The sequence below is a fragment of the Eupeodes corollae genome, chromosome 1 (genome assembly GCF_945859685.1).
Source record: "Eupeodes corollae chromosome 1, idEupCoro1.1, whole genome shotgun sequence".
Taxonomy (NCBI): Eukaryota; Metazoa; Arthropoda; class Insecta; order Diptera; family Syrphidae; genus Eupeodes; species Eupeodes corollae.
The window spans coordinates 158,628,814-158,699,488 of NC_079147.1; the positions used below are offsets into that span (position 1 = coordinate 158,628,814).

Below are 70,675 nucleotides of genomic sequence, written 5' to 3' on the forward strand. Positions count from 1 at the left end.
TTAATGAAGTTAGAGAGACATTTTGTGTCAATCGTTGCCAGTTTACTGGTATTATCGATGAAGGGATTACCGAGAAAGTTATTCCTTCTAATGGAGAGTGCTGGACATGTACATAGAAGGTGTTGGATTGTTTCCTCTTCCTTCTTGTCCATGCAGCTTCTGCATGTCTTCCTATGAGGCAGTGTCCTGTTATTACTCCAAGCCTTTTGACCGTTTTAAGTCTATGCTCGGCCATATTTGCTTGATTGCTAGGCAGGTGGTACTCTGTGACCATCTAGCATTTGTTGAACCCAGAGCATATTGTTTGAGAAGATATTTGCATGTAGCAAGGGGTCTTCCTATGTTATGTTTTTGTCTAACGTTAGGGAGAAGTGTTCCGTTTTTGGCGAGATCATCGGCTTTGCAATTTCCCGGAATGTCTCTGTGGCCCTGCACCCAAATGAGGTGAATATTAAACTGTTCCGTCATCTCATTCAGAGATGAACGGCAATCGTGGACTATTTGAGAGTTTGTGGAGTCAGATGCGAGAGATTTAAGAGATTCGTATATCCTTGCAAGATATAACGTTTTCTTTGAGCCAGGATAATGACTCTTTAATCGCCATTACTTCTGCCTGGAATACACTACATTGATTAAGAAGTCTGTATGATAGACTGAGATTCAGTTGTTCCGAATAGATACCACTTCCAACTCCGTAATCGGTCTTTGAACCGTCTGTATAGAAGGGTACCGCATCGTCTTCCAGGGGTCTCTTTTCTTACCAGAAGGATCTTAAAGGGATGGACACATGGAAGCTTTTACCATATACCATTTTTGGGGTGGTATAGTCTAAGCGATCTGGGATAGATCTGAAATTGTCTAGAATAGTTGTATGTCCAGTATTGTTACTGTTCCATTGAGAGGTGGCTCTAAGCCTCACACATTAGTTGGCTGCCACCATGTCAAGAGGTGTTAGGTTTAAAAGCACTTCCAGTGATCTCCTGTGATGCACATATCTTCTGACCGCTGGACTTTGATGATATTATTTAGATTTACCATCTTGTCCAGTGCGGTCCACCATACGACAACTCCATAAATGAGTATCGGTCTGATTACCGAAGTGTATAGCCAGTGGGTTATTTTTGGGGAAAAGCCTCATTTTGATTCTGTGGACTTTTTACAAGTAAAAAGCTCTACAGTAGCCTTTTTTACTATTTCATCAATATTTGCCTTCCAATTTAGTTTTTGTCTAAAATGAGGCATAAATATTTAGCTTGGTCGGAAAAGCTCAATGGTATTCCTTTAATCTTGGGTGGGCTAAACTGAGGAATTTTGTACCTTCTCGAAAAGAGTATTAGTTCTGTTTTATGTGGATTGACGTCAAAGCCACATTGTTTAGCCCATTTTGTTAGCCTATTTAAGGCATTTTGAAGGAGTTCCGAGAGAACTTGGTGGTGTTTCCCAGATACAGATATTGTAATCACCCTGAAACCCTCTGCTTCCAATTTTAGTACAAATATGAATCATTTAATTTAATTAAGATAATATTGGTATGGTGCAATTATGTATGGAAAAAAATATTAGCCAAATGGCCGCCGCGACCTAGACGGCACGCCTCCATCCGATGGTCCAAATTTTTGATGACGCTGAGGCATAATTCAGGTTCTATGCCGTTAATATGCCGAATTATCTCATCCTTTACCCTTTTAATTGTTGGTGACATATCAACGTGACCCTTTTCTTTAAAATAACTCTGGGAGGAAAATTGACATCACCATTGACATAACACGGCCATTGAATTTGTCGTGCAAAAGAGCCATTATTTAGTTAACTTTGTAACACGTGGCATCGTCCTGTTGAAACCATACAACAATAATATTCTCAAAAGTCTAGAAGCTGAGGCTGTCAAAGAATTTAAAAATATGTGCAATGCCAAAAAATTATAGAACGAGCAACAGAACATATCAATGATAAATAGTAGCAGATCCTCATCAGTTTTTTCGAAAGCAGTCAATCTCTTAAATGGGAGAAAAAACCAAATTGCAACTGTACTACAATTACACGATTTATGTGCACACTTCAGAACTCTCTTAAATACTACACAGATTTCCCCCAGAATTCAGTATGCGGAACCTCAATTATTTGACGAAATTATAGAGGGATATCGTTCCTTAATACTGCTTCTAAGTTATTTACAGCGCTAATATTCAAAAGACTTACAGACTGGATTGAAAACAAAAACATTCTGCATGAATTTAAAGCAGGCTTCAAAGAAAATTATTCGACTGTAGATCAGATTTTCACCTTGTTAAACATTGCACAAATAAACCAGCAAAAGCACAAAAAACTGTACGCTCTATTTGTAGATTTCAAAAAGCTGCGTTTGACCCCTTCGACTCCATCCCACGTGAAGCACTCTTTTACAAGCTATTTAGGATGCGGTATAAGCAGTAAAATAGTAAACGTCATAAGGGCTCTGTATGAGAATAATATAGCGGCGTTCTGGGATGGAAACTTTTTGTCTGAAGAATTTGCAACGACGATGGGTGTAAAACAAGGCTTCATTTTGAGCACGTTGTTATTTATCTTGTGGAAATCAATAGGGTATTAATACCGGGGCTTATGTATGCTGAATAAATTGTTTTTCTCTTCGATACAATAAATAGTATGCAGCTTTTAATCAACAGACTCCAAAAATACTGTAAAACTTGGAATTTATCTGTGAGTGTGACGAAAATTCGTGTATTTAGAAACGGAGGAGGGCGATTCTCGAGAAACGAAAGATGGGTATATCAAACCGACCCCATTGAAGTTGTTAGAGAGTATAAGTATACTTTGGTTTTCTGATAACGTCTAATCTCAATGTGGAAAAACACCTAAAAATTATATTAGCCATTAATTCAGTCTGGAGTACCTGCATCCAAAGTAAATTTTTAACGCATAGCTCAAAGCAAAAAATTATCCGAGCGAGTGCCCAGACTATTTTCTATATGCAGCACAAGTATGTATGTATAGTAACTTTGAATCTGTGGAAAAGTTCCAACTTTACTGCATAAAACGCATCTTTAGGCTACCTAATAATACCCCAAACTACATGATCCATCTGGAAACAGGTTGTCCACCACTTCTATTGAGAACATTAGGGATACATTTTGGTTATATAGTTAAAGTCATGCAAATGGAAGAGGAACGCCTGCCGAAAATTGTCCTAAAGCATATGCTAGAAACAAAAACGCGCATTACGTCAAAGAATGGCAAGAACTGACGAGACGACATTTTAATATAGTCAAGACACTTCAGTTCTTTAGATGATTGCACCATGTTATGCAAGTAATTATGCATAATGTTTAGCAACGACGTGCGTAGAGGTGTAATTTTTGAGCACGACGACGAGTTGAGGTGGACGTCTCTTCAGCCACATTATCGCGAACAGCATCAATATTATCAATAGTACGAGCTGTACGAGTATAACATCTCCTACAGACCCCGTTCGCTAAAATGTTTGAACGATTTTTCCGATTGTACGCACATTTTGACGATTGATTTGACCGAAAAACTATCGATACGCATTTTGATTTAAACACCCATTTTCATAGAAAGCCTAAATAACATTAACGGGTTGCTCGGTTGTGTAACTTTCCATGGTTCAAATTGAATAAGTCTGAAATTGAGATATGTTTAAATGAAATATAGAAACAAAACTTCACATTTAGGTGGGGCTCACATTCAATATCTACCCTTTAAATTTAACCACTCTTTACCTATAGGTTATTATTACTCGTGTTTTGTTGGTATTCTATAAATAGTATAGTAGAAAATTCCCAAGAATACGCATCGGCAGTAGCCAGATTTTTGTATTTAAAAATTGGTACAACTGAAAGAAGATATGTCAGAATAATAATTTTAAAAAAACACAAAAATAGAAAAAAGTTTTGTGAAAATCAAAAGTTAAAATTAACTTAGCAAAAAATACTAACTAAAACTAATAAAATAGACAATTTTCAAAAAGAAATGGTAAGAAAATACCTGGAATTTGAGATTCTATAAAAAAAAGTTCATTTAAAAGTTGCAGCTTTGATATAAAATAAAAACTTCGAGAAGAGGGTTTGTTCGTAGACTACTTCATTAACATATGGAGTTGAAGCGAGCTTAAAGCTCGTCTCAATTCTTTATATACCTGAATCGAGTTGAAGTGAGCTTGATTCGACTTGAATCCCGTCGGGGATCGGAGTCGAGTCTAAATTTGTGAATAAGAACCAGTGTGAAAGAGTTGGTTTTGCAGATAATGCATTATGGTCTGTTTATTTGCATGTTTGTGTACAAAAAATATAGTTTTGTTTTAATCAAATTACAAAAAAATGGACATAGAGTAGGTAGCATATTCCTATATGGTGCTGAACTATTCTGTTTTTCATTGTTTAATACGAATCAAACTATCTCAGTTGCACTTCAAACATCGAAAACTTAGAAACCACCATTTGCATTTTAGAAAGTGCTGTCAAACTTAGTCTTTTTTAAATCTTCTTGTGCGGTGGAAACACCAAAAAGATATATTTAATCTGAACTGAGATAAACTTTTGGTAGATACAAAGTAAAACCTTATTATCTTTTCAATTTTTTCTCTTGCAAAATAAGCCCAGTTAGTCCATTTTCATTAACAAAACTAGATAATATCAACAGTAGCAGAATGATTTTTTTCCCCAGTGGCACTCAACGAACAAAACCATCAAAATACAAATGCAATATCAATCGTACCAACATTTGGGAACGAAATCGATAAATTCGAGTCTCGTATAAATGTCAAAACTCCATCTGTAATAAAATTTAACTTTAACTTTTATTGGTAGTAATCATACTGCGGATATTGTTTTCGTTATTCGTGTAAAATATTACTATACTATTGATAGATTTTCCAACAAAACATGGGTATTGATAATTAATTGGATTTTTCCTATTAATTAATTTTTAACTACCCATGGAAAGGTATTGCAATCGGTCCGATTTACATACAAATTGAAATTGCGCAAAATTGGTAAAAATTGATATTCGATTCTCGATATCTCGTGAATAAAGGCATTGACTTTAAAATTATTTCATTCTGTGCTAAATTTTCTTAGAAAAATCCAATTTTTATTTTTGTAAATAAAGCATCTTGCACATTAGCTACGAACTGCGAACTGTGGATGTTCGCATATTTTGACTTTTCTTTTACATGAGCTTTATTTCTAATCACAGACAGCGACGAATTGTCAATTTATAATTACCTTTTTCAAAAACAAAAAACAAAACAAGAGTGGTATAATTTTGAGGTTAAGTTGAGCGCGAACAATTTATTCGTTGCAGTGTAGATGGTATGTGGAACGCGAATAGAGTTTGATAGTTCGTAGCAACCACACTGCAATTCGTTACTACCAAACTGTTTTTTCAAAATTTTCCTAACATTATTGTCAATTGGTTTCTTATAATTTAAATGTGTTTTTGTTTGAAATTGACTTTTTGATCACGTTTATTCGTCCATTCATTCATCCGTTGTTCACTCTCATGTGCAAGGCCCTTAAGAAATAAAAACTTTCACGAAATGCTACTTGGTTTTTGACTCAAAATCTCGTTAACAAGAATAGATTTTGAAATCAAACTATGTTATCATATGCAAAATATTGTTGGTATTTTTTATTTAATTGCTTATAAAAATTTAACTAACAACTTAAAAATAAAATCGAAAACCTATAAGAACAAAACTCATAACAATTGGTTTTCGACTGTAATATTATGAAAAAAAATAAATCAATTTATTTTTCCGCATGGAATGCAAAAACAGTGTAAAGTTGTGTTTTGACAGATCTCGATCAAGAATAAATTGATTTATTTTACATATGGAAAACCCCAATAAACTTCCTATTTTGACATCCTATTTGCCATTAAGAAACGTAATATGTATCTAAGATAAGAATTGTTTATTGGCGTTATGATTATTATGACGCTTTATAAGAGTTTAATTTGTGTTAACTTATTTCTTACCATAGTTTGTTTAACGATTCACCATTTGAATCTGATTTAATGCATCCAGCTGCGTCATTTACTTTTTGACCATGAAATGGCTGCCGAATAAATTAATATACACGAATGTATGTTCATAATATACATTTAAAATGCGTATGAATAAAGAGTCTGTATAAATTATAATAAAAAGCATGCAGCTTGGATGAGTTTATTAATCTGTCAATTAAGGTACAAAATATGTTTTGCAGGTTTTTCATTTACAGTACATTGTACATTATGTAGGCAATATTTATGTATGAGTAGCTTAGAATCCTAATGTTATAAATTAACTTTAAGTTGGTTCTAGTCTAACCAAACCATAATTGTAGTTTCAAGTCGTTTAAGCAACTTTTATTATGTATGTATGTCAAGTAAAACGAGAATAACCTTCTAAGTTAATTAATTCAAATATTGTGTTTATCAAGACCACTAAAAATTAAATAAATAGACCTAGACTTTAAATTCTATTATAAATAATACAGCTATATAAAATGCGAAATGTTGTTGTTTAGTAACTTGGGATTAAATAAATTAAGGGATCAAGAGGCATGGTAAGGTCCAGCCAAGCTCTTAGACATTGCTTCTTTTTAACTGGAACTAATTTATCTGAAGTTTGAGGAAATCCACTTTACCGAGTCTTAACTTCATTATATTGGACAATTGGTTCCTGAGATAAATAAATGAAATGAAGATACAGACTGACTGAACAATCATCAAAATTATGAAGCACTTAAAAGCATCGTTTAATCTTGTAATCAAACATTCGAGAAATGTCAAAATTTTCAATTCGACAAATCGGACCGTTTACAATAACTTCCGATGACAAGTTGAAGTATTGATACAAGACTTATGTCTAAGTCTCAACATGCCTATTGGATAGGCAAATAGGTGGAAACGGCGTTACACTCCATCGAATACTCCCTCAATCAAGAGAGTTCAGTATGGTTGCCTCCATGACATCGAAGGTGCTTTTAAGAACGTTGACACATCTGCAATGAAATCTGCACTAACAAGCGTAGAACGTTCGCTACGGGAGTAAATTCATTTAATGCTGACTAGCAAAATAATTCTTCTGCTAGAATATTCGTTTGTACAGGGACACCGCAAGGTGGTGTTCTGTCCCCTCTCTTCGATGAAATGCAAAATTCTGTATGTTAACCCTCTCTACATTAAAGGTATCCAATTAAAGTTCTCAATCGAGGAGTCTTATTTTACACAAAAAACTAAATTGAAAAACCAAATACAGAGTTAAAAAAGCTATTGTAGCTCTCTTTCCTTCTAAAAAAGCTATTGGTAATAAATGGGGCTTGTAACCTCGAAATACGCATTGGTTACACACATCGGTAATCAGGCCGATTTTACTTAACTTTGTGTCAATATGGTGGATATTATGTTTTAAAAGATGTTTGTGGATTATATAAAAATACTTGTGATAACTTTGCAACTCAAATAGGGAGTGATTTATTTAGTAAAGTTACAATAAGAGCTTAAGATTAATATTTTGTGATGTTTTGTTATACTTAAACATAGCTTACATCGAGTATAATAATAATGTACTAGAGTTTTAATACATAACAGTGGAGTGCTTTAAAAAAAGCTATAAAGCTTAAAAGCTGTGTAGAAGCGGATCACTGCGCACGATCCCATCTACGGCACCGGATACCCTACTCTACATAAAGTCTGTTCCTGTTGATATACTAAGCAAAAAAAATCTTCTATTCGCCTCAAAGCTTCATCCCAGTGGGTTAACAACAACATAGCTTACTTACTTAGGACATTTGTTGAGCTGTTAAGTAAGTTGTGAAAATAAGAGTTCTCAGAAAACTTAAAAGAATGTGAAATTAGTTAAGTCTTTAAATTTCTTTTTACACTGAAATTAAATGTTTTAAACTCTGCTCAACGAAAATGTTAAAATTCTGAGTAAGTTTTAGAGAATAAGACACTAAATTCGCAAAATAAAACAACTGCATCAAAGCCTAAACTCTAACCTCAAGAAATGAACACGAGGGGACTGTCAGACACTTCTCCAGAAAAAATAGTAACAGAAAAACGAGGATCGAGCTATTACCAAAACATGGCAGATGACAATATTGTTTTATTTAATAAAAACAAAATATTTTAAAAATGTTGTATTAAAACTAACTAACTAGCTTACTTCGTAATTCTTGAGTATTTAAAATGAATTCCAATGCACACTACACTATCCTCCCCGATGCAGTTCGACAGAAACTTACAGTTTTCTATACCTTCCAAATCTTTTTGGACCGATAGGGCATTCCTGGAAGACGAGTCAATCGACTTTTACACAGATGGATAAAAAACAAATAAAGGGGTTGGTGAAGTTGTGTACTCTGAAAGACTGAAATTAAGTCTCTCACTACTCCTTTCCAATAAAGGTAGCGTGTTCCAGGCAGAACTTTCGACGATAAAAGAAATCTCATGCTGCCTTAAAGAAAACGTAATATCAACAACTGATATCCGTTCTTTCTTAGATATTAAGGCCGCTACCAAATCCTTGACTCTGCCTTTAATGGAGATGACAAAACAATTTAACCTTTGCTAGGCAACAGAGACATTCCAGGAAACTGCAAAGCAGATGAACTCGAACAAAATCTGGCCTGCACTAAATTTGAAGCTCTCAAGGTGCTTGATATCTCTTAGTAGATCGCATATAAGCTCAATAATCGGTGTCATAACCGGGCACTGTCTAATAGGAAAGCACGCCACGTGGCTAAGTGTATTCTCAAATGACTTTTTTCAGAATCTTTACGGATGAAGAAGAAGAGGAAACAGTTCTTCACCTCCTCTGGACATGATGTGTTCTAAGTCAAAAACGCAAGAATTGCCTAGAAGAATTCTTTTATAATGATCTGAATCATATTAACATAATCAGTTTCTCACGTTGCGCAAGGACTTAAAATGTTTTCATTAATAAGAAAGCCTCAAGATTCATGTGGTACCACATATTTAGGCTATTAAACTGGCCTAAGTGTGCCCTACACCATTACGGACAGCGACTTTAACCTAACCTAACTTAAGATAGAAATATGTATTAGAATACTAGATACATATGGTGACAATTTAGTAGTACCTGTAATGTGATGGTTAGTTCGAGGACTTTCATCCCAGGGGTTCAACTCTTGACTGTGCCAACTATTTTTTTTTTTACTACATGCTTCATGAGTAGATCTTAAATAAGGCCTTTGGACTCTATTTTTTAGAGTTGTAAGTCACCGTGTTTCTTTACAAGATAGGTTCCTTAATCATCGATCCTGCTTGTGATTTACAGAAAGCCATCGGTTAAATTTTCAAGTTCAAGTTGTCTTTTGTCGATCGCAAAACACAACACAATATTTCTTCATAAAGAAATTTTCTATATAATTATGTAGGTACTTTCCAATAGTTAAGATTGGCTTTCTAAATGTATACATATGTTAACACACATAATAAAAAAAATATTATACCCATCCACCACTATTATACCCATCATTGTAACCACTACACAATGAAAGTGTTTTACCGTTGTTTTTACTTAAAAGTCTTCAGTTTCATAATTCTTGAGGTCACTCAGGTTCAATCATCATTATCAGACTCATTTTATGTATTTATTTATTTTGCCACAACTTCAAAAACATAATAACTACAATAACTAAAAGTGTAAAAAATCCATTGAGGTTTTAATTTACCAAAATCTACACGTTATATGAATAAAAGGTTTATTTGTTCATCTCCATAACCTTCACTTATCTCCAAAGTGTACTATTTCAGTACACATTTACAATGTCAATTGCTTCTGTTTCTCAGAGTGCAAAACTTGAATATCTATTACCGCCCATAACATAAATACTTTAATATATTCATTTGGTCAATATTTAACAAAACAAAAATGCAAAATCTCAAGACTTAACTCTCTTATAACACTTTTGCTACACTTTTTGCGGTACAAACAACAATTTATATGCACTACAAGTAGGCATCACAGTCACAGGTACCTTCATGTGTAACAACATAAATAATTGTGGTCTTGTATTACCAAACAATAAAACAAAACAACACAAAAAGATAAAAATAATCTCAATGACGGTTATGAAACGAACGTGGACAACAAACATTATGTGCTTCGTTTCACCTGCCCGCCACGCTACTGCCAGCGCCAGCGCCAGCGCTGTGCCTAATTTAATTCTTAAAAGTGGAGAAAAATGCTCATGATGATTATGAATTGTTTGTATGATAATGTGAACGGGGCCTAATTGTCACAAATAAATCTCCAAAAATGTGAGTTTGACTCTGGATTCAAACTGCACATGCACATTGAGCAACGGTTTAGTTTTGACAGTAATGACAATTAATGAGTTATGACAAAATTTTTCTCACAAAAATGCGTTTCTCCATAGGCATCATTGAAGATACAAACAACTTCCGTATACATAATCTCAAGTATTATTGACAAATGTTTATGAAGCTCATCAGAATATGCGCTTAAGACATCAAAATGTTTGACTAAAGTGTAATATTTATTTATAATGACAAGTTAATTATGACATCCATTCAAGCTCAAAAAAGGGAGTACAAAGAAACTGTTGATATTTGAAAGATTAATGAATGAGTGTATTGAAATATATAGCAACCGTTTAAAGCACCATGGTAAGATCATCACTCAACTCATCAACAGTCTTCTGGTGGATTTTGCTTATACTTTGAAAATACAAAGAAAAACTTTGACGTTTTAGGCTTCTTGTCGAAATTTTCGAATGGTTGGGTAAATTTATTGACCTGGAACTCTGCTTTAAACTGTGAGTGTGGGCTGTTTTGCACCACCAGCGCAGCGGCACCAGTAATGCCAGGCACTGCAGATGTCATTTAGATTGTCTTCTTCTTTTTCTTCTTCATTTAATATGTAATTGCCAAACAAGTTTGAAGTAACCACCATCATCGTCACCATAATCATCATCTTCTTCCAGTTTATACCTATAGCCTAAGCATTATGCATGGTTTAAGGAAAAGAAGACGAAAGTTTGCATATACCTCCAACTTAAATTCACATTCCAAAAAATAAAACAACCTGAGCTCACGCAAAAACGAAAAAATTGATAAAAAACACAGAGATTAAGTACGGCGGACTAAGAAGCGGGACTCCATGGACTATGACGAAGACGAAGGTATGCAATGTGATGATGATGAAGAGTTTCACGGACGCGACCGACTTGACGCCAACGACAATAACAACAACAACGAAGAAGAAGACGAACGGTGCAATTGTTTGTTCATGTGAATTTTTGCAGCTTTATTCAAAGAGAAGGTACTCAAAGTCATAGACATAGACATAGAGAGTAGTGGTTTGTAGTTGTAGCCTCCTTCTCTTGGCCCGTTGGACGTTTTCGAAGAGGTTTAAAGATGATGCTACACTGGGACTGGAACCGTTGCGCTCCAAGCCACCTTCTCTTGCCACTTCTAGACTTCTTTTTCTTCTTCTTTGATTCGACAGTTGTTCCTGGTGCTTTTGGCTTTTGCTGATGATGATGGTTGTTTGTGGTGTGGGCATCTCACATGTTTCGTTATTTTTTGTTTTGCTTCTTCATTTTTGTTGCTGTTTTGTTGGTGCGCCTCTCGAATTTGTTAATTTCTTTTGACTTGAAGGAATGGGTTAGAGCGGACTATAAAGAGGCCATAGCCGGGCTTTTTGAAATGCATTCAATCGTTGGCTCCCTATCCGATAGCAACCAAATTTTAAATTATTTTTTTCTTTTTCCCCAACACAAATAATGAACTCCTTTTCTATAGTAAGTTTGTTTTTGTTTTGAGTGCTTAAAGTAAAGTTCATAAATTCACCACAATTTGATTAACGGTTTATTTTTTTATTGCAGTTCTTGGCATCTGCCCTGGCAGTGCTAGCAGCTGCCGAACCACCGTCTGGATACAATTACCCGCGTGGCGGTGGCGGTGGTGGTGGCGGCTCCTTGGGTGGCGGTGGATTCGGTGGTGGATTTAGCAGTGGAGGTGGAGGTGGTGGATTTAGCAGCGGCGGTGGTGGATACCAAGCTGTCAGTGGAGGATTCCAAACGTCCGAAGGACAAAATGTTGATCCCCAGCTCCTTGAACAAGTGCGACAAATTCTCTTGAACGAGGAAAGCAAATCTGGCGGAGGTGGAGGTGGTGGCGGCGGTGGTGGATTTGGTGGTGGCTTTGGTGGTGGTGCTCCATCTGGATCTTATGGACCACCATCAGGATCATACGGTCCACCATCAACCCAATATGGTGCACCAAATGCTGGAGGTGGCCGTGTTGTTGGAATCGATTTGGAAGGTGTGCGACAAGCAATTCAAGTGGCACAATTCGCTCAAACCAGCTCTCAAGCCGGAGGTGGCGGTGGATATCCAAGTGGGCCATCAGGATCATATGGTGCTCCATCAAGACCCAGTGGAAGTTACGGTGCTCCTTTCTAAAAAGGATGCACACTAAACTTTAGTCCACAATTTTTAATCTCTTGAATGCTGCCAAAAACGAAATTCACCATAGTTCATCAACTGCCCACACGGGCACTGGTGAATTTTGGTTATTCTCAATATGTTTCAAAAAACGACAACACTCATACAAAAACGAATGAAACGCTTTTCTTTAAAGAATATTTGATGATGGATTACCGATTAAAGAACTCACGCTAAGATTATACACACGGATACACGCGTCTGATGCCAAGTAACGATTTTATTCCCTCTAGTTGTTTATTTTATAAATATCTTAATTGTTATATATTTTATTTTATAATTATTATTAACGATGCTAAGTTCTCATAATTTTTATTGTAAGATGTGTGTCACTGGTACCTTTTTCCATTTATTATTTGTTTTCAGTGATTTTCTATTATAAATCGCATTTATTCGATTTTTTCATACCTCTTCTTCCCAGACTTATATCTATCTTAATTTTTTTAAATGATGTATTGTCTCTGATTTTGTAAATATTTCTTTTCTTTTATTGTTTTAATTTTATTTCTTATATTTCTTAATAATTTTAAGTGTTTTTATGTACATGAACAAACAAAGAAACAAAATATGTAACAACTCAAACAAACAAACAAACAAAAAAAAAAAACAACAAAATAATAAAAAAAAATCGCAAATTTTGTCACCGTAATAATATGGACTTTTATTTTTACTCGAAGATAGATAACAGTATGTACTTACTTTAATTGGTCTACCTTTCGTGACTCACTTATTAAAGAGTTGAATGTAACTTTTACTTTCAAACTTAACAGAAGTTGGGTCACAACATGGTAAAGTGTTTCACAGAATTCTTCACTTTGGATATCAACACGCTATCGTTAAACAAGAATTCCAACAATGGAATTTTAGAAGAATATCTTGAATAATTTTCAAAAAAAAAGTTATAGTTTGGAAATTTGTCTGTTTATGTAAATTTAAGTGGTACAAATTGTGCAGATAATAACACAGAAAAATGCAGAAACAACTTTTAAAAAAAATGAGTGGGTGGTTTCTTACCATAGCAATTAACAAAAAAAAGAGAACATTTTGGTTGTCCAAAAGTATCTCACGAACGAATAAGGCTAGCGACTTGGATTACGTTTTTTATTATATGTATATTATGACTTGACACAAAATTGATATATTTTTGAAAAAAAAATTAAATAACTTTGTTTTTTTTAGAAATAAAAAAACTGGAAAAAAATTGATATCACTCATCTCCAAAATAAGATAACTATTCATGTTACCATGCTCCACATATAGCTGACAAGGCAAGAAGTTAACTAGTGAAAATATGCAAGTTACAACCATTAGTATTGGTATGAAAAAGAAAGAGTTTAAGATAGCAGCTATATACTGCCCACCAAGGCGCTCTCCGACAGAAGATGACTCTATTTAATCTTCTTGGGCATAACTTTCTTGTTGGAGGAGACTTCAATGCGAAACACACCCATTGGAGAACAGGACTTAAAGCAACAAAAGGCAAAAGACTTTTCCAAGCATACCGTAAATACAATTGCGAATTCTATTCCTCCAGGTCGCCAACTTACTGGCCTTCCGATACTGACAAAATACCAGACCTTGTTGACGTTTTCGTAGCAAAAGGAATCAAACGAAATCACATTTGTGTCGAAGGTAATTATGACCTGTCATCAGATCATACTCCAGTGATTCTATCACTAAGTTAATCGGAAGTACTAGAAAAAATTAATCCAAAGCTTGTAAATAAGAAAACAAACTGAAGTGATTTTAGAAAAAGGCTTTTAAGTTTTATAAATTTAAGATCTCCCATGGATACAATCGAGCAAATTGACCATGAAGTGGAACAATTTATTGCTGATGTGCAACAGGCCGCTGAAGAAAGTACTCCAACATCTTCTAATAGAAGACAAAATGGAATAAAATATCCTTAACGGATAAAAGAGTTGATAATAGAGAAAAGAAGAGCTCGAAGAAAATGGCAAAATAGTAGATTTCCAGATGATAAAACAACGTTTAACCGTATAAGCAACAATCTTAAAAAACAAATTTACAAATTCAAAAATGATTCACTCAGTACATTCCTAAGGAATTTAACGACTGATGCTTTAACCGATTTTTTGCTATGGAAAGCAGCCAAGCGCCTGAAAAGACCGCAGTTACAAAACTCGCCCTTGAAATCCCAAGATGTGAAATGGATCGGTAACCCAAAAGAAAAAGCTTACCTTTTCGCTGAACATCTTGCGAATGTTTTTAACCCATACTCAAAATAGCTTACATTTTGTTGATAAGATAGATGAAAGTGAAATACCAATTGTAAGACTTAAAGAAATAAAAAGTTTGTGTTACGATCTAATTACTGCTCAGGTTATAAAAGAAATGCCATTAAAAGCCTTCATAAAACTCCAATATATAATAAATGCATGTCTTAAGCACCGGTATGTCCCGCACCATTGGAAAATTGCTGAAGTAATCGTCATACCAAAGCAAGGTAAACCACCTTCAGAAGTGACGGCTTACAGACTAATATCGCTTATACCAATTATGGCAAAAGTTTTTGAAAAACTGCTTCTGAAGAGACTTAGCAAAATCATAGAAGAAAGAAGGTTAATCATAAACCATTAGTTTGTCTTTAGAAATAAACATTCCACGATAGACCAAGTTCATAGAATATCGGATGTAATAGAAAAAGCATTAGAAGAAAAACAAGTATGTTCATCTATTTTTTTAGATGTTGCTTAAGCTTTTGACAAGTTTTGGCATGAGGGACTTGAGTACAAACTGCAAATTGATCTTCCCAGGCAGTACTTTGAAATATTAAAATCTTACATCTCAGACCGATTGTTTAGAGTAAGGTACGATCAAGAATACTCGGAATTGAAGAAAAAAGAAGCCGGTGTACCACGAGGAAGTGTCCTAGGTCCTACCCTGTATTTACTATACACAAGGGATGTTCACGATAGTGGCTACTTTTGCAGATGATACCGCAATTTTGGTACCCGATAAATGTGTCTCTAAGGCAGCAGTAAAACTACAAAATGCAGTCGACACAGTGAGAGCTTGGAACGTATTAAACTCAATGAAACAAAATCTTCACATATATTCTTTACAAATAAAAAGATAAACAATATTCCAATATTCATTAATAATCAAGCTGTACCTTTCGCCAATTCGGCCAAACACCTTGGAATGACTTTGGGTGCAAAGCTAAAGTGAAAAAAGCACATCAAAACGAAAAAAAAAGAACTAAACTTGAAATATAGAAAAATGTACTGGTTATTTGGTAACAACTCTGATTTATCAATCCAAAACAAAATAATGCTGTATAATCAAGTTCTAACGCCTGTTTGGCCCTATGGAATCCAATTATGGGGCTGTACAAAGAAAACAAATACCGAAATCATCCAAAAATTCCAAAACAAAGTCAATTGTAGAATAGTTAATGCACCTTGGTACATAAGAAATACCGATATACATCGTGACTTACAAATAGAAATGTTAAAAAGAAGTTGTACGCTGTTTCGCACAACCATAGACTGCAAAGTCATTTTAATTCTGAAATGGAGTCCGTCTTAAATATAAGTAACCATGTTCGGAGATTAAGAAGAACCAAGCCTCATGAGCTTATGGTCTAAAAAACACGGGAAAGTATTAAAAGTTTAAACTTCCCCCAAAGTGATTGCACAAAGTTAAGTAAGAAAAATCTGAAGTCGATCCTTCAAGATTGGTCCTGGTGAAGAGGTGGTTTTAGTGGTTAAGAGTCCCACACTACTTGGTGTAGAATACTGCTAAAGGTCTTTTGAAGATTTCCTCCTGTCAAAAAAAATCTCCAAAATAATTTAATGCAACGAAGAATACGGTTTCAGATTTTTATTTAGAAAAAATAAAAACCTAAAAGAAAACATTACTTAAAGTTAGTAAAAATTAAATTTCGACTAAAATATCTTTTCAAAAATTCAAAATTATGGCTTCCAACTAATTTCAGCTTATTAATAAGAGAAATATTATTGACACTTTTTTTTACAAAAATAAAAACCTGAACAAAAAAATTAATAAAAGTTGGTAAAATTGATTTTCGACTCAAACACTTTAAACTGCTTTTATCTTTTAAAAAATATTGCTGTCAACACTCAGTACAATGTTGAGAAAAATCTATCGATCTTGAAACGTCGAAAAATGTCAAAATTTTTAATTTGACAAATCGGACTCACTACAATAACTTTCTATGGGATGTTAATAATAGATCCGTTCGCGTAATTTCTGCACTTAAATTCGTAAAAAGAGATATTTTAATGGGGGTAAAATTCTCTCACAAAAAGACAAAACTACAAAAAAGTAAGCGAACGGGAAATCAACAATTTTTTCCCACAATTTGATTGTCAGAAAAAACATAAATTTTATAATACCATCGTTTCATTTCTCGTTTAGATTTTTTTTTTGTAGATGGATAAATCAAGACAACATGAACTTCAAGCAACATCATGCTGGTCCATTGTTTTTTTCTTACGAAAACACTTGATTAAATTGAAACTTGAAATTTGCAATCTTGTTGCTGTTCTTTGGAAAAGACTTTTTAATTTTATAAGTGACAGCAAAAGCGAGCAATTTATTTAATTTATTTGAAGTTCTATCAAATTTTACACTTTTCACAAATCAGCCCAAAGAAATTTCTTGGGCTTAAAATCGTAGGCTGGGGAAATATTTTAATCTCCGTGAGCGCTCTCTTTTACGAAAACCCACGAACAGGATTTAGTTAAATTTTGTAATTTTTCGTAAAATTAGACTGTTTTAGAAAGGTACGCGAACGGACCTAATATGACAACACAAGTATTCGATAAGTAGACAATTTGATTGTCATATTGACTACCAAAATTGACTACCAAAAATTGTTGTATTGACAAATTAGATTTCGGTTTTTAGAACAAATTGGCATATTCACTGCCGCAGTCAATATAACAACCTTAGTTGCAATTTCTTTCAACCAAAGTTGTCATATTGACTACCATGTTGTAAAAAAAATGTAGGATCCCGAAATTGTCAAAATTCGTTGGCTAAAAATTGACTATTAAATGGTCAATTTGACAATAAAAATAGTCAATAGGATGACTTTTTATGACTAGAATTACTCTTGGAGAATTTGTAAATTCTTCGGAAGACGGAGTACCCGTAAAAAAACTCTGACGTGACAGTTTTATACGCATTAATCATTATGCCACACTATATTCCTTATATAAATATAAAAAAATGAAAGAAATATCAACATTTAAAAAAAATGGCAAGCTATGTTTAGACCACAGCTGTCAAATTTTCTTCCGACACATTTGGAAACGTTTTAGCAGACATTTACTGCCAACGTTTATTATGCTCTTTGATTTGTATGCTTCGATCAAGGAGTAACCTACAATTTATAAAATACAATTTTTAAAAATTGACCTTACTTAAAAGATATGTACATATATTTTTGTTCTAAAAAGTCGTTGTTCCAATTTTAAATTCAATATTTCAGAAATTGGAATTTAAGTGCGATGGGCGTGAAGCTCAAAAAAACCACTTAAAGCATTTTTTAACAAAACAAATTATTAAATATATGTAAGCACCTTTTGTTTTGCTTTACTGACTTATTTAATCCAATCGTAGAAAAAAAAACTTAAAAATGTTTTGTTATTAATTTATGTTCATAACAGTTAATTATCTAATTTTGTTTTGGTATGATTCATTTCCACTTTTGATGCTATTTCAAGCCACTTTAATGTTATGTTACTTAATGTTAGCGATGGCGGATTATATGATGAAGATATAGATGCTTTTTGTTGAACCAAATTACAAATGAAAATCTGTCCATGGTTGTGAATCCGTAAGCTTCTGCTGAGACTGATGGGATTTATTGTACCTACATATTATATAGACTTTGTATTAATTCAGCTTCTTTTACTCAATAGTTGGTCTGTTACCACTGTTTTAGTTATGAAATGATGATGATTTTCATTGTATCTAATTGGGATTATTTCTTGGTTATTAAAGATGATGTCGTGATAAAGTGTTATTTGTGATAGGTATACATAATTTAATGTAGAAGATGGAGATTAAGTATTCAGATTTATGTAAAAAAAGATGATGGATGGAATCATTTAAATTTTGTTGTATGTTTTATTTTACTTCTACTCGATATTTAATTGCAGCTTTATTATGTAGATGGTTTTTGATGTGACATAAGATTTATATGAAATAGGAACTGGTTTAATTTTTAAAATACAAAATTAAAATTAGTACCAAGTTCTTAATTAATTTGAAGTCTAAATTTCCCATAGCCACCATAGATTAGACATTCTACTAAACTGCATGCATAACAGAGTTTAACTATAATTATATAAAATTGAACTTGAATTAAAAAAAAAAGTACGTTATGATAAAACCTTGTCAAGAACAACACGAAGTAGGAATTACTAAATTATAAATCATACAACTATCTCATTTCCTACTGCCTTGGATTTCACATAAATGTAATTTTTTATATGTGACTATACCCGTGTTTTGTTGGAAAATCTATCAATAGTATAGTTGGATTTTACACGAATAACAAAAACAATATCCGCAGTATGGATACTACCAATAAAAGTTAAAGTAGAATCTTACTACGGATGGGTTTTTGACATTTATATGAGTCTCGAATGGATCTTATGTGATTTCGTTCTCAAATGTTGGTACGATTGATATTGCATTTGTACCTCGATGGCTGTGTTCGTTGAGTAGTTGTGCATTTGGTTTCCATTAGGGAACAAAATCAATCTGTTACTGTTGTTATTATTTAGTTTTGTTAATGAAAATGGACTAACTGGGCAAACAATAGAAAAGATAATAAAGTTTTGCTATGTTTCTCAGTTTAGATTAAATAAATCTTCTTTGGTGTTTCCACCGCACAAGTAGATTAAGTTTGACAGCACTTTCTCAAATGCAAATGGTGTTTCGATGTTTCTTATGAAGTGCAAGTGAGATAGTTCAGCACCATATAAGAACATGCTACCTACTCCATGTGCAATTTTTATTTATTCGACCGGAATCGAAGCGAATCAAGCTCATTTCAACTCGTTACAGGTATATAATGAATTGAGGTGAGCTTCAAGCACGCTTCAACACCACATGTTAATGTAGTAGTCTTCGAACAAGCCCCCTTCTTGAAGTTTTTATTTTATGCCAAATTGTTTGGTTAAAACTTTGAAATCGACTATCAAATTAAACAGACGTATTATTTTGATTTTGATAGTCAACTATCAAAAATCATCTTACACAATTTCACACCTGGTCTCAATTTCGCTATTTTTTTTGGAATTTTTTGATGAATTACATTTAACTGTATGAACTTTCAAATATAACAACTGCGGATCGTTTTTTTTTGGCGATTTCTTACCGTAATATATATGCAATCCCAAAAAAGCACGGCCTATAAATTGCACTAGTTAACTGTCAAGTACAGAGATTCGTTCTTTAGCCGTACTATGCGAATGTGGAATGCCTTGCCACACTCTGTCTTTCCCAGCTATTGCAATATTCAGGAATTCAAAACCAATGTGCACCGACATCTCCTTTCAACCCCTCTCTCCCTTTCCTAGTGCTCACACTGTGCCTACATAATATGGGTAATATATCCCCTTGAGTGTGCGCTTATCATAAAAAAAAACATCCAGGATTGAATTGGGCCTCAACTAACCTGCGTCGTCGCCAAGTTAGTTGAGGTCCTCTCCAACCTGAGTGCGCCAACTGAATAGCGCAATATTTGTCTTTCGAAGCTCGGTCCTAAGACGTTTTCATTTTTCTTTGACAAGTTCCAAGTCTCAGCGCCATAAATGAGAAACGGCTACATACAGGCTAAAATTCTTAAGATGCAACAGTGTGAGCGAGCGCATCATATAATCCGCTTAAGGCTTCATTCGCCAAAATAAGCCTCATATGTACGAGTGTACCCCCCCTCCCCCCAGTAGAAACATGAAGATATAAAAGACATATTCTCCGAGCTCTTGGACAAGACAATATGGGCAATATCTCTATATACGAAGATTTTAACACCAATATAGGAAGAGAAGGCACCTTTGGTGGAATATTTGGGAGGTACATCCTGCATGACACCAGCTCTTACAACGGATTCTGGTTGATAAATTTCGCAGCGGGCGGGACGTTCTGGTTTACACATTTTGATATTAACAAGGGGACATGGATGGAAACGTCCTGATCAATTAACTGTAAACCAGATTAAACACATTTCGATTGACACTTGACACAGGGTGTCGAAAAATCACGTGGGGCTACTTCGACTCGGACTAATACCTAGTTGTAGCCAAGGTACAGTTACTGATATCCCGATCCAAGCCAAAGAATTCCCAAAAGATTTCCATGTCGTTTTCAGATCGAGTTTGTAACAACCTCTTAGAGGTGCCAGCATTAAGCATTGAAAACCAGTGGCAACAATGATTTCCAGCCATCAGAGGTGCCGCATCTGAAGTGCTAAGTTTCACACTGCCACCTCAGTGAAACTCCTTGGTTTGAAGACGAATGAAGGAACAGAGGTTTATTGTATGGAAAAAAGAGAGCACGAAAAACGCGCGACCAAAAACATAGAAGAATGTCACAACAAAAATGAGTTTTGAAAAATTTACCAAAAGGTAAAAAAATTACAAGGGTACCAGCGACGAACCGAAGTCTGTAAAGAGGAGCAGCGAAACAATGCTGTTGTTAAATATAATAATAAGTGTCAACACTAATAACACTCAACGCCCCCTTACACAAATAATCAAATGTTAATTCTAAAGTCACTTAAATACAAAATACATTTCCTGTAACGTTTTTCCTTCTTTACTTTTTAATATACTTGTTACTTTGACTTTACTTAGCGTGGTAGTTTTATTTAATTTTTGGAAATCATCTTTCATAACTCTAGCATTCTACAGGAGTAGAACCGCAATCTATGCTGAGAATAGTTCATCCATAAGAATTAAATGCATGCTCTCACAATGAAGCTTTGACCTCACGTTACGTTTGACTGTCGTAGGGAAAAGAACGTAATGTGACTTTTTTCGATTTCAAAACTAATATTTTTTTATTATTTTGAGAAAAAATGACAGCTGCTAACAACAGAAGTGCCATATTAGAAATTTCACATTGGAAATGTCATTCAGGCAGGCCCATCGTAACGCAGACGAAGCCGAAGCTGAACCATGTTTGTGTTTCAGCCATAACGGTCATGACGAATCGAATTCAGTTGTAAGGGAGATAGAACCACTCAATCTAGGCGTCGCAACACAACAATTCCGCCTTCCCGACCTCGAAAAAGTTAAGATAGCTATATCGAAACTGAAGTCCAACAAAGCTGATGGAGCTGACGCCATCATCGCTGCCGAATTATTTAAATTATGCACCAACTCATCTGCAAAATATTGTCCGTTTGTGCAGAATGACGATAGAGAATGCACGCTGCTCTATTAAGGTGGATAAAGATGTCACCGATGATGTCAAAACCGCTGCTTCTTTGGATTTAGAAGGTAATCCTCTCTCGAGCATCTAAAGTTAATATTTATGAGACACTCATTGTTCTCGTTTATGGCTATGAAGCCTATACAATGAGAGATAAGAGCGTCTTAAGATGCTTTGAGAGATTAATTCTTCTGGCGGTTGTTGGCCCCGTCTGCATAGATGGAGACTACAGGAGAAAATGCAACGACGAACTCTACGGGCTGTACAGCGTCACTGACCTAGTTAAAAAAATAAAAGTCCAACGACTTAGATGGCTGGGTCATGGATCTCAAGAACTTAGAGTGCGAAACTGGAGAGGGAGACAGCTAGCTAGGGTCCGAGCTCGCTGAAGACGCATGTTTTAGAGTCCAAGGCCCGCCTTGGACTGTTAGTTAAGTAAGTAAAAATGCTGCTAAACGTTTAGGTGTTCTCTGGCAATGCAAACAATTTTGTTCAACTTTTATTCTGGCTATAATTTACAAGGCTTTTTGTTCGCCTGAAACTCGAGTGTAATGTAATAAATTACTGGAGTAGTCTTTTGCTAATTGATACATTTGCTACTCTTGAACACCATTGCAACGTCTCATGTCTATCATTATCTTACCATTGGTTTCATAAACAATGAAGTAACCAGTCGAATTCCTACCATCAAATAATTGAATCGTAATACTCGTACTTCTAGGAATACTTATCCGTTTACCTTTAAGCCCAATTTCGGACCTGCTTTTAAGTACAGATTATCTTTCTTTAACCGTACTGGACGAATTGAGCTTAATAGTTCACTCTTTTAGGCCTTAATGACGCAAAAAATTGGTTTACAATCCAGAAAACATAGCCACTACACAGAAAAGTATCTAAAAGGTTTTAGAATTCAACAGAGATTGGATTTGGACATAATATGTATATCCAATCCATGTTGTAATGTTCAGACGGCAATCTAAGAACTGGAAGCTAGACGTTTTTGTTTATATCTAGCTTAAAGCGCTTTAAATTTTGGTTGGAGTTCTTTATTTTACTAGCCGTGCTAGAATGTACCTATAACCTGATTCTAAAACAACTGAAAAACTTTTGCTATACAGTAGAAAACTTAACAATTTGGTTAAAGACGATTTAAGTTTTTAATAAAATGATCATGATCATTCAAGATAACTTGATACTTTCTACCAAAAGCTTTTAAATACAACTAAAAACATCCAAAATATCGACTAAGCTTAAGTATTGAATGCACAAATATCTAAGACTTTTAATCTTTTTCGAAAAATTAAGGAAAATATTAACTGACTTCGAAAGCATTTCCCTTCATTTGTCATATTTTACGGTATCTACTTTGTAACCATTACAGCCACCTATAAACTCATCAAATTAATTAACTTCACAATAACACTAAATCATTCAAATTGGCCAAATAAAGTATAAGCCCGGGATGTGCATAAAAGTGAAGCCTTACGTAAGTTACAATTCCCATTTAGTCGAAAATATATAGATAGTATTTTATGGTATAGTTTTGTACTCTCTGAGAAAATGCGTTCCCACTTTCTTAAAGTATAAAGTCAATTCCACTTACAATGACACGACCGATGACGAGTCGTCGCCGTCGTACGACGAGACGATGTATCTTAGACGACGACACGGCTAAGATACAGCGCTCGTTTCGTCGTCATCGTCCCTTGATGCCACGGCCACAGGCTGAAGCGTTAAACAAGAGCTGTCTGTCTATACTTTATAGTGTAGAAGTTAACTACCAATAATAAACCATCAGTTCATGAGAAATTCCTTTCACTTTTGCAGATGCCATCATCGCAGCGTCCATAAAAGTGCGATGCGTACGATCGTTATATTCATATATATACATTCATAAATATGTACTGTATATACACTCGTAAACTCAAATACTTCTTTATGAAAGCTTTAAAGATGGTAATCGATGTTTCGAAGTCGAGGCTACATAAAAACTGAAGAAAAAAAAACAGAAGCTTCTTTGATTTAAAAGAAGTTCGGTCAAGGTACAGTGGTGTTGAAAAAAATGTTGTTTTAATATTTAACGTGCGATTATCTGAACAAAAAAGCGCCCAGCAAATGATCGAATTATTAATGGTAACAAGAATTGTTTTTTAAAGTGGACTTAGGAACTTTTTTTCTTTTCTTTTAAAACGTAAGCGTTTTCAGTAAGTAAAATCTTTTTTCTTCAGCTCCTAAGAACAGTCCAAATAAGCAATAAAGATTTCGAAGAAAAATTACGAGTACTTTTTACCGAAAGTTTCAAGCCTTTCCAAATCATTGAAGAACTCTTGGTTTGGTAATTTTTGTAGCTACTCTCAATCCATCGTATGATTTTCCAAGCAGGCATATCATTTCAAAGACTTTGATACCTGCAATGCATAAGCAATGCTTTCATGAGGAAAAAGATTTCATCAAAGCCGCGAAAAGTGTTTGAGTAACTACTGAATGCTGGACATCACTGATCATGGTGAGTTACAAAGCTGTAACCGCGAACTTCTTAAATGAGAAGTTTGAGCCGAAATCTCTTCTCTTGGAATGTTCAAACCTGCCAGAAAAACATATTTCGAAAAAATTGGCATTGTAGGTAAATAAGATCTTAACTGTTTTAGTCAGCCATTTAGTAACAACAAAGCTTATTGTGTATCAAAAAAGTCAAGGTTGTGGAAGTTCACTTAAATTGCTTCTAAATGTATCCACACGTTGGAACTCAACTTTTTGTATGTTAGAGCGGTGTATAACGCTGGAAGAAGCTGTTAAAACAACCTTGACCTTGATGAATATGAATGAAGCATATCCTCTTACTTTAAGCGAATGGGATATATTCGACAACTTTGCCAGATGTTGAGACCATAAGAAATGATAACAAACATTGTATCGGGGGAGCAGTACATTACTGCTTCTCTTGCTAATCTATTGTCTAATGGCCTTTTCTCTGTGTTGAGAGGTTTTGAGAACATGAAATTAGAAGGATGTATTAAAAGTGTGATAAAGAAGCTAGTGGTTTCAGCAGCTAACCGCTTTCAGATGCTGGAATTCAGTAACACTCTTGCCATAGCGACTTATATGGTAAAATAATTTCAAAAACAAAAGCTGTGCTGTAATGAAGCTTTCCAATCCTCCAATAATCACACCAATAAATGCAACTTCCACAGAGGATGTAGAGAAATCGAGTGGAGACGATATTTGGACTGAATTCGAAAAGAAGATGTCAATATCAACCAAAAAAAAAATTGGATCCAGGTGTTTGTTTACTTCGAATTTCCACAAACTTTCCTTTTTCTAAGGAAAAAAAGTCGAAGCTAGTAGTTTTTTTTGGATTTCGCATGTTTTTTGTCTATTTTTGTAATCGAGATAACGCTAGCCACTCACAGTAACGTGCCGATCGTTATTGTCGAAGAAAAAAATATGGCCCAAAAACGCGTGCCGACGGCATGTAAACAGCACAAAAAAGTCGTTTATTTTGAATGAAGTGCTTTCATCTATTCCTGAAGCAATTGTGGATTTTTACCAGAACAACAATGCCTATTCATCTTATAGATGAAATAAGTTTTTAAATTTGTATAATTTCCAAACTTTGCTCTTTAGTAGACTTTGCCATGTTAAAATATTGAGTTTACTGGAGTTTATTATTGCAAACCCAATCCTACTGAAAGTCCCTATAAGTGATTGCTATTTCAGTTAAGCAAATAGAATTATACGCGTTATTATTCAGTTCAATTTTGAATCAATAAAAACCCTTTACAGAAATGTTAGGTTAGGTTAAAGTTGGTGACGGCTGAAAAGACAACTATAGTTAGTCCTTTACTGATACCACATGAATCTAAGATTCTTCTCTCGAAGTTTAATTATTCAAAGCTCATAAAATGAAGCGTTGGAGAATTGGAATCGTCGTCTTTCTGATAGTGCAGAACATGAGCATATAAGATGAGAAACTGTCTCTTCCTATGTTGTGTTAAATAAAAAACACTTTTATAAATGCTATACAAATGTTCGTCTTCTGAATTCTATTTTTTCTTGGCCCACTATTATTATTATTATGCATATTGTGTTTACAAATAAAAATGGACTTTGGTAGCCTTTATATTTATATATGCTGCATACCGTCAAGTTCTGAAAAGTTTGAAAAATCTATTATAAAACATAAAACCTGAGAATTGAGTTTGTGCAATTGGTGACATATAAAGAAGAAGGCAAAACCCTAAAATGTTTTCCAATATGTTTGCTGGTGTTTTGAATTTTTGCCTACGAAGACTCTTTTCAAAGTATGTATAGCTCGATACTTTTTACAAATACTAGCAATCTCTAAAACGTCTATATTTGACAAAATTCTAAGACTTTACGAAAACCTATATCCTGGTTCTGACAGTATGCCATCATTCATGCTTAAAAAATGTACGAAATATCTTTCATAACCATTATTTATTCTGTTAAGGAAGCCATTTAAATTTTGCTTATTTTCCGATTTTATGGAAATATGTGCTTCCCAAACGAACCCCTAAAAAAGTCAAAAGCATCTTATCTGTAACTTTTGTCCTAGAGCTAAACTTTCTGTTATCCCAAAACTGTTTGAATCTCTAGTTTTGATTGCTTCCTATTTTCTGTGATAATCAACATGGATTTCAAAAAAATAAAATCTACTTAAATTTACAACATTTCGAACTGATACTTTCGAGAAACAACAATTTTTTTTGTGTATTTACTGATTTTAGCAAAGCATTAGACAATCATAGCCCTGAAGAACTTTTAAGTGAAGTGCTGATAGACATTTTAATGTTGTAATAAAAAATTACCATTCCGTTTTATTTATTGTTGATTCCGGTGTACCTTAAGGTAGCCACCTTGGTCCTTTGTTATTTATGTTCGGATAATCAACGACATCCCTCTATCATAAGAAAATCGAAGACATTAATATACGCGATGAAGTGTAAATTTATTGAACTCCTGATTCTTGAAGAGTCTGCGAATTGACAAAGCATACATGTTAAACTGAACGAACTTGGAATAACTCTCTAACTTCTTAGACCAAGCGTCATTTTGCAATAAAAAACAAGATTTTATTGACTACTTAAACTACATTTTAAGAAAATCAATCAACTCATCTTATTGACCATCTAAATCAAATTCCTGGATTCGCCAACACCCTGACTTGTTTCTAACCTCTGACTCTAAAAAAAACAGAATCAGTGCATTACTGCCTCTAGGCACATCAGACTATTGTATCGTATATGCAAATTTCTCATGTTGAAAAATAAATAGTACAAGACATACGGTTTCATCGAATTCTTCAAAAACTTCAACTGATCACTAGCTTGCTCGATAGTAACGTATACTTGAGTACAGATATTTATACCGAATAGGTATAATAGGTGTTCACATAGTGAACACATTGATTGATTCGAGCTATTAGGATAAGAGATGTGAGTTTCCGTTGTCACAAAGTCAACGCCACTGAGGAAAACCGGAATAGCTTCAAACAATCTAGGACGACCTGTAACGGACATATTCGACGCATTAAATGTTTGCATGACCAGAGATTACAGCAAAAAATAGTACAATGTCCCAAGAGTTGTGAAAATTTCTGAGTCGGTTCCTACGCTTGTAGAGTTTACAGATTGATAAAGCCAGCACAGTTTCCTATTATTTCAATGCTGCCAATGATTGACATAAAACTTCCTGTACTTGAAAGCGTAAACGATTCTATGGGAACCATCTTCTTTCACACTCATGCAGTCGCAAGAATACTGAAAGCCCTTGACTTTCACAAATCCGCTGGCCGGGATTGTGCCCCCCTATTGTCTTTAAGAGTTGTTCCATTGCGTAAGCTTTTCCATCTTTCCTACCCAACATGTCTTTTTCGAGCGGATGGAAAACAGCATTTTTCCAGCCCGTCCCTAAAAAAGGTGATTCCTCATCCTCCTCTAACTATCGCCCATGGCACTCACGTCCATTCTTTAAAAAGTCATGGAAACGCGGATTAACTGTCAGCTTTAAAAATATCACGAAGAAAAAAAGCTTTCACCGAACAGTGGAACAAATCTTTACATCGTTTTGGAGGAAGTATTTCATAGAGTATGGCACCAAGCACTCTTATCGAAAATACGGTTTCTTCGTTGGATTAGAAACTACCTTTGTTACTGCTCAATACAAGTTGTATTGTATTTGATAGTTTCAAATATCAAATTCGTAAAGTAATTGCTGGTGTCACCCAGGGCTTCGTTGAATCTCCGATTTTCTTCCTTATATTCCTAAACGATCTGTTGTTTGTCACTTTTAATCCATTAAACGGCTTGGTTGACAACAGTACCTCCAGCTTTTCATATTCGTCCTAGATTCAAATCCTTCTCCTTCTTGAATAATAAACCGTTTATATTTAAATGCTTCAAAAACTCAATGCTGTCTTCTGTTGATAAAGCGTTACCCGTCCTAGATGCAAATATCCATGAGTGGCACTTGCATCCAGGAAATTAATCAAATTTTAGTACTCGATAAAAATGGTGTTGGGGGCTTAGCATTTTTCCGAAGTTTCAAGAAATGTTTCACCCCTTAAGCCTGGTTTAAGTCTTTAGATAGGAACCTTTGGATAGGAGCTTTGAAAATGATAGGTTATAGAGCTATAACCGTTTCATGCTTTTCTTTGTTTTACAGATATTTTTACAAACAATGTTCTATCGAAATGGCCAGTTGTATATCCCCCCTCAAACAATTCAGCCATAATATTTGCAATTCCAGGAATGCTGATCATTATACGCTTGACCTCAATTCCTGACGTACTGTTAAGTATAAAGGTTCTTTTTTTAACCGCACATCGAGAATGTGGAATGCTTTACCGAACTCTGTTTTCGCCACCCATTTTAATATTACAAATTTTAAGATCAATGTGCTACGGTTTCTTCGTCGTAGAATGGTTTTTCTGACAACACTTTTTTCCATGACTTTATTCATGGGTACATCTTCATCTAACGAAGATATTGTATACTCACGACTCCACGATTGTTTCAATTTCAACCATTATCGAACTCTATTTTGATCTGCAATCTGATGCGCAAGTAAATAATACCATGTATTTTTCGTGTATTTTATTTGGTCATTGAAATGCAACTTTTGTGAAGAGGTTGTAAGTTACAATTGTATTAAGTTTTGTTTTCAAGATTGTCTACATATATATTTATATTGGAGTAGGTAATGGATATGTAACCTTCATGTGTGCAATTTTATTTGTCGCTCATCAAAAATAAAACAGTACCTATGAATACATTAAACTGCAATTGCAGCATCACGCAAAAATAATTGGACATTGAATTGTCGATAAAAAGTGAATTAGTTTGCAGATACAGAGTCACGATCCAAGTTCACATATTCATTCACTTTCAAAACTAAAGTGAAAACCTTATTTGTATTTGGTATATTTATAATATCTCGAAAGGTGTTCGATAATACGTAGCTAAGCTATACTGACATTTCCCGGTTAACTTGCTTATGAGTTTAGGATCTTCTCTCAAGAGTTGCACCATAATTTATAGTGCATCATTTGTTTACTATGCTTTCTACACATGCACTGATAAAAGTTATAAATATAACTTTGTACAAGTTGCTTGTTAGCGCCATTAATAAACTTTTATCATGGAGAGTTAGTTTAGTGTGGGAAAAAATGCGTTTGTCTATTGGTGACGAAAATAATGGCTATAAGCTCAAAGCATAATTTAGTACCTTGAGTTATATACATTTCGTGTGGGAAAAATAGTTGCACTTTCTGATGACACTATTGGCGTTTTTCTTTTTCAGTTCAGAGCTGAGCTCTGAGCAGAGTCTGAGCAGAGTAGAGTAGAGTTCTGAGCAGAGTATGTTCAGAGCTCTCTGATTATGAAACAATTTGAGCACTGAACTGTCATGCTTTTAAAAGTCGTCTGTTTGAAGGCGTTCAAAATTTTCTCTAATCAAATTAATTAATAAAACAGTCATAGAGTTGGTCCATTTGACTCCTGAAATAAATTTGATTCATAAAAATGCTAAATGCAATTAATTTTTTCTAAATTATCTTTCCTTCTACACTAAAGCCACTAGCCTCTTCCGCCATTTTTATTGTTTTTACGATCATTTTTTAATTTCCCGGCTTTCAAATATCAAATTGTTTGTGTTCAGCATTTTACTCCGTTTACTCTGTTATTTTATTCTGAGCTCACGGAGCGTGCTCTGAACATGTTCAGAACTAAAAAATAAATACGAATTCGAAGCTCTGAACGATCATAGCTAAAAAAGAAACACAATTATTTTTTTGACAGTTCGAGCTCTGCTCTTAACTAAAAAAGAAAAACGCCATATAACAGCGTCTATTAATAGTCTTTGACTCCGAGCCTCGGATGGGTTTTTGAAATTAATACGAGTCTCGAATGGATCTTATGTGATTTCGTTCTCAAATGTTGGTACGATTGATTTTGCATTTGGATCTCGATGGCTGTGTTCGTTGAGTAGTTGTGCATTTGGAATCATGTGTTTTCTATTGGGAAAAAATCAATCTGTTACGATTGATATTATTTAGTTTTGTTAATGAAATGGACTAACTGTGCTTATTTTTCAAGAGAAAACAATAGAAAAGCTAATTTAGTTTTGCTATATTTCCAACAAAGGTTTATCACAGTTTACATTAAATAAATCTTTATGTATTTCCACCGCACAAGAAGATTGAAAATGATTAGGTTTGACATCACTTTTCAAAATGTAAATAGTGTTTCGATGTTTTCGATGTGTGAAGTGCAAGTGAGATAGTTTTGTTCCTGTTAAACAATGAAAAACTGATTATTTCAGCACCATATGCTACCTACTCCATGTCCTTTTTTTTGTAATTTTATTGAAACAAACCTATATTTTTTGTACACAAACATGCAAATAAACAGACCATAATGCATTATCTGTAAAACTAACTCCTCCACACAGGTTTTTCCTCACAAATTTTGACTCGACTCCGATCCCCGACGGGATTCGAGTCGTATCAAGCTGATTGCAACTCGATTCAGGTATATGAAGAATTGAGGCGAGCTTCAAGCTCGCTTCAACATCACATGTTAATGTAGTAGTCTACGAACAAACCCCCTCCTTGAAGCAATTGTTAAATGAACTTTTTTTTTATAGAATCTCAATTTCTAGATGTTTATATGTTTTCTTACCATTTCTTCCTGAAAATTGTCCATTTTAGTATTTTTTGCTAAGTTAATTTTAACATTTGATTTTCACAATACTTTCTTCTATTTGTGTTTTTTTTTCTATTATTATTCTGACAGATCTTCTTTCAGTTGTACCAATTCTTAAATACAAAACCTGACTATTGCCGATGCTTTTTCTTGGGAATTTTCTACTATACTATTTATTTAATTCCAAAAAAACGCAGGTATTAATAATGAAAATTGATGTAGGACATGGCTAAGCCACGCGTTAGGTCAATCGGGCTTTTGTGCAGACTACTTACCGACTTAATGAAATCTTACGTTGTAATGTGTCAATAAGCTGAACATAAGAATTTGAAAAATTCTAGTTTCCCTTAAAGTTGGACACGTTCCAACGAAATGTATGACGTTCTCTATCTCTGCTTAATTGCAAGTAGTACGATCCAGTGGTAATTCGAGTCTGTGCGGTATGAAGTTCAAGTTGAGTGTTTCACTTTTTAACTTGGCCATTGTAGCAATAACGTTTACATTATGATCTTTAGTGTGGGATACTTTTTCGGTATTTAAATTGCATCCTTCCGCAACTTCGTTCAAATACAACAGCGGTTGCTCCTAATGGTAGAATTTCTTCGTAGCAATTTAAGACAGAAGTGGGTGTCCCGCAAGGTTGCATTTTGAGTCCTTTGCTTTTCTTACTTTTTATTAACGACATTGGAGACAGTGTTCCACGGGTGTATATTATGGTGATTCGCTTATTATTATTATATCCGGATGACCTTGTCATTCTTACTGATAATCCGGTAACATTCAAAGTCAAAGATTATGGTTTTTATATCTCATAATAAAATTGTCAGAAATGACCGTTCTTGGAACCTTAATGGTGAATGAATAGAGTTATTTAAACAATTTAAAAACTAAGGTTATACAATAACACAAAATTTAAAATTCGGACCTCATATAAAAGATAAAACATCATTTGCGAAATCAACCATTATCTGCATTTGGTCGAGTTTTTTAATAACAATTGTATTGTACGAAAAAATGTTTCAAAATTGTCTGAACCGTGCTAAAGAGTCCATGTCAAGAACGATAAACAGCAAACTGAATCATTGTTTGGCGGAACCTAATTATTTTCGAAAAGAATTCACAGCTAACGAGATGAGTTTAAGATGCGAACTGAAATCCTAGAGATAAATTTCAGACCTCATAGGGTTGATATAAATCATAAATAATTGTAATCTTTGCAACCTTAATCAAATCGAAAACGGTCATCACTTCCTAGCAAGATGTCCAATACTTCAAGAAATTTGACATTTATACTTTAGGAAAAGCTTTCTTTCTACAGAAGAGAGTTACTCAATTCTAAATAGTGAGTGTTGTTGGAAAGTTCTTATCCGGTTTGCTACTGCAGCTATCGCTTACATAAATACTTATGGAAATCTCTTTTAGAATCAATGTGTTATTTTGTTTTAGCTAAACTAAAAGCTCATCTTTCAATTAATATTGAATCCCTTAAAATACCATTACTCTTTATTCGCTTAATTCATCCATCTTTTAAATTTAAATTTAAATACACTAGTTTAAATTTTGTCCTTTTTTAAAAAAATGTAACTTTTGCAATATATTTATAAAAGTTTTAATTATATCTGATTAAAACAAAGTCTTAAACTCTAACGATATTTTTTTTAAATATGGCAAAATTATATTTAATGTTAAAATACTCTACACTTTTTCATTTTCAATTTTATTTGCTGTGTTTAAAATTTGTAAGTGTATCTGTATATTTTAATGTAATAATTTTCGATATAATCGGAAGACTGCTTTTAAGCCTTGCTCGTAAATCTTTTATATTAAAACATTTGTAGTTTATATGTTGAAAAAATAAAGATAATAATAATAATAAAAGCCCCTTATATTGAGAGTTTACATCGTAGTTTCTTCGAAACAATCCTTGGGAATTCGGGAAATTTTTGAACTATTCAAAGGATTTCTTACGAACTCTTGAAATTCTTCATTAAACTAAGGCTCCACTATAACTTTAAAATTAGCTCTTACTTAGGGAAGTCTACATTTTGATGTGGTTAAAGTTTTATATAAAGTTAGTTGTTGTCTATGTGCCTTGATTTTTGAGATATTCTAGTTGAGTCTAGGAAGTGATCGAGTGTAAAAGTTGTCATCATTTAATTGTACAAGTCATTGGAAGGTAACAACCACTGAAAAATGATCTGAGTACGGGACTTATTTGATCTCTAAATCTTTTACAAAAGGCTCCCAATCTTCACCTAAGATTGCATAATCTATCTTGATGATCTTTGTCCCCCCACAAATGTATGATTTACCGCACAGTCGCTCTAACTGGTTTGAATTCGATGTCCAAATGGTAGCTTTTGATTGCCTTCCAATGGGCTTTACTTCCTTCATTACACCTGATTCTCGCACTGATCACTAATCAGCAAAAAATTTCAAGATCCATTATCTGCATGTATGACGGTAAGATATTAATGAATCTAAGGAGATTCGTTTGTAATACTGGTATCGATGCGTTTGCGTAGCATTTTTAATGGACACTTTTAAAACTTCGTGCTAGCTTAGAACAAAATCTTAAACTGGCCTGTTTTATGAACTAAGACAAAACTGACAATGTCGAAATCAAACGGGTGGAGACAGTGCATACAATAAGAAATGTGAGTAATATAACATAAAAATATATTAAACTGTTGGCAGGAACCAAGCAAACAATACGTGACAAGACTTAATTAGGGATTAAGGAGCACTCGGAAAGTAGCTAGATGCTCATCACTACACTTGGGCCTCTTGTCTAATTTCTTTATAAATATAAATAATAAACAAATACAGGTTGTTTTCTCTGTTTTTTGTCTACTAACAGACCTGGTTTATATAAAGAAAAATTAAATATGACTATGTAATTATCGCCTCCACTATAATAAACTTACAATGATTGCATACAACTTATGTTTGAAATATGTTATGCTTCCTTGCACTGATGTTTGGAATTTTATCTGATTTTGGCATCAACTTGCTCAATTGTTATGCTCCACAAAAGACTTTGGTAACATCGTATTTATCTATAAGCTTTGATCGACATTATGTACGTATGTACATATTTCATGCGACACATATTTTTTAATAGTGACAATTTGGCTCACTTCACAGTTTGGCGGCAGAAATTATTATCATAAAAGGTGGAGATGGAAATAGTGAGTACACTCTTAGTTCGTGTATTTATAGTGTTCATGCCACTCATCAATAAAGTGTCACACTTTTGATTTTACCGATCAATTAGTTTATGATAAATTCTTTCATACCGATTATGGAAATAGCCAAATGTTGTATTGCTTTCTTTTCAATCTTCTTTGTATTCACCATAGGTTATGCAATACATTCAGTAGATAATTATATACACAAGATGTAAACTCAATTGGTAGATGACATGAATTTTTAGATAGAAAAATAACCAAGAGGCTTATATGCGACCCACACTGATAACTTCACATCTCGTCTGCCGATTTGTCTTGCTTAAATAACACTGGTCAACACTGGTTTTGCCAAACGAACTTTGATAGCTAATTTTGTTTTGTCAATCTAGTCTCATCATTAAATCACAATTGTCAAGTGTCAAATAGCCTCAGTTTTGTTGTGATACGACATAACTCAAAACTTTTACTACGCAGCAAATTAACAGAAGCGCTTCCAAGTAAACCGTTTTAAAAATATTTGTGGTTGCATTTTAACGTTTTTTGTTTTAGCATTTTTTTGTTATTAACCCTGTGAACATATCGAGGAAGTGTAACAATGATCCTATCTATTTATGTTATGTTTGCGGATAACTGACATTCAAAAAACAAAGACGAAACCTTACGAATTTTGTGTTGGAGTGTTATCATCAATGTTTTGGTTTTTCTGTCTCGCATCAAGACAAATACTGGGCTCCTTATGTCTGTTGCATAACGTGTGTGAAAAATTCAACCGACTGGAAGAAAGGGGCACGACCTATGCCGTTTGCAGTATCCATGATATGGACTCAACACCGAGATCACGGATTTCTATTTTTGTCTCACTGACATAAACGGTATAAAATACAAGAAAAATACTGTTATTTACCCTAACTTATCTTCGGCTATAAGACCAGTCTCTAATTGTAAAAAATTGCCAGAACTATTAATGGTTGCAACTACGTCTGTTGAGAATGACCATTCACACCCGTCCACTTAAGGTAAATATGTTGACGAGGACGATGACTTTCAGTTTAAAGGAATCGCAAACGTGCCACATTTCATAACTCAAGGAGACTTAAATGATTTAGTTCGGAATCCAAATTTGCCCAAAAAACAATCAGAACTATTATAATCTTGTCTTAAAACTAAGCTATTTAGAAAAATCTGCATGGAAGGCTTTTAAAAATGTTGTTGCAAATTTGTTGGGTAACCACAAGAGTGACAGCTTTAGGCAGTTGGTTAGCGAGCTGTTAATGACATATAAGGCTTTGGGTTGCAACATGTCACTTAAGATCCACTTTTTAGACTCCCACCTGGATTTTTTTCCTGACAATTTAGTGCCTGCCAGCGACGAGCACGGTGAGAGGTTCCATCAACACATTTTGAATATGGAAAAGCGGTACTAGGGCAAATGGAATCCAAATATTTAGCGGATTACTGCTGGGCAATTGAAAGGGACCACCCAGAAGCGAAACATGGAAGAAAATCTAAGATTTATTAAATTAAGATTAACAAGTTCTGTGTTAATTCGGAATATTTTAAATTACTCAATAAAATAAAATCTTTGGTCAAAAAATTTTTTCTTATGATCACCAACTAAAGCAAAAAATATAAAAAAAGTCCGTGTGGCAAAAAAAGTTAAAATTTTGTTGACCAGTGTAATCTCAACTTTTTGAAGTTAAAAATCAATTTTTAACAATTTATTTTTTGTAAGAAAACTTTCAATTCCGATTTTTCTCAAAATTTTACTGAATGCTAAAAACAATATTTTTTATACAATAAAATTAATTTGAAGCTAATCACCCCTATTACAGATTTTGTAAACGACAGCAAAATATACGAGACGAAACAATCTGTATTCCATAAGTCGTTTTCAACTTTTATGTGTTGACCGCTTTCATTCAGCATTCTGTAAAACGAAAGGAAACGACGACAATGAAAAAAAAACGATGGTATCTCTCCTTTGAAAATTTGCTCACGACGAAGAAATGGAAGTTCGCAAAACTGTAAGTTTCCTTGTTAAATAATTTATTTTATGGAATTTATTAGTAGAACTTTATTTGCTATAAATAAAAACAAGATATTTATATACATTTGCAGTTGAAATTAACAAATCAGTTCCAAGCCCTCGTCGAGCTGATGGAGAGCAACGAGCAGTTGGCTAGGGGATTTTTGAAGGGAATCAACAAAACTGATATAAAAAGGAAACGGAATTCCATAGCTGAGCAACTGAACAGCAAGGGTCCTTTAGTAAGAGATGGAGATGGTTGGCAAATGGGTTGAATCGCTTATTTAATTAATGCAAAAAATATTTGAATTTCTGCTTTAATCAGGTTTGGGCCGACTTTAAGTTCAAAGTGAATTAGAAAATAATAAACAAATCAAAAGAAAAGCAACTGGAGGAGGTCCAAACCAATTGCAAATTTTTATCTCCGCTGGAGGATGCTGTAGCAAATTTGCTTTAATACAAACAGTGGTTAAACCCAAACGGAAATCCAATTGGTGTATCCCAGCCCAATTTACTTCCAAATACTTTTTCGACTACATCCGGGCATACATCAACACGAACTCAGGCTACAGATGCAGATGCAGCGCAGACGCCTCCCTTTTCTATTGAGAACCAGAAGTTTTAAACATGGAAGAGGGCTCCGTCGTCGAATTGGAGGGTGAAGTTTTGGAGAAGCAACAACCGGAACAGCAACATGAAACTGAAGAGCCTGCAAGAAAAAAACAATGTCACGCTACGGCTCCTACACAGGAAAGAACTAAGCTTTTAGAGATGCCGTCTGTGTTGTAATACATTTCTTCACTTATCATATTAATTACTTATTTAATTAAAATATTAAATAGAACCGCATTTGTTAAAAATTGAACGAATGATTTTTCAGTTAGATTTTAATTTTATTTTGACAGATGTTTGTTACTTTTGCATCGTTTAAAAGTCTGCTACAAATTTGTCGCGTTCGACGACATCGGTATTAGGTATGAATATCTCAAATTTTTGAAAAGATTATTTGAGTCGAAAATCATTTTTAACAATGTTTTTCTTAGGTGTTTATTGTTTTTATTAACAAAACTTTAAATTCGATTTTTCTGAAAATTTAACCAAATGTCAAAAACGTTAATTTTTCAGATAAAATTAGTTTGAAGAAAAAATGTTTTAAGTTTTTCAAAAGATATATGAGTCAAAAATTATTTTTAACTAACTTTTAGGTATTTTTTTTTAGGTTTTAATTTAAAAAAACTATTAATTTTACTTTTTTTAAATGTAACCAAATACCAAAAACGTTATTCTTCGTTTCATTAAACTATTTTGGAGATACAATTATTTTTTGTTCGTTAAATGTAATTCCTTTTGTTTTCGACTAATTCGTTTTTGAATTAAAACAAATTTTAACTCATCAAAATAATTTTTCAAGATAATTTTTATATTTTTTTTCAATATATCTCAAAAACTTCATGTTACAACCTAAGACTACGAAACCGTAACGAGATTAGCATTTTTCTATTAACAATCTTTTTTAAGACTTGTAATTTCTAAGGATTTTTTTTAAAGTATGGTACTGAACATTTTTAAATGTAATATTGAACCATTTGTATTCTTGGAAAATTGTCAGGAATTGTATGTAATTTGATTACAAGCCAGTGATCCAGATTGATGAATTTTTCCGGTTTTCGGGATTTCTCGACCCTGAAGGGAAAACTAACACAGAAAACGGGCAATCCAGTCAGCCCATAAGCTTTCAAGTTTTAATACCAAAACTTCTTTTTAAAACATTCCAATTCCATCAAACATTTCTCAGTCTCGCCATATGTTTGCACCTTCACTCTTGTAGACTGCTTTTGTGTCAAAACAATATTTTGAAAATCTTCCTAATATTTTTAATGTAGATAAAAGTATTTTCTACCGATTCAAAACCGATCTGAAATCAGTAGGTTTGTAATGAATTTGTTTAAAAAAAACTACAGGAATTTATTTATTAACAGTTTTTTGAGACATATTAAGACGATTCAATTTTTGTGATGACGGCCAATCCTTTAAACTCCACGATTTATCAATCCAATAATTTTAAAAAATAAGAGTTTTTGTTCCCTAGTTTTGATTTGTAGACATTTCCCTCATTTATTTTCTCATGTTCAATTCTTTGACTTCGTGTAGAATTTGTACACGTTTTTCACAGCCAGTACAGAGGAACAGAGTGGCACCGAATTCTGATTGAAAAATTATAGGAGAAGAAAAGCGGCCAGTTTTTAGTCTTGAAAAAGCTCAGCGATACTCGTTAGTCTTGTCGAGCTAAAGCCATGAAAGCCTTAGTCAAGGGCTATTCGGAAATCGAAGAAGCTGTAACCAGCATATCTTTCAATAAGGAACAAAAAGACTTTGAGGAATGAAGCAACGCACAGAAGATGAGTGGTGTCGAAACCGGACAATCACGCACCTGCACCAGAACGAGAAATGTGAGGTTGAATCCGCTCGATTACGGGAAAACACAACACGTAAATCTGTCATTCAAGGAAAAATACAAAGTATCCGCCTTCATCCCAGTGATTGACCAGCTATACGTTTCTCCTACTGAAAGATTGCATTCCTATGAAGCTGTATGTTCGAGATTTGGGTTCCTGAATCACATCGAGAAGATGGATGCTGAAAATTTGAACGATGCAGCAGAGGTATTGGTGAAAGCGTATCCGCATGATTTAGAGCCTATAGTCTTTGTAATATAAGTTGGTTCAATTTGAGTCTTTGATTGACTCATACAAAAAGGAAAAGGACTATGGAACAGATCAATTGCCTGAAATATTTGACTACCAAATTCTCGAAAATCAAAATTTCCTAGTTACATATATTCCCGAACCTCGAAATTGCATGGAAAATGTATTTGGTTTTGATGGTTGCATTGGAGAGCGCTCATTTTCTTAAATGAAAACTATAAAAAATAGGCTTCGAACCACAATGGGACATAACCGTCTACCGCAGCTTTTTAGCATTGAAAGCGATTTACTCCAAAAACTGGATTTCTAAGTAATCATCAACGATTTTTCGGCAAAAAAATTGGAAAGGTTCCGTTCGTTAACCCTACAATTTAATTTTAGATAATTCTTTCTTCCGTTTATATTTATTGTTATTGGAATTTTTTTCAAAAAAATATATTTGTTTGGTATCACATTACAATACATTATATAAAATTTAATTCAAGTCTCTAGGGTTTTGGGTTCGCAAGATGTTTAGTGTTAACCAACATTTTCAGCTTTTTTCAAACTGCTATGGTAAAAAAACCGCTAACTCAATTTTCTTGAGAGCCCTTTCTGCATTCTTCTGCCTTTTTATCTGTATAACAAAATTTATTTTAAGTCGATATCTCTTCTGGTTCTTGATCTTTGGACAAGGAGAAAAACGTCATGAACGTACGTACGTACGTACACCACACACGCACGCATAAACATCTTTCTAAAAATCTTTTATTTCGACTCTAGCCACCTTGAAACGTCGGAAATGTCAAAATTTTGAATTTCACAAATTACAATCACTTCCTTAACTTAAATAGGAGGTTATGGTAATGGGTCCGATCTGTCGAATTGAACATTTATCGATGTCTCAAGATTTTTAGCGAAATGTCTGTGCATCCAATTGATAGTTTTTCTTAAATAAAAACCTTAAAACAAAATATTACTTAACGTTGGTAGAACATTTAATGTTTTCATCAAAATTAAAATCTACGAATAGTACGCAAAATTGGTAAAAATTGATATTCGACTCTTGATATTTCGTGAAGAAGCTATTGTTTTTAGAAAAATCTTATCGGTATTTGTTTATGTAAGAAATACAAAATTTCAAGAAATGCCACTTAAATTGGTAGAAATTCTTTTTCAACGTAATATCTTGTTATTGTTGGTAATTTTCAGCAAATTTTTTACAAAAATTCAACTACCTAACAACTTTTTTAACACAACACGAAAAGTCACAAATACAACAATAAACTAATAAGAAATGGTTTTCGATTCAAGTATTACAAGAACAAAGCAAAATATTGACTTCAAATTGTTTATCTCACCCAAAATATTGTTATGAATATTTTGTTAAAATTTCAAGCCAGACAAATCGACAGACGGGATAATAAGTTATCAGCGTCGGTCGCACCCAGCCTCTATTTTTTCGGTAGTTGTCCGAAAGGCTTTCTAATAATCTCGGAAGTAGTCAGTTATTGATATGAATTGACAGTTGTCAACAAATTTTAAAACAGTAACATTCTACGTCCGACAAAAACGTAATTCATTTAACCAAGAATTCAAATGTTTTTAAATCATTTTTGTGATTTCATTAAAAAAATTATTTTGTTGCTAAAAATGGTAACCAAAAGTAAAATATCTTTATTTTCAATAAACTTTATTTTAAGAAAGAAGTCATGCACTGAAAATTATTTTTCAACACTTGTATTTTACGCATTTAAAATTTTAACTATGATTTAAGTGGAACTTCCTCCGCTTGGGTATTGCTATTCGATACCAAAGATCTTACTATAGGGGACACAAGTTTAGGGTCAAGTTTTTCATCCGACGATGACGGTAAAATAAAACTCAGCAATATTGACGTGAACCAAATAAAACCACTCCCCAAAACTGCATACCAATAGAAGGAAATTCTGAAAATTGAAAAACTTTGTCCATCTCTTTTTTCCATCGTTAATAGTTCCCTGAAAAGAAATGTTTTGTTTGAAATATTAAACTTTTAACTCTTGAAAGTTTTAATATCTCACGTTGGAAATTTCGAAGTTGTGTTTAATTGATCACAGCCGTGGGTGCTTACTGGCAATGGGTCATACGATAGATTTCCAGAATTTATTTCCAACTGAGCACCACCGCAAATAACAAGCATTGCGATTGTGCTTAAAATCAAACCTATCAAGGCCGCCTGAATAAGAGTAAAATAAAAATATAATTTTTAAATCTTAATATTAACACAATATTTCAAGATCTGTTCATAATTACCTTTCCGTTGACTCTAGGTACAAGTAAACCAACAGTAAATACTCCAAAAACAACTCCATGCGAAATTCCAGCAATAGTGTAGACAACTTGTAAGATCGATTTGAATTGCTCAACAATAATTCCGCCCATAACACAGTATGCTCCAATTACTACAACGCATATTTTCATAACTAGATTTGCTTTAAATTCTGAGTGATTTATATATGACTTAAAACAATCAAAATAGATAATTCCCGATAGTGAATTTAAATTAGCTGAAACGGTACTAGAATAAATATAATTTTAAACAAAATATAAAGAATTTTGAAACCAGGTTATGTTACCTTAGAGAAGCACTGAAAACACAGGATATAAACACTCCTGGCATACCGTATAAATGTCCAACCACATCTTCAACAAAATATGGTACTATTTTGTCAGCTTTTTCAACCACCTACAGATTTAAGATTTGAAATAGAGTTTTAGATTTAGATCCGATAATAAAGCTATCTTGATAGCTCAGTTATGTACACAACTCTGAATAAAAGTTTAATTAATTCATAAACTATTTCAAAGATGTTATTTTTCGACGTGTAGTTTTCAATTTAACAATATTCTTGTTCATATCATGGACATTGACGGTTTGGATAGCAAAATTCTTTTTATAGATGACTTTGACCTCAAATACATTAACTTGGTTGCATCAGAAGATGAGTCTTACTTAGAAGCATCATTGAGCTTATGCCAACAGGGATTTCTATTATTAGACAATATTATCTCCTCGGACTTACAGCAAGTAAGCTTTAAAAAAAATGTAAGTCAGAAGTGTCATCTCCCCTTCTTCGCATATTTGCACTATCTCTGAGTTCAGGTAAATTCCGGAAGCATTTATTACTCCAGCCTTTAAAAAGGCTGACAGTAGTAATTATAGACCAATCTCGAAACTGTCCTGTATTCCCAAACTTTATGAAAACGTTGATTAAAATAAATAAATAAATATAAATTGGGTGGCGCAACAGTCCGTTGAGAACTAGGGCCTAGTGACTTACAACTCTCAACCATACCTGTGTGCGAGTATTGTTGTCAGGAATGGAGGGGACCTACAGTTTATATGCCGAATCCGAACGGCTAATTTGAGAAAGCACTTTTTCATGACAAGAGTTACTCTTGGAGAATTGGTCAATTCCTCGCAAGACGCAGTAGCCGTGAAAAGACTTTAGATGGGATAGGCAGGGATCGAACCCAAGACCTCTGGCATGACAGTCCAACGGACTAACCATCATGCCACGGGAAAACGTTGATTATGATAGTTTAAATTTAAACTGCAAGAATAACAACATGTTTTTTTTCGAAAACGTTTCACAATTATTAATTTACTTGCATAATTGCTCAAATATCCTAAAACTCGGTCAAGAGGTCATCATTGGTTGCACGGATTATTCTAAAACTTTTCACATCACATTTAAGCTTTAGTCTGTGGTTTCCTTCTCAGTTTATCACATGGATTTCATTTTATCTTTAAAATAGGTTTTGTCAAGCTTAATTTAGAATTTCTTTATCTAACCCTTTCACTGTCAAATCTGGAGTTTGCAAGGGTAATCATTTAGGACCTCTTCTCTTTATCCTAGCTATCAATGATGTTCTTCTTTGGTACGATACGGTAGCATTTTTTTTTGTGTATGATGTGAAAGTCTTTAAAAGCTTGAAATCTTTAACAAGCGAATACAACTCTAAGAATATTTTAACACTTTTGTTATTTGGTGAAAAATAATGAGCTAAACTTTAACTCAATTAAATGCCAGGCAATGACATTCTCTACAAAACGTACTTCTAGTTTGATTGATTATAAAATATCGCAATGATCTATGCATCGCGTTAATAGTTCTAAAGGTTTTATAGTTCTTTTTGATTCTCATCTCGATTTCAAGGATCATACTAATTCGATCGTTAGTAAATTCAACTCTATCCCTATGTTACTCTCGATCTATATAAAACTTGCATGTCCACTACTGCCACTTATTGTGGCATGCATGATTTATTAATTCGCATGTCTAAGCCTTTAAAAAACAATATTCTTATATTTATATTAAAAAAGTATACCACGCTCTTAAATATTCTATCAATTAATTTTAATTTTTGTTGTTTGCAATTCCTTGGTCGTAAGAAATAGCTTTTGACGAGTGATTGCCTTTACCAAATCTCAAAAGCAAGGGTTCCAGCCTCGAGATGACTACAAGGAACTTTTGGAATTGACTGTGATTGTTCTAATAAGAGAAAGAAAGAAATGTCAATCAAAGCTCCAGAATATACAAATTGTTAAAATTTATTGTGGAAGAATCAATCTATCCGTGCTAGATAGATGTCAAAAGCAATCTATTCTCTTAAAAAATGGGTGTTTCGGAATCGATTCAAATTCACAAAGAGAGAAGAACAAGGAATCCTTGATATTTATCTATTTGTTTTGTGAGCCTAAATGTAAAGGTGTAGATAATCTTTAACTATTTTAAAACCTTGACCACTTTATAAAAATAAATAAAATTGTTTAAAAAGTTGCTTTCTAAAAGTTTCTTGGACACTTTTGGTACTTGTTCGAAGAACTTGTTGTTTTTGATTTTTCAGTGATGGGGTCTCCCATGTAAAAAAAAGAGGATGTTTTCAGCCCTCGACATAGAATTATAAGAGATTCCATTAAAGAATCCCTTATGAAATGGTTGTTTGGGACTGTCCGAATGACATTTTTTTGTAACAAATATAAGGGTCACTTTCATGGTTACCTAAATAAACAAAATGTTCTTATTTGGAGTGATCTAATCCGCCGGCAGCCGTTACATCTACAAAAAGTACCTGCTTGGTCAATATTTCTTTAAAATTATAGCAGGGCATAATGTAACAGCTATAGAGCCAACAAGAAGGAGCTATCTAGCAAACGCTTCAATCAATTTATTGAAGGAAACCTTTGGTGAACTATTTTTGTTTTTTTATTCGGGTAATGGTTACAAATTTGGCCTCTGAGGACAAAGTTCATTCGAACCGGCCACAGCTAATTGCTAATAAATTTAATTTTAAATATATAATGACAAACTCTTGATCGACTAGCTCAAATTATCGCTTAACTATTATCCTTATCGTGGGATTATATTCATTCTACTGAAAATTCCCACGGATTGTGGAAAACGTGGTATGTCTAAGCAATGAATTTCCTTAAATCTGTGGTGGAAAGGACCATTGTTCCTTTAAAACCTCAAGTTGTTTTTACGCCATTACCAAACTCTAATGAATGCTTTTAAGAAACCGAATTTTCTGGTGTCTAAGTGGGAGTTATTCGAATGGACCAGTAGTCTTAGCTGACTTTTTTGCGTTGTGGCGCGTTATGTATGCCTAATTCAAAAATACAGAAAGCCTAGGATTCCATTGGAAAACCTGTGTTTGTCGTCGTGGGGCATTAATTTGGAACAAAAATTGAGCTTTTAAAAATATCGATTTCTTGCTTTTGTAAAAAAAGAACAGTTTCTGTAAAAAGAGAAATAGCCAGAATGGACCCGTTTTTTGATAAAGGTGTTGTACTTCGTGTAGATGGTAGGTTGTCCAACACTAATGTCCCATTTGATCAGAAGTTCCCCTTTATTCTTCACAAGAATCATCGACTAACATTTTTCATCGTCCTCGATTTTCATTCTCGTAATCTTCACACAGGAGCTTGTCAAATGAAATATTTACTGTTTTGTTTTAATTATTACTTCGGAAAAGAACATCACGTAGTAAAGCGTGTAAAGTAAGAAGAGTTCAGTACGATAATTTGTCAAATAGAAGCCTGCGCTAACTCTCGACCGCTATGCGCCCGTTTTGAAGTAGATATAGATCCTCTTACACCGACGTACTTTTTCATTATACGTCCAATGGCAAATGTTTCTGCCCAACATGTCAATGATGGAGTAAGAACGTTACAGCGATCCCAGTATGTTCAGCGACTGTTCCGCATTTTTAGAAAAAGTGGTCAAGTAAAAATTTAAGGCAGCTTAAAGAACTAAATAAATGGGCTAAGAAGCTCAAGGACGTTCAAATAAATGAAAATGGAAATAAATAGTGATTATCAAGGAGGACAACCAGCCTTCATGTCATTGGGGAATGGCAGTGAGTTCAAGAGAGGCAGAGAGAGCATTGAAGTCGAAAAACTTGTTCTTGAGGATGCCCGAATAAAGGTGAACATGATGGCAGAGATCACCAAGCTTTCAACTGGTACCATACATACCATTCTTCATGATCATCTTAACTTTTCAAAGGTAAGTGCAAGGTGGGTTGGGTGCCACGAATGCTCACAGCGCCTCAGAAAAAAGTAAGAATCGCATGCTGTAGAAAGCTTTAGGAGATGTGTAGTGAGAACGCGGAGGGTGTTATGAATGAAAGTGTTACTGGGGACGAAACATGGGTTCACCACTATGACCCTGAAAGCAAACAAGAGTCCATGCAGTGGCACAAAAAGAAACAGACCCCCGAAGAAGTTCACGTCACTCCGTCTATCGGAAAGCTCATGGCCACAGTTTTTTGGGACTCAAAGGGAATCTTGCTCATTGAGTACAAAAAAAAAGGTAAAACCATTAACACCACATCCTGCACTTCAACTTTGCATAGTTTGCGGGAGGAAATTAAAAAGAAAAGACGGGTTAAAATCGCAGCGGGTGTGTTGCTTCTTTATGACAACGCTCCTGTCAACACGGCACGAGTTTCCAAGGCTGCTGCGCGAGATTGTAGTTTCGAAGAAATCCAACATCCACCCTATAGTCCAGTTCTTGCCCCTAGTGATTATTTCCTGTTTCCGGAAATAACAGAATGGATTACTACTATGGACTCAATTATATCAGTTAAATTATTTGACATAACATTAAATTGCATGCGTTTTATTTCTTCTTGAAAACTACACGTCTTTAGAAAAAACACCCTTTGTTCTGCTTTGGTGAATTACCTTCATTGCAATAGGATCACAATCAAAATACTTGGCAAAAATAATTATTCCAGTAAATACATTTAAAACCATAATAATTAAAAACCCAACCTGAAACATGTAAAGGGATCTTAAAAAAAAAAAACAAACATGTCAATTAATAACAACAAAGTTTTCAATTCCATAACATAAAACTTACTTTTTAGCATGAGATAATGATGGCAAAGCAACAATTCTCTGAACGCAACTTTGATTGAATCCCACATAGCTGCTCCACATGCAAAATGATCCAGCAAGAGCATTCCACACTGTTGAACGGGTGCTCAAGTCAAATTCAAAGCTGCAAGTTAATACAGAGTTACACGTATTTAAAGAACCTTAAGATTAAACTTACTTTGGTTGCAGGCGTCCACCAGCAATTGAGTTTTCCACAAGTTTACCTAATCCACCAACTGCATGAACACCCATTACAGCTACAAGTATTACAGACCCAACCATTACAAGAGCTTGAACAACGTCCGTCCATACAACAGCTTTTACACCACCCTTAATTTGTTTGTAAAAATAATTTTTAATACTTTTAATGGTGGTCTTTCAAATAAATACTTACAAGCATGGTATAAAACACACATATTGAGCAAACTATTGCATTAATCATGTGAATATTATGTCCAGTTACTATTAAAAAAAATAAATTAATAACATTTTCAGTTTCGGAGAATGATATACAAGATGGCGCAAAAGATGTCAAAACCAAGGAACTAAAGGTTTATAACATTTCATGTCTAATTTAACGTGTTTTTGTGTCTGCATATTTGACACTTTCATAAATGTCAAGTAGAATTCTCACCAATTATACAACTTTTTCGATAGAATGGTTACTTCTTGTATACATATGACGACTTTTGCTGCACCTTTCATCAAACATAATTTTACCTTGTGCGAATGCTAAAGATGGAATAAATATATAAACAGGTAAGTTAAGTAACGTTGTCAAAATAAATAAAACAGTGATTATTTGACGTGTCGTTCTGTTAAATCTTCTTTGTAAATACTGTGAAAATATAAATTTTTTGTTAATTACTAAATTCAACAAAAGAATAAAACTAAAGGCGTTTTCCATTGGTAAAATTAATCAATTTTATTTTTGGTTGTTGAAACGTCAATTTAATTGTTTTTTTTTTTGTTTGGGTGAAATGAATGTTAAATAAAATATATTTAATTTTGTGCGGATGACAACTTTTGCTACACCTTTTATATACACCAAAAATAAAACAATGTGTTACCTTGTGAAAATGCTAAAGATGGAATAAATATATAGACAGGTAGCTTAAATAACGTCGTCAAAATAAACAGAAAAGTAAGAATTTGTCGTGTAGGTTTGTTAAATCTTCTTTGTAAATACTGTGAAAATATAAATTTTGGTTAGTTTCCCAAGTGAATGAAATTGGTTTTCCATTTTTATATTGTTTAGCTGAATAAAAATTTTAAATATTTTATTAATAATATTAAGAATGTAAAGTCAAATGAAAATTTCCAAGTTGGAATACAAGTTCAAACGATAAGCATTAACATTTACACAATTGCAGCGAAAAAGTCAATCAATCTTAATGCACTAATGAAAAATCCAATAATAGTTTGACAGATCGAGTAGAAGATTTTCTAATGTTATTTTCAGAAATATAGATTTTTTTTTTTTAGATTTAGATTGGTTTTATTATTTTTTCAATGATTAAATTCCTAATTTACAAAAACATAAAAGCATGGCATTTTGCCGTCTGCCTAGTTGACAACACATGAAAATTTCACATAATATGAAAATTTGTTTTTGAGCAATAATTCGTATGTATTATTGCAAAATATATTTATAAAAAAAAAAAAAAAAAAAATTAGTTTATCTTAGAAGCTTTCATTTATGATTTTGTTTCTGTAGAGAAGAGCTAGCCTGCAATACCTCCGAATACATCCCTTCTGATTTCTCTTAAGATCGGACATTTACCCATAAAGTGAAAATTATCTTCTCTTTCACCTAAGTTGCACAAAGAACACACAATGGGTAAATCATCTCTATGAGGTATGTAGTTCAGTGGTATAAGTTCGCTCCGCAGTTTTACCATCATTGAAATCTCGGCTGTACTATTGTCATCCCTAAAATAATTTTTCTCCTCCAGGTTATGATTCAATTGGCTGTATAGTTGTCTGTAGATAGATCCTGTTGCCTCATTTACATATTTATCACGATGTTTTAAGTCCACTGCAGCAATGAGTTGATAAAGCGAAGTTTCTAATTCTTCACTGCACAGGTTTAAGACTATCCCACATTCTGAAGCAAGTTCCAACCAATCAGCGCACCAACTTGTCTTTGTCCTTATGACTTCAAGAGCTACTATTTTAGGTAGTCGATTATCATCCATCTTCAAGACTTTCGTGACATAATCCACTTGCATTTTTAATGTTCGAATGAACAATGGCGAGATTCCTGTTTCTAACATGATAACGTAGTTAGGTGTGCTACGCGGAAGCTGGAAGATTCTTTTGCAGTAGTATCGTAGAAGATTTTCCACCGTATCGTACTGCCTTGTACCCCATGTCTGAGCTGCGTAGAAAAGGATTGATGCTGATATCGCTTCAAATAATTTGAATTTACTGCTGTGTGCTATAGTTTTGTTATGAAAGCATCTATTCCATGTAGCACTGATTGCACATTTTGCCTTCATTAATTTTTCCTTCAGATGTTTTTCCATACTCAGGTTTTGCGTGAAAATAACTCCTAGATATTTGAATTCCGTTACAACCTCTATATTTTCTCCATTATAATGCCATTTTTCGTTTGCACATTTGCGGCCTCTTCCACTTTTGAATATTAAAATCTTGGATTTGTCAAGGTTAACTATCAGATTCCAAACCCGACAGTATTCGAATAATCGGTTAATCATCAACTGCAATGATTCAGAAGAGGCTGCCAACAGAACAATATCGTCTGCAAACATCAATAGTTTTATTATCATCCCCGCGTACTCTACTCCACATGGCAGAATGTCAACCAGATCATCAATGAACAATGCGAACATGCTTGGGCTCAATGTACAACCTTGCCTGACTCCCGATTGTGTTTTGAATTCTTCCGAAAGCGCTTCACCATTCCATACTTTACTTGTTGTGTCGTCGTAGAGATTCTGTATGACTCTTCCAAACTTGCATGACATACCTTTACTATATAGCTTATAAAATAGAGCCTTTCTATCGATCATATCGAAAGCAGCTCTAAAATCGACGAAGAAGGCATATAGCTTCTTTTTTTTGCGAAGGAATGTTTCCGCCATACATCGAAGGGTAAAAATATGATCGATCGTTGAATATCCACTTCTAAATCCTGCCTGGTACTCCTGCAGTAGTTTGTCGCTATCAATCCATTCGTTGAATCGTTTCTGTAGTATTAGTGTAAATATCTTGTATGAAGCATTTAGGAACGATATACCTCTGTAATTAGCTGGTTCAGCCATGTTTCCTTTCTTGTGAATCGGAAAAATAATCGATTCTTTGAATTCATTTGGTATAGTCCCGGTTTCCATGATATTGTTAAATATGAAAGTTAGCCTTGTGAGTAGTTCTGGTGTCCCATACTTATAAAATTCAGCTGATATGCCATTCGAACCTGCAGCTTTTCCATCTTTAAGCTTCGTTACAGCTGATATTACTTCTTGGTAACTAATTGTAGCATCAAGAACACCGCATTCATAGGCTGGTATAGCGTATTCCACCGAAGGTGTCTCATTTACTGGATTCAACAGTTTCTCAAAGTGAGCTGCCAGAAGGTTTGGACTCAAGTTCGTTTGGATTGAAAACCGTTTGCAACCTCCACTAGCTCTTCCCCTTGATTGTGTTCTAACAGCTGGAACTAATTTAAATTCAAAATTCCTAAATTTACTTTCAAAATTCGTAAAATTATTTTCCATAATAAATGTCTCATATAAAAAAACAAAATCAAATTGATTAACAAATTCATAAAAATCTACAAATAAAGTCTTATTGGTTAATCCTGCAACATTATAAGAAAGTATTGTATAATTAAAAGATTCTAAACAATTTTCATTTTTTCTAATTTTAATTAAACTATTTTTATGGCAGACGGCATTACAATCAAACATGTCTCGTGTGAACACCACTTGAAGTTTGAGAAGCTCTGGTGTTGTCTTCTGTTGACTTCTCATTATTCCAGTCTTCCAGCGTTGTCAGATCAAATGTGTCACCAACCAGCTGTTTAAGTGTAAACAAACCATCTTCTGCGTCCGAAATTATTTTGCCACTTTTATCGAAAAAAAATTTGTTTTCATCAATCAAAAGGGTTTCTCCTTTAATTTGGCACTTAATGCCCCTATTATTTGAAGTGATGTTTCTTCTCAGATTGTTTAATCTTTTTCTTCGTTCTCTCGCCGCTGCTGGATAGTCCTTGTGAATTGTTGTGCCGGTGTTTTGTAGCTTATTCTTTGCTCGAAGAATCCGAAAAACATCTTCTCTGTTCGCCATTTCAACAATTACATTTGTCGCTGATCTTCCGATTTGTTTTGCTGTAGTTATTTTATCCGAGTTGTTTGTTTGCAATAAATCAAGACAGATTTCTTTCGCTTTCTCTACCGCGTTTTGGCTATTAGTAGGGTGCAAATGAACGACAACATTCTTTTCGTTTGATTTTTTTTCAAGCAACTCCACTTGTTTCTCCAACAAAACACATCGGGACTCCATTTTGTTCAGTTGAGTCTTTAGTTCAGCGTTGCTTTGTTTCAATATAGAAATTTCAGCACTTATTCCTTCAATGTCGGATTTAGTCGCTACGTCTTTCAGCTTTATATCCAACAAATTACCCAAAGAATTTTGCAGCATTTTGTCTAATTCGCATATCGCCATATTGCCAACTGGGTTTATGTTTGCCTTTGAATTAGATGCTTTAGGCGGTGTCATTTCCATATAAGTTCTTTTGGCTGGATTTTGGTCTTTCACAGTTGGAGATCGCGATAAGGGCATTTTTTTTTTTTTTATTTTTAACAAAACTCACCAGTAGTTTTTTGTTTTTTTATTTTGTGTTGAAATTTTATTTTAATTTATTATAAAAACTGTATTTTTAAACTAAAATATTTTTCTTTTTTATTTAAATAAAATATTCTTTTTACGGAGCTTTAATTTTCACAAACTTTCACTTATTAGCCAGAGTTGCTACATAATAAATTACATAAATTAATTATTAGTGTGACGTACAATGTGATCAAATGGTCTTGTCAAGCTAAGGACAAAATTAACAAAATTAAGACTTTTATCCAAAATTCGTTACAAAACAGTAACCCAAATAAATGTTTTAAGGAAAGTTGTAAAGTTCAGTTCTGCCGGACTTATACAAAAAACCTCAGTAAAAAGGTATGCCTCGAAAAGTAATTTAAAATCTAAAACATCAGAAACACTCTTGCAATGCGTTTCCAAGAATACAATTTAATTATGTATACAAAAGAGTCTGTATACTTGTTTTAATACCCAAAGCAGGTAAATGCTCGCAAGTCAACAATAAAGATCTACGACCCATAAGTCTATTATCATTCCTTCTTAAGACCTTAGATAGATTGATTTATATCCATTTAGGGGCAAGTAATGATACAAGACGTCTACGTCTCAACATGCCTACTGTAAAGGTAAATCGGTGGATACGGTGTAACACACACTCGTACGCACCATCAAATGTGGCTGAAACACAAACAGCTTCCGTTTCGTCTGCGTTAAGTTGGGCCTGCTTCGAGATTGCTTTGAATGACACTTCCAATATGACATATTTAAAATGGCAAATGTTCAGCAAATTTGAACTAGAGCTTCCGTTTGGAATCACATTACGAGACATTACGTTATTTCCTTACGATTGTCAAAGAAAACGTGAGGTCGAAGATTCATTGTGACATTTCTAAAATGACACTTCTGTCATTAGCAGTTGTTATTTTTTTTTAAATACAAAAAAATATATGAGTTCACTGTGGTTGCTTTCCTTGACATCGAAGCTTTTAACAAGGTGGACATGGACACATCTGCACTAACATTTCTTACCATAGTGAGTTCGCTTGGGGAGATAATGAATTTATTGCTGAATAGCGTAATAATTTACTCATAACTGGACACCTCTTCTGCTAGAAGAGTCATTAGTAGAGGAACCGCAAGGTGGTGTTCCATCCCCTCTTCTCTGGAACCTAGTGGAAAATGATATCCTTACTGGTCTGGATGGGGAAGGGTTTTAGAGTGATGCGGATGACGTTTATATAGCAGTTTCAGGAAGGCATCTTAACACCTTTAAAGAACTTTTACAAAATGACCTAGACAGACTAATACTTTGGGCTGAGCGGTGTGGACTTTGTGTTAACCCACACCGAATCAGTCCTATTTTCCATCATCACAACGCTAAGGGAGCAAAATTATTTGATGTTTGAACTTACTTTTGTCGGCAATCAGGGTACACCGAATAATTGATTTCAAAGTTTAAAATGTGCCCTTTTCGGATAATTTTCCATTAGTTGTGACTTGTGGACTTTCGATGGCAACTGAGGACTTAAACCTTATGAGACTCATATTAAAGCGTAGGTGGAACCAAAAAAATAGTAGTACCCGTAGCATGATGGTTAGTGCGTTGGACTGTCATGCAAGGGGTCTGGGTTCAATCCCTGCCTGTGCCACCTTAATTTAAAAAAATAATTTTCGCGGGTACTGCCTCTTGCGAGGAATTGACAAATCCTTCAAGAGTAATTCTTGTCATGAAAAAGTGCTTTCTCAAAACTAGCCGTTCGGATTCGGCCCAAAATTGTAGGTCCCTTCCATTCCTGACAACAGTACTCGCACACAGGAATGGTTGAGAGTTGTAAGTCACTAGGCCCTGGTTCACAACGGACTGTTGCGCCACCCCATTTGATTTTTTGATTTGGAACCAAAAAAATAGAGTTCAATACCAAATAAATCTTAAAACTTCCCTCCAAAGTTATCAGGAACCGGTACCAGTTAGAAGAGGTCATGAAAGCATCATATGCGAGAACGTTGTGCAGTGTAAAAAGGCCAGACAATTATCATTTGGATGGTTAAGAGCTTATCGTGGCTCAAGGCATGAGCACTTTAAAAGACAATATATTCAAGCAAACACCTATTACAAGACCTTGTGTTTCCAAAAGAAAGAAAAATTCTTTGAGACATGAGCTAGACGGCTATCAAATTGTATGAAATCGAAGGACTTTTGCAAGTTGGTGAACAATTTGAATGGTAAACCCGTTAAAATACATCCCAAGTTGAGCCCCTTGCTTTTGGCAAGCCATTTTAAAAAATTGCTAAACCCAATTCATGAAGGAAACAACTTTCATTTTGCGCATCCGGGTATTTATAATAAAGTTTTGGACACAAATATAACCAACGAAGAAGTAGATGCAGCAATGAAAAAAATGAAGGATTGAAAAGCGGCAGGCTCCAATGGGATATCAGCGGAATTTTTTAAGTATAGAACCGTTGAGTTAATAAGTAAGCTTACTGCATTTTACAACGAGGTGTTGGAAACAGGTATGATTCCCCAAGAATTTAGGGAATCAATCATTTTACCGATCCACAAAAAAGGATGCTGGTCTGAGATGTCGAACTATTGAGGAATATATTTTTAAAATTCGTGTTATAAAATATTTACAGCCGTTCTGCAAACACGGCTCAATAAATGGATTGAAGAAAATGAGCTGTTGAAAGAATCTCAGGCATGCTTTGGATTCGGTTACTCAACAATCGATCATATCTTTGTTCTGAAAAGCATTGCGGATTCATCTATAAGAAGAAGTTAGAAGTTATACGCGTTTTTTCATGGATTTTAAGTCTGCATTTGAACAGGCAAGCTCTTTTCTATAAGCTCTTTAGTATTTGAATGTCGTTAAAATTTGGAAGAGTCCTGCAAAGCCTGTATATGGATACTAATGCAGCAGTTTGGAATGGTACAGAAAGGTCGGTTTGGTTCAGAACTGAATCAGGCGTTAGACAAGGTTGTACGATGAGTCCAAGGCTATTCACTCTATTTATCGAAGACTTAGTTGATTTCTTCCCATCCATTCCTGACAACAGTACTCGCATACAGAAATGGTTGCGAGTTGTAAGTCACTAGGCTCTGGTTTACAACGGACTGTTGCGCTACCCAATTAATTTTTTATTTTTATTTAATCCATTTCTTACCTGCTGGTATCGAACACGCGGGAGAATTAATTAAAGCACTCTTGTTTGCGGATGATATTGTGCTTCTCGCGTCATCTCCAGAATCACTACAGCTAATGATAAACCGGATTTTTGAGTACTGTAAAATATGGAACCTAATAGCAAACATGGAAAAGTCCAAGATCATGATTTTTAAGAACGTAGAAACTGCTTTAATGAAATGGAACTACAATGGTGAAAATATAGAGATTGTCGAAGAGTTCAAATACCTTGGAGTGATTTTGACAAAATTTAAATATGGAAACGCATCTTACAAGTGCAAAAGCTGCCATCAGCGCATCTTGGAGTAGGTGTTTCTCAAACAGAAATATCGCACACAACAGTAAGTACACTTTTTTTAAGGCAGTAGCAGAATCAATCTTATTCTATGCAGCTCAAGTGGGGGGAGCGAAGCAATGTGAAGATGTGGAAAAATTGTTACGCTTCTACGTTAAAAGGATCTTCCGGCTATAGTAGGGGAGCCCAGGATGCTAAATCGGCATTTACTCGAGCGTCAAAGAGACCTATTGGATTGCGAAGCTTAGATGATAAGAACAAAAAAATGTTATATCATATATACACTTTCATCGGTGGGGGGAGCGGCTATAAGTTTCAAAAATGTAAAAAAAAAACAGTTGCATGGACATACTCGAGCGCGTCAGATATTAATAGCATCCATGTTCTACGTATTTTTGAAAATATACGTATGTTAATCTGACCGTTTCCATGATGGGGGTGGTCGTACGTAAGGGTTGAAAACGGTAAAAAAAAAATTTAACCGAGCGCGTCAGATTTACAAAAGGGATGTTAAGTGAACCTAAAAGAACGCTCTTATGTAATAATCTGACGATTTGGATGTGACCCAAACTCGCGGCCATTACTAGAACTTGCAAAAAAAAATCGCTATTTTGAAATACTCGAGCGCGTCAGATTTTGATATATATGATTCATGTATATACCCTAAACGTGTTGCCTCTTAATCTGACGATTATCTGGAGGAATTCGCCTAATCTGACAATGGAAAGATTTTTTTTTTTATTATTATTATTATTATTATTATTTTTTCCTTGCTTAAGTATTTGAGATAAATTAATTTTTCTTAAATCCAGCTTATTTAAATGCAAAAGAAACTTTGCATGCACCCCATCTTGCATCCATCGCGCCTTTCACCCTCCCCACTCGCACACACCCCACTGTTGCATACACCCACATTCAGACCTACTATTATTACTATCAAAATAAGACCACTCAAGCAAAAAAAAAGAATTAAATTAAAATAATAGTTGTGGATATTTTCAATTTTTTCAAAAACTAAAAGACATAAAATCATCTAGCTTTCGGTTTTTGATCAAAAACAATTAAGAGCAATAAATTGTGAAATAAAAACAATGATAGATAATCTTAAAGTATTGAAAAATTACACTTTAAACCTATTTTTTAACTTTTTTTACTCAAATTTTGAGTTTAAAATTAAATTTTTCAAAAACTACGCATAGTTCTGAGTTTAATTAAAAACTGGCTAGTAAAACAGAATTTTGGCTTTAAAAAAATGTATAAATCTTAATTGTAAGTATCACCGCTATTTGTTAATTATTTTTTTCCATTTAAAATAATATATTTTTTTTTAAATTGCCCCTCCCCTCACTTCGGCTAACGGAAATCGTCAGATTATATATTATTTGTGAACGTTGAAATATTACCTTCAAAATAAAAAAAAATTAGCCACGCTCGAGAAAGTCAAGATGACGTTTTTTTTACAAGTTTGTAACCCGCCTACTTCTTATCGTCAATCGAAAATTGTCAGATTAGTGGAATATACACTTTTTAGCATATAACTAACTTACCCTACCTTAATCTTACGGGCTCGAGAATTTCAGATGGTCAATTTTTTTTTACTAATCTGATCCTTTATCCTTGAAGCGCGGCCACATGTACGGGGCTAATACTTGGTGGAAGTATTCAATGGGGTACTAGGTACCTCCCTGTATATTAATCTGCCGCGCTGTAGTAAATCCCAAAATCCCTTTTTGGGCTCCCCTACTACTACCACCAAATACGATGAACTATATAGGTATGTTGGAAACGGGACTGCAGTCACTCTTAGTACGAACACTTCGAATACAGATTGCTTATGCTCAAAATCATGAATCTGGATAATTACCGGTTACCGAAGATAGTGGCACTTTAAACTATTCGAGATAGGTCGGGATGGTATGCAGAATGGATAAAACTTGCTAGGGAGAGTGACATGGACCTTAACATAGATAACTTAGATTTCAATCAATGGAAAGAATCACTGTACCACCTAATTGGAAAAGTGGATGATATGGTATGGGAAAAATGCCTAATAAAGCAACTGGGTCTCTGCACAGAGCAATTTACAGTCGACTCAAACAAAATTTGGAAGCGAAGAACTATTTCTGGGATGAATAGAGCGTAGATGAGATTTCGATGATGGCAAAGCTGCGTGGTGAACTCGAAATTCTTATCTTCATTCCACATAGGGAGGATTTACCAATGTTATGCTCCTTATGTAATCTACAAGTGAGAGAAGATGTATTTCACTTCATGGGGAAATGTCCAATTCTCAAAGGCATCAGGAGAAATGTTCTTGGAAGGGTTATTTGAACGAAAATAAAATTGTATCATTGTTGAACTAAGCCGAGAATTGTTAATGAGAGTTTCTCAAGAAAATATTTAATTTCAATAGTAAACTATTAAAAAAAATTAAATCATCTAACTAATTCGTTTATTTATAAATTATATTCCATAAAAAACTAAGTTTCCAGTTTATGTTTTGTCATCTAGGCAGATGGCAGAATGCCATGCTCTTTTTGATTTTTGTAAACAATGTAAATTATTTAAGACAAGCAATAAAAATCTATCTAATCACATGGGTAATCAGACCGATTTTAATATACGGTGTGGCAGTATGGTCCGCTTTAGAAAAGGCTATAAACTTCGACAAAATAAATAAAGTCCAACGTTTAGCTTGGACACCCTACTCTACCTTACACTCCTTGATATATTCAGCAAACAAATAGCTCTAAGCTTTGCTATTCGCCTCAAAGCTTCGTCGCTGTGGATTAACATTGGCCGTACCGTAAAAGTACCCATTTTTAACAATATTTTTAATTTCCCACATGAAGTTATTTTAATCGGTCCGATTTGTCGAATTATAAATGTGGACATTTCTTGACGTTTCAAGTAACTAAGTATGTAAATAAGAGATGTCTGAATTTGCGTGTGTACTCACGTTCGTACATTAGTACGTTCAGAAACCGTATTTTCTGTGTTTATTTTCACGCAAACACACTTTTTAGCCATGTTTAAATGTTCTTAACGAAAACGAAAAGAAAGGTTTTTAAATTTTGAACTAGCTTAGTAAATTGCTAAATGCTTAACAAATTGCTAGCCAGTAAATTGTTAAACTCTTAAAAATATGATGTTTAAAAATTTGCCCTATTAATTTCAAAATGATTGCATCCTGTGCTAAGTTTTCTTCAAAAAATCCAATTTGTATTTGTTTGAAAAAAAAAATAGAAACATTCAAGTAATGCTAGCTACTAAAAGTGCTAACAATTGGTTTTCGACTAAAAATCTTGTTAACAAAAATAGATATTGAAATAAAACTTATTTATGCTTTTGGTAATGTTTAGTTTTTTTTTAGAAAAATGGGACTGACAACTTTTTTAACAAAAAACGAAAACCTACAAAACCAACAAAAAACGATAAGAAAAGGTTTTGAAAGATATTGACTTAAAATTTGTTGTCTCACACAAAATATTGTCAAGGTTTTAGGCAAGACAAATTGAAAGATTTTCTTCTTATACTTAAATAATTTTTTTTAATATGTGCCGAAAACTTGATGTCGTAACCTTGAGACTAAGAATTCGTAATAAGATCAATTATAATGTGTTTGCCACCTACATTACCCTGTTGACTAGCATTACAATTAAAGTGTGGACGTTCAAATATATGACAAGGCATCATAAACCCTAGATTGTTAATTAAGCCTCGAAACAAATTATGAAGTATATTTACTGCTTGATGATTATTAAATGATATGTATTTTACACAGACAATTATTTATGTTTATATCAATATTTTACATATTTAAACTCACTTCGTAACAATTGGATATATTATTCTCATAGAAAACTGGAATTGCTATTTCGCACAACACAGGAACAACCAAAAATATTGAAAGGATAGTAAATATATAATTTATTCCATAGCTATAGACTTCTGCAGGTATTGACATAATTGCAATTCCAGAGAGTTGACTATGGAAGAATTGAAATAATTTAAAACATTTACTTAATTAAAAGATTTATTTTTACCTTGCCACCAATGAAATGGCAATCGGAAATGTTTTCATTCGTTTTCCACCATGAAGATATTCATCTGTTGTTTTACTTGCTTTCGAAAAGAATCCAAAATATAATCCAATCGAAGCCGATACTCCTAATAGTCCAACAAAAACTGCATAATCCACATAGCCAAAGGTAAACACATTCATCAAAGAAGTAGCACTTGTCACATTTGAAGCGTTGTCGATAGCCATATTCCTTAAAGTAAACTTGAATCTTAACTTATTTTAAATGGTTGTCATTAGTTATAACTTAATTGAAGTATCAAGTTCAACTAAAATTATTAAAATGCAGTAAGCGGGAAGGTGTCTCGATTAGTAGTAAAGATTACTAACAAAATTCAATGTCAATATTTAGAGATAAGCGAAAGAGTAACAATAAACCTTTAGATTCGATATAATTTCACAACTTCACAAATTTACTTGAATAAAAAGCCAAACTAGGATAAAGCTACTTTCAGAATGACGATTGTGTTTTGAGTATGGAACTAGACCTAGGCATAAAATAATCTTTCTTTATTTAAATGAATAGCAACATCTTTTGATAAGATAAATCCATATTAATTCATCACAATGTTTATGATTGCTAAATCACAATGACAGTCTTGCATATGTACTTTCGTATTTAATCTTAAGTCATTACAATAGAGAACTTTCTTATCCATGACTATTGTAGATACAATACAGATCCTAAACATGAGGCCGATGAATTTTCATTGAGGATAAGCTTAATTTTAATTTGACGAACTTGAAAAATTTGCAATTAATAATTGACAAAATATGATAAGCTCAATAAATTTTGACCACCAAACCATTCTACAATGGGGAATAAGAAACCGCATATAATTAAATGTTTCCAAAAACCCAATGCTGCCTTGCATCGTTAAAGCGAGGTATACCTTCGTTGTCTTCCACAGATGGCACTTGCATCAATAAGATTGAACATCTCGATATTCTCGGTATGTTTGTCATCAACTATGTCTTGTGGAACAACCAGGTAAGCGATGTCGCCAAAAATTCCGCAAGATGATTGGGTTTCCTAAGGTGATGCAAAACTTGAGTATTACTCATATCTCCGGTCTTATGCTCCTGCAATTTACTTAAGCCCCTAGGGCAGCATTTAAATTGATTCATTTGTTCATTTACGTCGCATAATCTTGGTCGTAAAGTTTTTTTTCCCCAACCTTTTTTATCGTTATTTTGATGGTTTATGCTCTAGCCAGCTGCATTCCTCCCCTTTAACAGTTCAACCCTAATACTCGCGTTTCAAGAAATGCTCAAGAACAGATATTTGTTCCTTATCCGTACTACGCGAATGTGGAATGCCTTAAAACAGTCTGTCTGCACAGGCACCTACTTTCAAACCCTCACTCATTTTGTGTCTTTACATAATAAGAGCAGTAATTTCCTCTTGAGTGTGCGCTTATAATAAATCATAATAATCTGAAAAACACGAACTCTCGCCAAAAAGATCTTGAATTGAAAAGAAAGTGCACTCCACTGTTTTGCGAGATAAATAATAATCACTTCAACAGTGGGAAACCAATAGTTTTCAATGCTATTACTATTGGTTATTTAAAAGTCAAGACATTTCTTAAATTGATTAATAACTTGTTAGTTAATTGTGATCTTTATTTAATGTTCATTTTAAGATATAATACTTTATTGATAATAGAAATAATAAATAAGTAGTTGACTTACTGAACATACAAATAATGATAAATTGGTGTCCATTGAAAACTACGTGACTACTACGTGCAGTGACTTACACCTTTAAGCCATTTCTTTGTGCGAGTTAAGTTGTCAGAGATGGAGGGGACCTTCAGTTTTATGTCGAATCCGAAGCTAATTTGAGAAAGCACTTTTCATGACAAGAATTACTTGGATTATTTGTCAATTCCTCGCAAGAGGCAGTACCCATGAGAAAAAAAAACTTAAGATGGCACAGGTAGGGATTGAAACCAAGACCTCTGCCATAAAAGCCCTGCGCACGGGCACCATGCTTCCAGGCAGTTTTGACACATTTTACAAGATTAAGCCATTTAAATTTATTTTGATTTCATACATCATTAGATTGTTTCTACCACAGTGCGCTTGGCTGATGGAGTTAAGAACCGGATAAGTTCCGAGAGACAGATGTAAGAGCATAATTTCATTCCTGCGTTTAAAAAAGTTATTTCCCTGTAATTGATCGAAAGATCATGGCTCTCCTCAAATTTTCATCTATACTGATCCTTCGTTGAATATCTCGTTAAATATTCGGTCATGTAATTAAGAGATTCGTCCGTACAATACTTGTAAAACTCGTATGGTATACAATCTTATCCTGGGGCCTTATTTAAGAATTATTCTGGTAAAAAACCTGCCTTAACTTGTATTAAGCTTCGCAATATTTTTCCTCTAATTATTATTCTTCTCTCTTATTTTCAAAGGCCACGAATGTTCATAACTTCTTCATTTTTCTGGGTGAGTTTGTTTGTTTTTCTGTACACATCAAAGATGAACGTTTCCGGATTATTAAAACCAACGCCACTGAGGAAAACCAAAATAAATTCAAACAAGCTAGAAATACCTTTAAAGGACATATTCGACGCATTTAGTTTTTGCATGGCCATGGTCATTCAAACGCTGATGCATTTTCAGTTTAAGAAGAAGAACGAAAGCTTCTTAATTACCGGCAGTATGGCATTTGGTATTGATGAATCTCTTTTTCGTTGGGTTAGTAAAAATGTTTAATTCAAGTGGTATTTATTCAAATCTGGTACCCACGAAGTAAACGCTGGTGCGCCTCAGGGCTCTGTTTTGTCTGCTATACTCTTCCTCATTTTTACAAACGATCTTCTGTCTGAAACTTCTAACCCTCTACAATTGTTTCGCTTATAACCTACCCTCAGCTTTTTATATTCGTTTTTAGATTTTGTCCTCATCATTTGGATGTTGACTACCAACAGCAGCGTAGGATAAACATCAAATTTCGATCTTATCAGCATAGTTCAATGGGGAGTCAAGAACCCGTATAGAATTTAGCGCTTCGAAAACTCAATGCTGTCTACTGTCAGAAAAACGTTACCTTCCCTCAATGCTACTATCGATGGATGGTACTTGCATCGAGGAGACTCAAAAGCGTTCAGTTATAGTTATGTGCACCACAAACCACTTGTTGTGGAGTGACATTTTCAAAAATGCTGCTAAGTGTTTAGATTTCAGCCGACGATGCAAGAAGTTTTTTTCTGCTACTGACCTGGCTATAATTTACAAAAGCTTATACATATATTCGTCCAAATTCTAATATTTGGGCTGGCACACCAATAACGTACTTAGGTCTTTTGGATAGAATTTAAAAAGGAGGTTTATAAATGGTTTGCATACGAATTTAGAGCAGTAAATTTCAAGGTGACCAAAATCGAGAGAGGGTTTTTTTTAAATCCATTTTTATTAATTCACTAGGGTAAAACCCCCCGACTTTGTCCGGATTAGATAGTACGAGTAGTATGAAAAATCCTGAGCTGTACTTTTTTGAACGTACATATGTTTCAATTGTGCCGAGATGGGATGAGGCCATACTAAGTGTGATTGTCATAGGTTAGGTTAGGTTAATATATTTTAAGAAGAAGATAGGTTACTGCAATACATTTTTATATAGGACGTTTTTTGTTTTTCCTTCCTTGGCCAGAATGTAAAGATTTTGTGGGTTTGAGACTCGTGAGCACACTACATATAAATGTCCATGGAAAAAACAGTTTTTCCAAATTCACACCTGCAACTTTTAGCGTGCTTTATTTATTGTTATTGAAAATGCTGCTTTCAGAGGAAACTGCACTCTTTTAAACTGAAACGGCAAATCGGGGAATTGACACATTTTTTCCTTTTGCTATTCCAGCCATATGATTATATCTTTTATAATATTTCGTCCTAGGTGAGTAATCTGTAGCCGTGTACCATAACTTAACTTTGGTGTGTCAAGATTTCTCATTCACAGGACTGGAATACCAACCTTCAATCTCAACTTATGAGAAGGCACCTCTGAAATTTCCAAAGAATTAAGAAACTCTATGGGGTATGTGTCCATAACGTTATCTACTACCCCCAGGTCCGTATTGTTTGTTCGTTTATCTGGCTAACTATCTCATCAGTTGGAGCTTAAATTGCCCTCTCACATAACCACTCCCGATTCACCATTTATATATGCAGGTTTCGATAGACATTACTTTTTACTTCACCTGTGCTACAGACAATTTGACAGAATCCATGTCTCAACGTAATCGAGTCGTTACAGTGTCTTGCCGTACAATCTTCTTCGATTTTTAGAAGAAAAGAGGCATACTGCCCTGCTTAAGAATCATTGTTCAGCGGCAGTTTCAGAACCGAGTGCGCTGTCCATCCACCACTAAGCAGCGTAGCTGCTATTCCTGAGGAAGCTACTGCTAAAGCAATTCCACTGTTTCTCAGAATTTTAGCTAACAATAGATTCAAAAGGAAAGTTTTGACAGTGCCTCCTGGAGCAAACCACCTATAACTGTGTTAAAAACTATTTTATGTTCCGATTATAAAAGTGAACATCCTCTGTTATTCTTTGTTCCAGAGCGACAGTATTATAATATAATTCTCGAACTAACTTACTTCCCCAATTCTCTGTGGTCTGGTCTTCCTAATTTAACACAAATCTTTCCCAGTAATATTTATAACGTGATCTTCTTCAAAAGTTAACGCCTCATTGTAAATTATATCAGTCGGATTGTGTTCTCGAACTTTGTGTAAAATATCATCCGCCATATCATTTTTAAACTTATACCACAATTGTTGAGGATTTGACAGTCCGCATGTTGCTACTAATATAGCAAAAAGTTCTCGCACTTTTGAAGTAGATTTGCATTGTGCGGCCTCTTCTAGAGTTATTTTCCACTGGTTGTCGTTTTTTTATAATCCTATGTTCTCACACGTCTCTCGAATTGTTGTAAATTATTGATCATTATGCTTTTTTAGATCATTAAAAGAGGTTGGCCCACGCACATAACGTAACAGCATTCTCTGCTCTATCAAGGTCGGAAAAGATCTTACCGATGCATTTGATGTCAAAAAAGGTTTTAGACAAGGCGATGATATTGACATAATTGGAAGATCAAAGCGTGATGTCAGTGGAGCGTTTTTGAAGATGGGTTTAGTGGCCAATGAGGGCAAGACCAAGTATATGCCGTCATCAAAAAAGGACACTTAACAACGACGTCTTGGACAAAACGTCACCATGGACAGCTATAACTTTGAAGTGGTTAAGGACTTTGTCTACCTAGGCACCGATATTAACACAGACAACGACGCCAGCGTTGAAATCAAACGAAGAAAACTCTTACAAATCGCTGCTTCTTTGGATTTAGAAGGCAATTGAGAAGTAAAGTTCTCTCTCGAGCATCTAAAATCACCATCTATTAGACACTCACCTTCGGGTGATTTTTGGTCCGTACGCATAGATGGAGAATGGAGGAAAAGATATAACAACGAACTGTACGGGTTGTACAGCGACATTGACCTGGTCATGTAGAGCAAATGAACATCAACGCTCCAGCCCAGTTGGTCTTCGAATCCAATCCCGAGGGACGGCGCAGTAGAGGAAGACCGCGACTCAGTTGGGGCACCCAGGTGGAAGAGGACCTCAACCAACCTGGCGTGTGAAACCGGAGACAGCTAGCTAGGGACCGAGCTGGCTGGAGACGCATGTTAGTTAAGGCCCAGGTCCGCCCCGAACTTTAGCTCCACCTTAAGTAAGTAAGTAAATCCTTGAACGCGACGTTTCTATTCTTTTCGTGTGGCATTCCAGATGTAATACCTTGGTACCTCGACGTAAAGAAGCGTTCTTGCAAACTCATCTCTTGTACAGAGTTAAAAAAAAGCGGTGATAGTCGTTATAGCCTCTCTTGTAAATTATTTCCAGTAAAATAGACAATTTCGCCGTTTTTTCTAAATGCACACTGAGGTGAGTAACGAAGGGGTGCCTTTCATGTAAGGAAACCCCGAACAGACGCCATAGAGCTTCGTTGATGCTGACATAACGACCAGACTGATTGGTTTGAACTTAATTCACGGGATTTCCATGGGAATTCGTTGTTTTCCCGAGGTCAAAAGTAGTGCATTTTCTTTCTTAATTCTCAAACTATCTCCATACCAAACTTCATTTAAATCTGTTCAGTAGTTTAGGCGATCGGCCCACCTGAATTTTCCCATGGAAATGCGTCATTTTTCCGGGGTACAAACGAGGATTTGTCCTTTTTCGGGCATCAAAATATCTCCATACCAAATTTCATGCAAATTGGTTCAGTAGTTTAGGCGTAAGTAAGTATGGATTCTTAAAACTTTCTTAAAGCTAGACAAAAATTAATGAAACTAGCCTAATTAACCATAACTTACTGGTCCCGTACGGACACTCTAAGTTAAACAATAATACTCAATTCTAATGCCTTTCGGCCGTAAATAAAATTATAAATAAAACAATATTTCCCAAAATGAAAAAAACGCTTATTGTTTGTAATTTAAACCGAGATTTTGAAATTTGTTTTTTTGATTTTATTTGCTCATTAGACCTTTGCCAAGTTAATTCTGTTACTAATTGTTAAATGAAAATATTAGATCTTGTTTTTATTTGCTCTGATGAATTTAACGTTAGTGTTATTGAAGCTCCATTTTCTTTACTTAATAATTCTCGTCACCATAAAGAAATTGTTATTAATATTGTTATGTGCGATTACCAACAAATCGAAGCCAATTCTTATGTAAATTCATTTAATTTTTCAAAAACTAACTTCATTGAACTAGGAAATTTTTTTTCTGGCATTGATTGGAATATTGAACTAAATTTTTTTGACTTAGGACGCGATTATAATCGTTTTACAGAAATTTTGTTTATGGGCTTTAATCAATTTGTCCCGCGTGTACAAAAACGGAAATCTTCGAAACCTTTATGGTATAACAAAAGGCCTTTACACCTTAATAATATATTTAAAATAAAGCCTCAGCGAAATTTAAAGTAACAGGATACCACACTGATTATATGGTTTTTAGTAACCTTAGACGAGATTTTTCAGTATTAAATAAGTTCCTCTACAGAAATTACAATGTGAATATTGCAAACAACATACAAAATAATAGTAAATCGTTTGGTCTTTCATAAACTCCAAAAGAAAGTCATCTGGGATTCCTCAAAATGTTAATTATAAAGGAGTCAATTCCTCAAATGTTGATACTCATTTGGAACTTTTTGCTAACTTTTTTGAGTCTGTTTACTGCTCTCCAATTGACACTTTTGTTTTAAACTTAGAAGAAAAAGTTGACTTTCGATGAGGCTTCAGGAGCGCTTCACGCCCTTAAAATAAATAATAGTTGCGGTGCCGATGGAATAATATCAAGCATTTTGAAAAATTGTAGTGGTTCTGTTTGTTTGCCTCTGTTGAAATTATTCAACAACTCATTATCCATGGGGTTCTTTTTACCAGAATGGAAAAAAGCATTTCTTGTTCCTATATTCAAGGCATGTTTCAAAAATCTAGTAGAAAATTATAGAGGAATCTGCAAGCTCTCAGCCATCCCCAAACTTTTCGAAAGTCTGGTTAAAGATAAAATAGAATTTATGATAAAGGAATGCTTATCTGAGTCACAACATGGCTTCGTATCGGGTCGGTCTACTATGACTAATTTGGCTGTTTGCTCTTCATATGTCCTAAATGCAATGGAGAATAAATGTCAAGTAGATGCTATTTACACCGACTTTAGTAAAGCTTTTGATTGGGTAGATCATATTTTACTGAAAAAGCTTCAATATTTTGGTTTTCATTCTGAGATGCTTCAATGGATCTCTTCGTATTTAGAAACCAGAACCCAACGAGTTTATTGACCACATAGTTTCGAGAAGTATAAAATGTACCTCCGGCGTTCCGCAAGGGAGTCATCTTGGCCCTTTACTTTTCCTAATATATATTAATGATATAGTTGACATAATACAAAATTGTAATTATCTTCTATATGCTGATGAATTAAAATTGTACTTTAAAATTAAAACCATTGATGATTGTGTAAAAGTTCAACAAAATTTGGACCATATTTCTACGTGGTGTTCATTGAACAGTTTGAAACTTAATATTGAAAAATGCAAAGCTATATCATTTTCTAAATCTGCATTAGATTTTAATTTTCCATATAAAATCGAATCGAATCTTTTGACTAAAGTTATCAAAATCAAAGATCTAGGCGTTATTTTTGATAACACTTTGTCTCCAAAAAAGCATATAGATTTCATTGTGGCTAAAGCGAACACCCTAGTTCATTAAGCCTAGTACATACTTCCTCGTGAAGTGAACGTTCGCCAGTGGAGAAAGTGAACTTTTGACATTGCTCACTGGTACACACTTGTGAGTACACGTTGTGAACAATGTCAAAGCTTCACCAACAGTTCCCGTACATTTTGCACGTGAATTGCCCGTGAACGAAAACTCTCCACTTTGTTCTCCACTCAGCTTCACGAGCAAGTTCACGGGTGAACCAAAAACTGAAATTTGTATGGGTTCACGAGATGGTTCACAAGTATGTACTAGGCTTTAAAAGGAATAGTAAGGATTTTACGGATTCTTATGTTTTACTATCCCTTTATACCTCACTAATTAGGTCAACAATCGAATATGCTGATGTGATTTGGAACCCATGCTATAGAGTTCATTCTGATAGAATTGAAGAGGTCCAAAGGCGGTTTACTAAATTTGTGTTTCGTAAAATGCGTTGGAATCTTAGCCCAGACTATAAAGCTAGGTACCAATTGCTAGGGATAAGATCCCTAGAATCTAGAAGAAAAATTCATGATGTAATGTTTGTGAGAGATATACTTTGCTATCATATAAAAAGTCCGTCTTTCTCAGATTTCCATTTATGTACCATCAGAAGAAAAGGTTCTTCATCTTCTCTGCACATGCCCTGCTCTAGCTCGAAAACGCAAGAATTACCTAGTGTTAACCTACAAAACTTATATTGGTAAACCACTGTATATTTAGTAAAAGCTTATACAAGAAGTATACTGTAGCGAGTGATAAAATCCCGATCACTTCGTTAGTTAGAATAGGGGTAGGTCTGCATATGCAGCTCGACTGAGTGAAGTTGGTGGTTGAAATCATTCATTCCATATCAACGGTGACGGGCATTCGGTCGAGTTGTGAGATTGTGCAATTATTGGTGTAATAATAATTAACTAGTTCTTTGTTTGCTGATTGGTGTTAATAATTGTGTTAATAATAATCAGAAGTGGGATTCGGATCCAAATTGATGGTTTAGTTGTTTTTTCTACTGTCTTGAAAAAAAAAAATAATAATAATAAAACGAAAGGAACAATCGAGTGGTGCAAATGCTTATATGTCTAGTCGACAGCAATTGCCATAGCGGGATTGTGCGGTAAATTTGTTGTGTCGCTTTGTCTTTTCTGGTGTATGTGTCTATCCCTTTCGTCATCGGGTGAAGTTGTCGAGTGTCCCTGCTGGACTCCCATACTTGTTTGTGTTCGTTGAGTTGTGTGTTATATCGTCGTCAACTGATTTTATCGTGTGTGAATGCGTATTGCGTACTACCCATATTCCACTCGACTCAATTCTCATGCTCATATAATATAGTGTTAGTTGCATCGCGTCGTCGACTCTCTTTTATTTTTGAATTGAGATTTCATGTACATAATTTTCATTCTTGTTTGCAAGCGTGTGGGTAATATAATCTTTATATACAAATATATATATTGCATGCATATGAAAAATGAGTAAAATTCGCAAGGAGCTAGACGAATTAAAAAAAAAAAATGCAGAGCTTGAAAAGGAAATGGCTTCTATCCGTCGAGGTCAGAGTGCGGGTTCGTCGGCGGTGGCTGAATCTACGCTTAGTCATCCATCTTCGTCGTTGCGTCTCGGCGGTGAAGAGGTTAAAGTGATTATTCCTGCTTTCAATCCGTCCCGCGGAAACGGGATGGCAGCAGAAGAGTGGGTAAACATGGTCGACAATATTAGTCACATGTATGACTGGGATGATCGCTCCACTCTTTTTTATGCATCTTTGCGATTAGAAGAGGCAGCATCACAATGGTTGGCAGCTCAGAGGGGACACATCACCAGCTGGACTCAGTTTAAAACCAGTTTGGTGATGGATTTCCCCTCCTCGACCGACGAGTCCGATGCTCTCGTAAGTCTCATGACTCGAAGAAAACGTTTGGATGAAAGTTATGAAAGCTATGTATATACGATGCTTGCGTTGGGCAGGCGGGGTAAGTTTGGTATTAAATCGATATTACGTTTCATAATATCTGGGTTGGGTGATCGAGCGTTAATGGAAAATGTGACCATGGCGAAATGTGCATCCATTAGTGAATTGCTCGAGCTTTTGAAATCATTATCAAAAGTAAGAGCACAAGCTTGTAGTCGGGAGAAATTTGATGGTAGTAGGAGCAAGGGCCAGGAACGAACGGGGTCATTTGAAAACAATTTAAGGCCATTCAGAGATTCTCGAAAATACGGTAGAGAACTTCCAATTACTTGTTATAAATGTAAGAATATTGGTCACTATGCTCGCAATTGCAAGTTGAATTATTCATCTTTTAACCAACCAAAATCAAATGCTAACGATTTCATGCAACAAACGTGCTTTAGCTGCAAACAGCCAGGGCATTTTGCGCGTAACTGCCGTGCAGCAAAACGAAATCCTTTTACACAATTGAATGGACCACCAAACAAAATACGGCGTCTACGGCACAACCAAGACGATGGTGGTTTGACGAAAAACATAAAGGTTGGTAATTTCACTGTCATGGCATTTTTGGATCTTGGTGCTGATTGTTCGACTTTACGGTCAGAAGACGCTTGCAAGAATAACTGTAGGCAAGAGTCTTGTAATGTGACACTCAACGGATTTGGGGGGGGAACTACAAGCTCCATGGCAAAAACGCATCAGATGGTTACGGTCGGGGATGTGACAATGCCAATCGATATATATATTGTGGACAATAATTCGCAGGACGTACCCATGATTTTGGGAAGAAATTTCCTTGATTCCCCTCGCGTTCGCGTTATCAAAGAATTCGGTTCCCTCGAAGTAAAGAACATTGAACCCCCATTGTGACTTAATTCTATTTCAGTCGCCTCCATCGAAAAAAAACTAACCATTAGTTGTAAAGATTTAGATCTTGATGACAACATTGGAAGTGAGGCAACTGGAAAATTAATCAATCTACTCAATAAATACCGTGACTGTTTCTCTACTTCCTTACGCGAACTCGGTAAAACGAAAGAAATAGAATTAAAAATTAATCTGAAAGACAATACTATTGTTAGGTATAAACCTTATCGAATAGCGTGTAATGAGACGCTCGAACTCAAAAAAATTATAAACGAATTACTCGAAAATGACATTATAGAAGATTCATCGTCGGAATACGCGAGTCCTGCTCTACTTGTAAAGAAAAAGAACAATACTTATAGAATGTGCGTCGATTATAGGCGTTTAAATGATATCACAATGCGCGAAAATTTCCCTACTCCCAATATCGAAGAACAAATAAATCAAATGGCTGAGGGTAAAATTTTTGTTGTTCTCGACATGATGAGTGGTTATTATCAAATACCCGTTAGCAAAGAATCCAAACATTTAACTGCTTTTGTGACTCCTCACGGCCATTATCAATTTAAACGTGTCCCCTTCGGTTTGACCAACGCTCCGGCGACATTTATGCGTCTTTTGTACTTAGTTATGAGACGCGTAGATTCAGAAAATATCCTAGTATATAT

The 70,675-nt window shown here is 34.5% G+C and overlaps 2 protein-coding genes across 5 annotated transcripts; one reads left to right on the forward strand and one right to left on the reverse strand.

Annotated features, from left to right (window-relative positions):
- Positions 1-11,667: 11,667 nt before the first annotated feature.
- Positions 11,668-12,529, forward strand: LOC129939850 (ctenidin-1). Its single transcript, XM_056048024.1, has 2 exons — positions 11,668-11,798; positions 11,883-12,529. The coding sequence occupies exons 1-2, from the start codon at positions 11,781-11,783 to the stop codon at positions 12,459-12,461; spliced, it is 597 nt and encodes a 198-aa protein (XP_055903999.1). The 5' UTR covers positions 11,668-11,780; the 3' UTR covers positions 12,462-12,529.
- A 28,213-nt stretch (positions 12,530-40,742) lies between these two features.
- Positions 40,743-59,353, reverse strand: LOC129942645 (sodium-coupled monocarboxylate transporter 2-like). Of its 4 annotated transcripts, none has more exons than XM_056051670.1 (12): positions 59,271-59,353; positions 58,858-59,096; positions 58,641-58,800; positions 47,566-47,683; positions 46,890-46,957; positions 46,674-46,825; positions 46,479-46,619; positions 46,301-46,409; positions 41,685-41,794; positions 41,362-41,626; positions 41,130-41,284; positions 40,743-41,066 (listed from the first exon to the last, which is right to left on the reverse strand). In XM_056051670.1, the coding sequence occupies exons 2-12, from the start codon at positions 59,079-59,081 to the stop codon at positions 40,832-40,834; spliced, it is 1,737 nt and encodes a 578-aa protein (XP_055907645.1). In that variant the 5' UTR covers positions 59,082-59,096; positions 59,271-59,353; the 3' UTR covers positions 40,743-40,831. The 4 variants fall into 4 exon arrangements, with proteins under 4 accessions (XP_055907645.1, XP_055907647.1, XP_055907646.1 ...); XM_056051672.1 differs by having other exon boundaries at positions 58,858-59,085; positions 59,271-59,288; XM_056051671.1 differs by lacking the exon at positions 59,271-59,353 and adding an exon at positions 59,223-59,241 and having other exon boundaries at positions 58,858-59,085.
- Positions 59,354-70,675: the final 11,322 nt, after the last annotated feature.

Excerpts from the sequence above, each read along its gene's own strand:
- LOC129942645 (XM_056051670.1), bottom strand. The coding sequence starts at position 59,081 with ATGGCTATCGACAACGCTTCAAATGTGACAAGTGCTACTTCTTTGATG. Across the intron at positions 58,801-58,857 it reads GCCATTTCATTGGTGGCAAG|TCAACTCTCTGGAATTGCAA; the intron begins GTAAAAATAAAT and ends ATTCTTCCATAG. Across the intron at positions 46,826-46,889 it reads GTGTGTTTTATACCATGCTT|GGTGGTGTAAAAGCTGTTGT; the intron begins GTAAGTATTTAT and ends AAACAAATTAAG.